The following is a 71,658-nucleotide window of genomic DNA, read 5'->3' on the forward strand; positions in this document are numbered from 1 at the left end:
CTTTGAGCTTATTGGTTATCCCGAATGGTGGCTTTATGCGCCCAAGTCGCAAGGTGGTGGAGCAAGTCGTGGCAAACCACCTCCCTCTGGCAAAGGTAATATCCCTGTGCGTACTAATGCTGTGGCAGAAGATCGTGGGTCAGTTTCCACACCATCTTCCTCTGCCTTCTCGGCCGATCAATGGAAGGCGCTTGCAAATTTTGTTGGTAATATCAAAATACCAGATGACAGGTTGAATGGTGAGTTTGATCATACTATGTGGATTATCGACACCGGAGCATCGCGCCACGTTACCTGTAACGATTCTTGGTTCTTGGATGTTCACAATGTGGTCTGTCCAGTAACACTTCCTGATGGGAAATCCTTGACAGCCACAAAACAAGGCTCTATTCAATTAACAAATGCCATAATACTTAAAAACGTTTTATTTGTTCTGGAATTACGCTGCAATTTAATTTCTGTATCGCAATTAATTGATGAAAATCAATGTACTGTACAATTTAACTCCTCTTCGTGTACTATACAGGACCAGTCGAGGGAGGTGATTGGAACGAGTGTTAGGCGGAACGGACTTTTTTACTTCGATGGTGTGGATCCAGTTCGAAATATTTCTGTTAATGCTGTCTCTTCAACATTGGAATTGTGGCACAAAAGAATGGGACATCCATCGGAACGGGTAGTGAAGCTCCTCCCTCCTGCTAGTGACTGTAAGGGAAGCTTAAATAAAGCCTGTGAAACATGTTTTCGTGCTAAACATCCTAGAAATAAATTTAGTTTAAGTGAAAACCGAGCCTCTAGGATTTTTGAAAAGGTACATTGTGATTTATGGGGATCGTATAGACATCCCTCCTCTTGTGGAGCTCGATATTTTTTGACTATTGTGGATGATTTTTCCCGTGCCGTATGGATTTATTTATTGCTTGATAAAACTGAAGTTTTCCATATGTTTATGTCATTTGTTGCTATGGTTGATAGGCAATTTTCTCAGACTATTAAAATAGTTCAAAGTGACAATGGCACTGAATTTAATTGCTTGCTTGATTTCTTCAATGCTACTGGTATTTTGTTCCAAAGGTCTTGTGTTGGGACTCCTCAACAAAACGGTCGGGTAGAAAGGAAACATAAACACATTCTTAATGTAGGAAGGGCTTTGAGATTTCAGGCAAATTTGCCAATATATTTTTGGGGCGAAAGTGTTTTAGCCGCTGCTCATCTCATTAATAGAACACCTTCTCCAATTCTTCAAAATAAAACTCCTTATGAAATTCTCTTTAATACCCAACCGTCTTATGAAATCATACGTACCTTTGGTTGCCTTTGTTTTGCTCACAATAAAGATTGCAAAGGCGACAAATTTGCCAGCAGAAGTCGAAAGTGTATTTTTGTGGGTTATCCCTTCGGACAGAAAGGTTGGAGACTATTTGATTTAGACTTAAAGAAATTTATTGTGTCTCGTGATGTTACTTTTTTTGAAGAGATTTTCCCTTTTTATGACCCGATTTCCACCAACATAGACCCAAATAATATTGTACCTATACATGACCATGTTGATTACGATTTCATGGACTGTTTTGATGATGATTACAGCACTTATCCGCACACCAGTGCTGCAGAAACACACCAAACCCAACCAGACCACGCCAACGGACATCCAGTGGATGCTGATCAAGACGCTGCCATCAGCGACGAAATTTCAGATCAGCACACTGTTTTCCCACCAAGCGCTGGTCAACAGTCCATCTCTGCACCCCTGCCCAATCTTCAACAACCGCCACATAACTCCCTAACACAGCCTACCTCTCAAAATAGCACCATAAATACTTCTAATACCAACCCAAATCAACAGCATGGTGATACTCAAAATTCGGAATTGGGTCGTGGGCTTAGGACTAAAATTCCATCGGTGAAATTTCGGGATTTTATTCTTGATCCGGTTATTCATACAGTTGTGGCTACAAGTCCATCTACCTCCGCTTCTAACATCTCGTCTCCAAACCATCCCTCAGGTACTCCTTATCCAATAGCACACTATATAAATTGTAACAGTTTTTCTTCGCATTACAAAAATTTTATTGCAGCCATTATTTCCAGCAAAGAGCCTAGGTCTTTCAAGGAAGCCATGACAGATACGTCTTGGCGAAAATCCATGTGTGATGAAATACAAGCCCTTGAGAAAAATGAAACGTGGACAATGGAGGATCTCCCACCGGGTAAGAAGGCCCTAGGCTGTCAATGGGTCTATAGAATCAAGTACAAATCTGATGGTAGTATTGAACGTCTGAAATCCCGATTGGTTGTGTTTGGTAATCATCAGAAGGAGGGCATTGACTATACAGAAACCTTTGCTCCCGTTGCCAAAATGGTCACTATTAGAGCATTCCTTGCTATTGCTGCTTCAAAAAATTGGGAATTACATCAGATGGATGTTCATAATGCCTTTCTTCATGGTGATCTACATGAAGAGGTCTACATGAAGCTTCCACCTGGTTTCGAATCATCTCATCCAAACAAGGTATGCCGCCTTCGTAAATCTTTGTACGGATTAAAACAAGCGCCTAGATGTTGGTTTGCAAAACTTGTTTCATCATTGAAGGACTATGGTTTTCTGCAATCGTACTCTGATTATTCTTTATTCACATACACAAAAGGCTCTGTACAAATCAATGTCCTGGTTTATGTTGATGACCTAATTATTTCAGGGAACGATTCTGTGCATTTACAGGCTTTTAAGGCCTATCTCAGTGACTGCTTTCATATGAAGGATCTTGGTCCTTTAAAATTTTTTTTAGGGATTGAGGTTGCCAGAAGTAAATCAGGTTTATTTCTTTGTCAAAGAAAGTACACTCTGGATATAATCTCTGAAACAGGTTTATTAGGCTCTAAACCTGTTGGGTCTCCAATTGAGCAGAACCATAAACTTGGTTTAGCAACAGGGATGTTTCTCCCTGATCCAGAAAAATATCGAAGGCTTGTTGGCAGATTGATATATCTAGCAGTCACTAGGCCAGACTTGGCCTACTCAGTTCATATCTTATCCCAATTTATGCAAGAGCCCAAGTCTGAGCACTGGGAAGCGGCTCTCAGGGTAGTCCGATACTTAAAGGGTACTCCAGGGCAAGGAATTCTATTACGATCAGATAGTGATTTGAGTTTGCAAGGGTGGTGTGATTCAGATTGGGCGGCATGTCCGATTACTCACCGCTCTCTCACTGGTTGGCTAGTCTTTCTTGGTCACTCTCCTATATCATGGAAGACAAAGAAGCAAACCACAGTTTCGCGCAGCTCCGCAGAAGCAGAATATCGCTCCATGGCGGCTATTACATGTGAGTTAAAATGGTTAAAGGGCCTTCTTTTGAGTTTAGGCGTCCATCACCCTAAGGCTATTAAGTTGTTTTGTGACAGTCAGTCGGCCCTGCATATCGCTCGTAATCCAGTTTTCCATGAACGAACAAAACATATTGAAATAGACTGTCATTTTGTTCGTGATGCAATTTCTGACGGCCTCATTGATCCATCATACGTTACTACACATACACAGCTTGCTGATATCTTCACAAAGGCTCTGGGGAAACCACAATTTGACTACTTACTAAGCAAGTTGGGCATGTTTTCTCCACCTGCTCCAACTTGAGGGGGGTGTTAAGATATTATTGGGATTATGATATCCTATTCTTGGAAGATAAATATTGTAGGAATATTTACAATATCTTTTTCCTCAATTATAGGCTCAATTATGGTTATTATTAGGATTTCTTTATATAGAATTATATTCTAGAATTATTCTCATATGATGTATAAATTAGCCTTCATTCAATGAAATCAGACAACTTTTTGGAGCCTTGAATTTCAATTTATCATTATCATACTCACTATATTCCGCTTATATTAATTATGCTCAAAATTTGAGGTGGGATAGATGATGGCAAACAATCTTAAAAGGCAAAATCAAAATAGCTAGTCTCTTGAGAGACGGTCTCTTTGAAAGACGTATCTCAAGTTCAATCCATTAAAGATTAATGTCTACTTACATTATCATTAATGCTTACTTACCGTATTTTTACTGCCTATTTTCAATATCTTAAATGTCTATTTACATCATTTTTAGTGCCTACTTATAATATTTTTAAAAATATATAATGAACTAGTCCAATTAGAGATAATCTTTCAAAGAGACCGTCTCTCACAAGAATTTGTGAAATCAAATTATTATGGAGTACATTTTTTAGGCACAATAGTTGACATTATTATTGTTTTTGACGATGAGGTCCACAATTATAATTGTGGGAGTTCAATATTATCTTCATGCTTAATTGAGCATTTTAATCCAAGATTAGTACGCATCAATTATCACTACTCGGCCCTCATGAGGATGAATCATGAAATCTAATACTTGATGACTTGGCAACCTAATGACTTCTTGACTTGACAATTTGGACGCAATATGTTTTGTGCTTCAAGAGACGATTGTAAAAAAGAAAACAAGAAACAATGCCTAAAAATATAAAAAAAAAAAAAAAAGAAAATTTCATGTGGTGACTCTGAGTTTTTAGCTTTTCTATAAATATGTTTTTAAATTTATGTGGTGACATTGAGCTTCCAACTTTTCCATATGGTAGACAACATGTTAAATTTTGGTTACATTAAATAGTTATTTTGACTGAATTTCAAAATATATGGTCAATTAGGGTAATCGCGATATTTATTTTTCAAAAAAATTGTCATTACGTTAGATAAAATTAATTAACAAATCTTTGTTATGGGAAGAAGGAAGGTGGTTTTAGTATTCGAAATTTGGAGGTTTGGAACTATGTTGTTGTGGGAAACTCATGGCACATCTGTGACCTGCCTGAGTCTCTTAGATTCGATGGGTGCATGGTGTGTATGCGAAAGGGGAAAAGTAGATGCGCATTAACCCTCCATCCACAACCAGTTGATCTCTCCGATAGACGCAAAACTAGAGACATGCTAAGCCTATGGATGTTGAAGGAGAAATACATGTGTTATGAATGGTATTACATGTGTGACTTGAGTGCACAATTGAAGTGTGTATTCATGTGTGTGACTCTTGAGTTGTGGAATCCAAAAGGGTATAATTATGTGGGAGAGTATTCATGGGAATTATTGGTGTTAATGAAGATTAATGAAGAAGTAGAAAGGACTTGGTTTATGTTTGTTCGATCAGAATTCTGACAGAGGAAGCAGAATGGTCGCTCGACCTACCCGCTCGACCGAGCGAGTCTTATTGGTTGGTCAAGCGGTCAGACAGAATGTATCCATAAGGTATCTGCTGCTCGCTCGACCGAGCGAGCTCTCTGTTCCAGTCGAGCGGTTTCTCTGATGTGCATGGAATGCTGATTTCGATCTTTCAAGTTCTTGGAGTTATTTCATATTATTCATTACACTATATTAACTCTGTATTCAAGTGAGCTATTGACATTCATGTACCTAGTACTATATAAAGAGCTCTCATACTCACTCATCAAACACATCAAACACAACCCCTAAGTTAAACACATAGTCTTTTATTTTTATCTCTTACTCAATTGTAATTCTTCATTTGTAAGTGTTGTTTATACATGCTTGATATAAAATAAACAGAAACTACACACCACGGAGGACGTAGCCATCATTGGGTGAACCTTCTTAAATCTTTGTGTCTCTTTTGCTTAATTTACATTATCAAACATTGTTTTGTTCATTGTTGTTTGTATTGTTCTTAACATCGTAACGATTTTGGCAAACATTTCAACATGCATTGCTGAAGTCTACAAATCTTGTATACTTCGAAATACTCCGATCCCCTAGGCTAAATTCGTATGGCACAGACCCTGAATTCCTGAAGAACGCTTCATCTTATGGCTTGCTCTTCAAAACAAGCTCAAGACCCGTGAAAAGTTCTTTAGATTTGGCTTTATTGATGATGATAATTGCCCTACGTGCTCATCTATAACTGAAACTTTAGAGCACATCTTTTTGAAGTGTGTTCAGTTTGCAATGTCTTACTGCCCTTTCAGATTGGTTAGAAATTCCCTTGCATACCCCCACTATGGAAAGGCTGGCTTGAAAAAAATGGAATAGTTCAATCATGAAGAAAAAAGTGATCATACCAAGTCCATGCAGCCTCTGCTATCATATTTGGAAAGCCAGGAACGATGCTATTTGGAATTGTAGCATGAGTAATACGAAAGCTATTATGCAAAAGTTTCGACGAGAAATTAAGGGCAGAATGAATACCCTATATCCAGACCATTTTGATTTGTGGTATAGGCTTTTACTCTCTTAGCTTTCTTGTATAGCGGTTTTTTTCCTTGTTTGAGTGGTTTCCTCCCTTCCTGTGCACATAAAGAGTGAGTTGGGGCATCTATTTCTAGAAGATAGGTCTCTTCTTCATACTGATACAGAATCGGGTGGTTGGTGCTCTACTCCTTAGTGTTTTGTATGTGTCTTTCTTTTTTTTGATGCAATGGGGATTTCTTATCTTTTCAAAAAAAAAATCTTATACAGAGACAAATTAGACAAAATCTCATTTGAAAATATTTTTAATTATAGAATAAGAATAAAATATAAACTAAGACGAATTAATGAACAATACCCAAAAAGCAAATGTTGCAAAAGCTAGCTTAAATATTTGCTTAAAAATTATTTACCAAATAAGTTTTTGAATATTTGGCATACATGATAAAAGTGGCTTCTTCTTTGAAAGTATAATCTAAATCTCCATTAGGGGAATCCGGAATTTGACAATAAGCTTTTGTTTTTTTTTTTTTTTATTTTATTTTATTTTTTTTATATTTTCACATTTTTAATTGGTTAAACAACTACAAAAGTATTTGATATATTATTTTTAAACTAGCTGAAAAGCTTTACATGATTTTTTGGCTTTTGATATATTCAACAACCAACAAGTAATTTTTACCAAATTGCATCCCTTAATAACCGATTTAAACGTATCAACTAATAATTCCAAACTTCCAACTGATCAAACCAGCCAATAACTATAACTTAATAATTATTTGCTAACATGCCCAAACTTTTAATTGGATACTTATTGGGTTTTATTATCAAATTTGCGAATAAAATTGGCCACTTGCACTATAGAGAGGAAAAATCAAAATCTTTCTCTTCCATCACACAAAATTAATATATAATTCTCCTATTATCCATCACCCGTATTATTGGACTGATCTAATGTACACAAGTGATCACTTATACTCTTAAAATAATCACTTATATTTAAAGTGATCACTTTTTATAGTCTTTGAATGATAACTTCTAACATTAAAGTGATTATTTATAATTTTAAAGTTATCACTTATAGTTTTAAAGTGATTTTTTTATAGTCTTAGAATGATAACTTCTAACCTAAAAGTAATCATTTACAATCTTAAAGTGATCACTTACAGTTTTAAAGTGATCATTTTTTATAGTCTTAAAATGATAATTTATAATCTTAAAGTGATCACCTATTATCTTACAATGACCAGTTAGAAAAATTGAATAATTAAATGAACTCTTCTCATAGTGAAACGGTATAGTACAAGAGTTGTTGGACAAGAAAAGATGAGAAGAAGAGTAGAAAATATCACAAATTCTTGTGAGAGACTGTGTCTTTGAGAGACCATCTCTAATTGGACCGACCCATTATATATTTTTTAAAATATTGTAAATAGGTATTAAAAATGATGTAAGTAGACATTTAAGATATTGAAAGTAGGCATTAAGGATAAGTCAAGTAAGCATTAATGATAATGTAAGTAGGCATTAAAAATACGGTAAGTAGGTGTTAATTTTTAATGGATTGGGCTTGAAGTACGTTTCTCAAAGAGACGATTTCTCAATAGACTAACTGAGAAAATATATTTTTAAATTGAAAAAGACGATTAAAAATGAAGAAAGAATTAAGTACTCATGAGTCATGAGTCATGACAATCTAATCCGATACAAAATTTTGAGGTCTACTAATATAATTAATTTATAATAATAGTTGTACAATATTGAGTATCTTTTTGTATTTAAATCCAAGATTAGAAAGCAAAAATCATTGAAGATCAAAAATTCATGCATTATTGTGTGATTGTGTCAAAGATAAAGCACATTACCATTATTTATTTGTTTATTTATTTATCTATTTATCTAAATATTTATTTTTAATTGTGTGATAGTGTCCTAAAAGTTTGATCACACTAATAATAAGGAATAAGCAATATATGTATATAGATAAACTTGATTAAATCCCAATAATATATAAGCCTTGCTGCGTTAGACATAAAATCCTTTATGAAAATGAATCATATTAATTAGGAGTATAATGACTATTTTAAAACACTAATTTTAGTCTTAGATTGGTGGTCTAATTTGAATTACTGACATTATTTTTGTCCATTAAATTACTTAATAAAATAGGTTGGCTTTCTGTTAAAATTTGACTATAATTTTAGATAACAATTCGAATATCATTTAAAGAGTATAACGAACCGTTTCGTTGTCGATTTTAAAATTATGAGAATGATAATGGAAAGTTAATCCTAGATACACTCAATTTTACCACCCAAAATCATGAAGGATAGAAGAATATTCGAGCACATATTTTAACCCGTTTAAATTCAATATATTTTTTAAACTAACAATATAATTTATTGATGAAAAAGTCATACCACATTTATATGAAATTTGTTACAATTACTTAAAATGTGATTAACCCACAATAATATGATCACACAAGCGCAAAGATTAATATTTTTATTAAGGAAAAATTACCGTAAATAATACGAATTTTTACCGATTTTTCTGCAATAATACGAACTTTCAATTAACCCTGTATAATACCAATTTTAATATGAATTTCCCTAGAGCATCCTTAACCTATTGTTAACCTACAATTGTAGGTTAAGTTGCCAAAAAAAGAAAATACAAAAAATAAAATAAAAAGTACAGAAAAAAAGGAAAAAAAAAAAGTAAAGAACATGAAATCCTAATCCTCACCGTACCCCTTCCCTATCCCCACATGCCACAAGTACCACCGTTTCCCGCTCACTGTCACTCCTATTCCCCACCCACTTCCAGCCACCACCATCTTCATCAAAATCCACCACCAAAACCAACTCCCCCATCCTTTGCGCAGCCCCCGTCCCCCTCTACTCTCAACCACTATCAAACCCTTCCCTCTATTCCACCACCACCAATTGGCCTCCCATAAACAGCGCCCTGTGCGGCCTTCCTCACCTTCCTTCCCCTGATGCAACCTCCACAAACAACCACCATAACCACCCACCCTAAATGAGAACCACTACCATAACCATCCCAAATTCTAACCAACATAATCTTTAATCTACCTTTCCACCACCAAATTCGACCATCAAAATTGACCACCACTATTATATGTGTTGTGGATACGGGGTCCTGAGCCTCGTTGGGTGGGGGGCGCCGTCGCAGGGGAGGGGTAGGGGGTGGTGCACAGGTGGAGATTAAAGAGGGGAGTTGGAATTATTTTTCTTTAAATAAACTTATCTTTTTCTAGGGTAGAATCAACTGTTTTACATGTTGCATGTGAATTTGAATGCTACGGGAAAAATTATCACAAAGTTGATATTATTTAAGGTTAATTAAAAATTCGTATTATTGTAGAGAATTAATTAAAGTTCATATTATTCACGATAATTTTTCCTTTTATTAAAGAACTCTTTCATCCTTATATTATTATTAACAACATATAATTTAAGAATTTCTTTGAGAACTCTTCTTCTTTCATTAATGAGAATTCTCATTAATCTCAAATAGGTTCTCTCTCAAATTTATAGGACACTTTTAGAAAACTTACATAATTAAGAACACTAAACTTTCCTAAATATATTTGATCTTCGATTTTCTAATTATTATCAAATAACAATATAGGACATCTATCAAATAATAATATATGTAATTCAGTGTGTTGGATAAATGGCCATTTAAAGCTTTCTTCAAGAACTATATTTTCATTCATGGAGTGTTTTAATTACAAAATACATTTATGTTCTTTAACTATGTTTTATGATGGTTGAAATAGAGTTAGAATATGCCTATAAATTGTGTTGTTTCATTCATTTGGAAATCTACAATTTTGATTCTTTTTCTTTTCTTTTTCTATTCACTTGTGTAAGAGTGGTATATTAGCACTACACCTCAAGTATTGCGTGTACATTGCTTTGTTGGGTGTGTTAACATTGGAAAATTCTGTCTATTTTTACACTTGGTATAATGGGGAAATAACGTTTTGAATGCAACGACAACTTCGTGTCACACTATTCATTTCCATATCAAACACATACTAAACACAACTCTAAACACTTTTCTCATATACAAATGTTATGCATATTGTTATTACTAATATGTGTTGACGATTGTAGTCAATAAGAAGATTTTAAGAAGACCTTGAATAGGCCTATATTTCCAACAGTGTACATCTTATGAAATAGCAAACCTTCTCTTAAACCTAATATGACTACCAACTCAAATTAATGAGTCACCAAAGCTCCATTTGATGAAGTCGTCTAAACGATGCCTTTCCTTAAACACAAATCTCTCTACGATGCTCATAAACATAGAGATTTATCTCATTTTTTCTTTTATCAACCATAATTTACGAGAGCCCACTAGTAATCATGATCCACCCACCTATCATATGGATATGATACCCCAAATCCTCCACCGTCTCTAAAGAGATTAAATGTTTCTCTAAATTAGGATTTAATTATAGTATTTGTCTACTAGTACTAACTAATTTATAATAGTGATAGAGCAATATTATAAGTGCACCTGTTAATTAATTTTAAAATTCAAGATTAGAAAGCAATTATAAAATAAGCATAACACCTTTATTTATGAATATTTATTTTGGTAATAATACACACGCAACTTAATAATTGCTATATCTATATTATTTTATGAGTACACTTGATTGAGATCAATACATGAAGCAACATTTGTGGCACAAATGATGACTGACGGCCACAAATATAGAGCTAGCTGAAATACTGTAGGAATAATCAAGTTATTCTAAAGATATTTAGTTGGTTTATTTAGATCATTGTAATTAGGGAAATTACTGTTTCTCCAAGCTTAGTTTCCTTCCTAAATTAAGGCCTAATCCTTGTATAAATATTGAATCTGTAAACAATGAAAATCAATACAAACAGTATTCATAAACCCTAAACTTAACTGTCTTAATTCTTCATGGTATCAGAGCCAAAGGTGTTTTCCGGGGCCGACAACACCATTGGCTATCATCATCTACCCTAAACACATACCTACAATGGCAGAAACCAACCCAAACCAACTCGTAACCATGGAACAGATGGAACAAATGTTCAAACTGTTTCAACAAATGAATAAACCAAACACAAACCTTGAAACCATATCCCCTGACCTGAAATTGGCCGAAAAACTAGATTATCAGAATTATACTACTTGGTGCAAAATGATGCAAATAGCTTTAGAATGCAGGGGACGTCTCAATCACATCATCGACGACCCTCCTAGCATCTCAGATCCAAATTACAGAGCATGGAAACAAAAGGATTTGATAGTCTTGTCTTGGATTATTTCGAATATCAGTACAGACCTTATAAACCAATTCTTAGACTACACTATTGCAAAAGATTTATGGAGAGGGATCGAGGTCCTATTAAGCAGTGGAAGGGACGAACTCCAGATCTTCGATCTGAGTTCTCAAGCAAATAATTTGAAGCAAAATCAAGACCCTTTAGAGGTCTTTTATGGGAAACTTAACACTATCTGGAAAGAAATAGATCGAAGACAACCAAATCCCATGATACATGCAGAGGATATAACAATCTTTAACACCTTTATTCAAAAGCAACGGCTATTTCAATTCTTGGCCGGAATTCATGACACTTTTGACAAAGAAAAACGTGACCTGCTACATCAAGATCCACTTCCAACAGTGGAAGTGGCCTATGCTACAATCAGACGAGAAATCTCAAGGCGTGGGATTATGAGTCACGCTTCATCACCGGGAAAAATTCCCTCAGAGATAGGGAGTGGGTTGGCCGTTAAACACCGGACGGATATCTCATTCCGGCGTAATATGGAAGATAAAACTCACCTGAGATGTAGTCACTGTGGAGGGAGCCGTCATACAAAGGAAGGATGCTTCAAAATCATTGGCTTCCCGGAATGGTGGGAGGAACACCGGCAGCGGAAAGCCGCCACCAAGGCTCCGTCACGAACCGGCGAAAAGGCTCACTTGGGCACCTGCACTTCTTCTCCCACCAACAAACCAACCACTCACACAGAAGCAAAGGAAGACATAAATGGTGTTGAAGGTGAAACGAAACAGAAAGCACAAAAAGACGTATCGGAAGAGAGAGAAAGGGGGAAAGGGAAGGATCTGGAAGCAAGTGGGGAAGGGAAAGGGCACCACTCCCACTCTTTTATAGCCTCATCTTTTAAAAACCCTAAACCCATTAAACCCCACCGGCCCATTACTCACAAACCCACTTATAATAAACTTGGTCTAATATGCAAACCTTGCCCATCATCCCCATGGATATTTGATTGCGGGGCCACTGATACTATGACCTTTGACCCCCGTGACCTTTTATCTACCCATCCAAAAACCCGAACCTACATTCAAACTGCTAATGGGGAGTGCGTGAGTGTTGACCAAGCTGGGCCCGTTACTATTTCTCCCTCTCTCAAAATTAACAATTGTCTTTTAATTCCTAGCCTATCTCACAAGTTATTATCTATTAGTCAATTGACTCGGGAATTAAACTGTACTGTGCTTATGTCTTCTTCTGGTTGTGTTGTGCAGGATGCTCAGACAGGGAAGATTATTGGTCGTGGTACTGAACGCGATGGTCTATACTATGTGGACGAGGCGATTCAAAAGGGTCACACTTTGCTTGCTCAAGGGTTCACAGATCATCAGTTATGGACATGGCACAGAAGTCTCGGACATCCATCACTAGGGTATCTGAAACATCTTTTTCCGTCATTAGTTAAAAGTACTGTAGTCTTAGATTGTGAAGCTTGTATTCTTGCGAAAAGTCACAAGCATTCCTACTTTCCTAGTTCCAATCATAGCAGTGAACCGTTTATGTTAATACATTTTGATGTTTGGGGCCCTGCTCCTGAATTTAATAAACAGAGTTATTCATACTTTGTCTCCTTTATTGATGATTGTTCTAGAATGTGCTGGATATACTTCTTGAAACACAAGTCTGAGGTGTTTGATGTTTTTGTCAAATTTTACAACATGATTGTCACCCAATTTAAAGCCAAACCTCAGATACTTCGATCCGACAATTGGGGGGAATACATGAACCAACATATGGAAACATTCTTCACTACCCATGGCCTCATTCACCAAACCTCTTGCCCCCACACCCCACAACAAAATGGCATAGCTGAAAGAAAGAATCGCACTCTCCTAGAAATAGGCCGTGCTCTTATGTTTGAAGCCCATGTCCCATCTTATTTTTGGCCTGAAGCCATTGCCTCTGCCACCTACCTTACAAGCAGACTACCCTCCAAAGCCCTTCAGTTCAAATCTCCCCTTGAAGTCCTTCATTCCTACAACATTGTTCCTTCTTTCCACTCCTTACCCCCCCGAATCTTTGGGTGTGTTGTGTTTGTTCACTTGCCAAAACCTGTTCGGAATAAACTTGAACCCCGGGCTGTTAAGTGTATCTTTGTGGGCTATGGTACTAACCAAAAGGGATATCGCTGCTTTGACCCAACTCAAAACAAAATGTATACTACAATGGATTGTGACTTCTTCGAGCACTCTTATTTTTACTCCCAGCTTCGTCCTAAGGGGGAGACTACAGATGATGACTTAAGCTGGCTCGTATATTCTGTAACTAATGATCTGAACCACAAAGAGCAAGTAGGTAATCCCACAGATATTGCTACGGAAAACATAGTATTACTTTCTCCTCAGACCGCCGACTCCACCTTGTCTGAGGCATCCAGTGATCAAGAAGTTGTTTCGGAGACCCAAGAGGTATTATCTGAACCAGAACCTCAAACTAATAATGATATATCTAGTATTGTTGATCCTTCATGCAGATACGAATTACCTCCAAGAAGCAAAAGAGGTGTTCCCCCAAGACGGTATGATCCAGAGTTTGAATCTCAGAGATCCCGGTATCCTATTAACCGAGAGACGAGTAACTTGGCACAGACAGCTATTGCATTCCAAACTAGTCTATACTCAAGTTCTCTTCCTCGGAGCACTGAAGAGGCTCTCCAAAACCCAAGGTGGAAAGAAGCAATGGAGGATGAGATCTCAGCATTGAAGAGAAATAACACATGGGACAAGTGTATTCTACCTGAGAAGAAAAAACCAGTAGGCTGCAAATGGGTCTTTACATTAAATATCTTGCAGATGGAACTATTGACAGATACAAAGCACGGCTTGTGGCAAAGGGGTATACACAGACCTACGGGATTGATTACTATGAGACTTTTTCCCCAGTTGCCAAGATAGACACCATCAGGGTCATATTCTCCATAGCTGCCAACAAAGAATGGCCTCTCTATCAATTTGATGTAAAAAATGCATTTCTACATGGCAAGATTGAAGAAGAGGTGTATATGCATGCTCCACCCGGTTTCTCAAATGAATTTGCTCCAGGAGAAGGATGTAAACTTAACAGGGCGTTGTATGGCTTGAAACAGTCGCCGAGAGCTTGGTTCGGGAGGTTTACCACAACAATGAAGAAATTTGGGTATATACAGAGCCAGTCTGATCATACTCTGTTTTTAAAGAAAAGGGATGGTCAGATTACATGTTTAATCATTTATGTGGATGATATGGTGATAACTGGAAATGATGAGAAAGAAATAAAGGAACTTAAGGGAAAATTATTCATGGAGTTCGAAATGAAAGATCTAGGAAACTTAAAATACTTTCTGGGGATTGAAGTTTTTCGATCAAAAAGGGGAATCTTCATCAATCAAAAGAAGTATGTCCTGGATCTGTTAGCAGAGGTAGGTATGCTTGACTGTAAACCAGCTGAAACACCAATAGTCACCAATCATAAGCTCCAAACAACACCCGGAAAAGAAACCGCTGACAAAGAGAAATACCAGAAACTGGTAGGAAAACTTATCTACCTATCCCACACCAGACCCGACATATCATATGCAGTTGGAGTTGTAAGTCGATTCATGCACTTACCACAGATCTCACATATGGAAGCTGTTCTGAGAATCTTGAGGTACTTAAAAGGTACGAGCAATAGAGGAGTCTTCTTTAAGAAAAATGGGCATCTCGACCTTGTAGCCTATACAGATGCAGATTGGGCAAGCGATCGAGATAGTAGAAAATCTACATCAGGATTAGGGGGAAACTTGGTTACTTGGAGAAGTAAGAAACAAAAGGTGGTAGCACTATCAAGTGCAGAAGCAGAGTTTAGGGGAGTAGCAAAAGGAATAACAGAGATACTATGGCTAAGAAAGCTCTTACATGAACTTGGCTTTCCATCAACAGAAGCATGCAAGTTATTCTGTGACAACAAAGCAGCTATCAGTATTTCAGAGAATCCTGTCCAGCATGATCGAACGAAACATGTAGAGATTGATAGACATTTCATAAAGGAAAAATTGGAGAAGCAGATCATCAGTATTCCACATGTAAAATCAGGAGATCAGTTAGCGGATATTCTCACGAAAGGTGTTTCAACTGAAGTCTTCGAAACTACTTTATCCAAGTTAGGCATTGGGAATCCCATCACCTAACTTGAGGGGGAGTGTAGGAATAATCAAGTTATTCTAAAGATATTTAGTTGGTTTATTTAGATCATTGTAATTAGGGAAATTACTGTTTCTCCAAGCTTAGTTTCCTTCCTAAATTAGGGCCTAATCCTTGTATAAATATTGAATCTGTAAACAATGAAAATCAATACAAACAGTATTCATAAACCCTAAACTTAACTGTCTTAATTCTTCAAATACATGCATCATTTATTATCTATCACTCTTTTCTATTCTAATTAAATGTCATATATTAACACAATTTTTTTAATTTTATTTCTCGTAAAATTAATATCAATTTAATTAAAATTGAAAAGAGTATATTAACAATAGATAATCTTGAATCTAAACCCATAAAATCCAAATACAAAGTTAGGAGACATGAAACCCTTGTAAAATGAACTATACTCCGACCTATTTACTATCATTGTTGTATTTGGTTTTTTTATATTATCCATTGATCACTTTTTAATTTGTATTTTATTTTTAATTTATATAGTCAGGTGGAGTTTTGTTTAATTCGGTTGGTTGTAAATTTATTAACATCACCATTTTATAATTTAGTGAGTTTGCTAGTGAGAGGCTGGTCTTTGCTACCTATGCTCTTCTTGCAAAAAGACCACTCTTAGTGACTAGCCTTGTGCCCGTAACAAAGGTTAGAGAGCTCAAAGATGGATTTGGGGACCACCTCCAATGCTCAAGTCAGTTCAAACACTAGGTAAATACCTTGGAAGTCCGATCCCAAGTGAATTTCTCCTTATTAGCGTGGCTTGCTACGTTTTGTTTGTAGCGTGAGACTTTAATAAAGATTATTTAATGCAAAAGTTGATACAAGAAGAGTAAATACTTGTTCACATATGATTGAGAATGAGCAAAAATAAATGACTGTAATTATGGATGTGAAGTTACTTTCTTGTTGAAAAATATTGTAGTATTTACATCAAATTAGTTACTTGAGTTGAAACCTGTTATTTATTATTTTGCAATAAAATTATTAAATTGCATGATATGAGACTCGTTTATGTTGTCTAATCCTACTCAACGGTTATAATATCAATTCATATTCACTTATTTTCTTATTTAAGATATCTTATTTGCATAATGAATTTTGCTAACGAATGCCCTTGGGGAGTACAGTTATAAGGATATAAATGAATATAAATAGTGAACTAGCTAGAATATATTTATAAACTTTGAATTTAAGGATTGATTACATTAGCTAATATAGTATATATTTTGGAATTTAACACAACATCATGCGTAAAAATAGATCATATTATTTTTATCTTTATTTTGTTTCATAATTTATACTTTTAGATTTTATTGTTCTTCTTAAAGAACGCCTAATATATTACTTATAGGGATGACAAAATAGGCGAGTTGATATGGTATGCCCTCCTCTACACCCATATTGATCCAAGTACGCGTGGTGGTTGAAGAAATTACGCACGAATGGGATTTAATACACAAACACAAGGGGATATTCCAAGAAACTGACACGAAGAATAGGTGTAAGAACCGGACTGCCGGACTCCTTAATCACTCAACTCTACGCTTCCTCCTTTGATCTGCAAGGGAGTTAACAGCATCTATGGATGGGGTGATGTATGATCTTGAAGAACACTCAAGATCACGTTCATCAATGAAGGGCAAACTGGCCCTAAGTAACCCAATTGCTAGGCAATTGCAAGGAAAACACTTAGTGAATTCTGAATTTTTATTGATTCAAACTTGTATGTTTACAAGGTTAAGGCCCTTTATTTATAGACGTGAGGGGTGGGGAAAATACCATAAGGATGCTAATGACTCAGATAACTAATCATAACGGTCATTTAAAGCCACGTGCAAAACATGTGCACATTAAAAACATTAAAACAAGCTAAGTATAATCCTGACAGAAGGCTGCTGACTGGGTGACCTTCCACTCACTTTCGTGTGCTCTTCCAAAGGTTGATAATGGTCACTAAGAGTGTTGGTAGCAAGATCCTAGTGTAGAGATTCCATTTCTACCCTTGGTGGCCCCATAGATCAGGAGGTACGTTCAAGACAAGACTCACAAGGTCAGCTGGTCGTGAGATCAGTTCTGTTTTGTTTTCAAACAGTTGCTGACTGAGCTACCTTCATCCACTCTTCTTGGGTTCTTCCAATGGCTGGTATTAGTATCCTTGAATCATGGTAGATAGATCCATGTGTAAAGATTCCATTTCTATCCTTAGAATCCTCCAAGGAGTCAAGATACGTTCTAGACACGAAGCCCAAGGTCTGCTGGTCAGCAGGTTCGTTCCCCTCTGTTCTAAGCAGCCTGCTGACTGGCTGTCCTTCACAGCTGATTTCCGTGAGTTTTTCATGATGTATAGCAATGTTCTAGAGCCAAGGTATGATGTTCCATGTCCCAAGATTCCATTTTCATCTTTCATGGCCTCTGAGTCCTTCTTGGATGATCTGGGAAAGATGTGCAAGGTCAGCTGTTCGTCAGTTGTTGCTGTGCTCTACTGTGATGTAGCTTTGAGTTTTGTTTCTTCCTCTTCTATTCTTGGATCAGCTTTATTGCTTGAATATGAATCATAGCCTTGCTTTGCATCCTTGCTTATTGTACTAGTTATCCTTGAACCATCCCAATATGATTCACATATTCACCTAAAATTTTCATACCACCCGCCCATGGCGGGTAAACTTTTTATAACCACACCTCCCCACTATAGTATGCATTCGAACCAATCCCCACCCACTATGGCCAATTGGATGGGTATACCCACCTTATACTTGCCTTATATTCACTCTAAATTCGCATTATATACTCTAATTGCTATAATTTTAATTGTACATTGAATTTTGTTTAAACCATACAATATAATAAAATTAAATTAATATTCTCAAATTTTTTGTCAATAATTTTTAATAAATATATAAAATTGATATATATAAAATTGGTATAGATTAGTACTCATAGTAATTACATATCAGACGGGGGACTATGGGTAGAGTGGGTGGTTATGGGGTTGGGGGTGGGTATGGTTTTGAGCGGGTAAGACTTTATATTCACCATCTATCTACTACCTATGACGGGTAGGACTTTCATATTCATACCCATTCATTACCCACCAAATTCATATCCATATCTGCTTCAACTAAAATAAATGTACAATGTAAAGCACATAAAATTTTACCCGTCTATTACCTGTAATTACATATATAACATCTAATTTGCGTCTTAAAATAAGGACGAGTTTCTACTTCCTACACCTACCAACCCATTCATTTTGTGTGTGTGATAAAAATTTTGTTTACTATAACAAGTTAATAACCGTAGGTGTAAAACACCCCAGCCACCAGCTAGCGTACGTGATAAGTGTCACGCAAAGGTTTTGTTGGGGCAAATGGAATGTCCCGCGAATATTTTCTTTAAAATATTTATTGACAGAATTATGCATTGTTATTTGTTAACTGTCTTGCATATGGCAAAGTGTAATTAGGCCAAAAGTAATTTTTAAACTACATAAATAAATAAATAAATATAAGGAGTAACCTAAATCTAGCGTGTGATAGGTGAGTTAGCTTTTCAAATCAAGTAATCAACTTAGTATTTGCTATTTTAACATTAAAAAGTCCTATTAAAAAATGATAATACATCAATGTAATATTAGACAGTTTAACAAAATAATTATAGACTTATTCAATATTAAAATAACGTGTATCAATTTTAACATTATTTTATATTTTTTTTTCTTAAATTACTCGATTCTATTTCAAGTATACTGTATTTTTATATAGACTAAGTTTATACAAGATTTTTATAATTGTGAAATGAGTATATTTTTTTATTAGTATAAGAAGGTTTTGCTTTAATTTGATCACTTAATTAAAGCAAAACGCACTAGTGAATGAAAGTGCTTAATTAGGTTAATATATTAGCTCTCTATTTCTTGTTCTAACATAACTTTTTACTTATGACCTGTGAGTTGTGAACAATGTGATGACGTATACATCAAGTCAAACAAACTGTAACCCAATCTTTCTGGTTAACATTAGGTCATTCCAAAATACAAGAATATAAAATTAGGTGTTATTTTAATTGAAGTAGATATTAGTTTTTTTTTTTTAATTTAGGTTTGATTTTCAATTAATTTTCTCTTTCTTCCAGACTACTCTATTAAAAAAATCCAAAAAACTAGATTATCAAAAAAAAAATAGCCTAATTAAATTTTAGAAAGTTGCAATTGCTTTTTTATAAAAAAATATTTTTAAAAAATTTGTATAAATGCACATTTTGGTGTAATTTGTTTAAATCATCACTTAAGATGTCATTTAATTATAATTCTACTTTTTAAAAGGTAACTTCTTGGAAAATTAATAGTTGTAATTTTCAATAAATAAAGATATTGATACAATTAAAAAAATGAGAATAATTAATTGATAATACATGAGAGACGAGTTGGTCATCTATTAGCGCATTTCACTCATAATAATTAAAGTCATTAATTTATTAATTACCATATATGATCGAGTAACACTTTGTAGAGAAAAAATTATGAATCTAACAGAAAAGAAAATATATCAATATAAGAAAATTTTCATACGCACATATCAATTACAATTAATCATGAGATATTATTAATTTATGGTTGCGAAATCCAGTTCCTTAATTATTATGTCATGTTCATTTTCATGTCATCATGTCATGATCAAATTGATCTTGAATGACATTGATCTTATATATTCTAACAAAAATTGCATTTCTATAAATGTCAATTATGGATACAAGTTTGTTCAACACTGTCAACTTAGATCATTCAAATTATGTATATATATATATATATATATATATATATATATATATATATATATATATATATATATATATATATATATATATATATATATATATATATATATATATATATATATATATATATATATATATATATATATATATATATATATATATATATATATATATATATATATATATATATATATATATATATATATATATATATATATATATATATATATATATATATATATATATATATATATATATATATATACTAATATGTGGGTTGATTGAGTTTATAGAAAGTTTTTTGTGATGATATTTACTCGGTTTGAATTTTACTTCGTGCATGTTTTTTAAAGGGTTTACAACTAGTTTTTTTATAAAGTTATATTATCAATATTATTTGAGTTTTATCTGAATCCGCCCCTAAATAAAATTTTCATGATTTAGGGTAGAATCAGTTCAGGTTAAAAATAGATTTCAAAAATTACAAACCTTTTGAATCGTTACTAGATTATGTGATGTTGATTTCTGATAGAAGTTTTTGGGCGCACATGAAATTTTGTAGTTGGATCCAAATAAATATTGTATTATATTTACTCAATACAAATATTTAATTACATCATAATTTGTACAACAATATTTTTGATGGGACACTTGTTTCGCACCTATATACTCTTCACTTATATTTTTATGTGAGCTCATGTCTCATTAATTATCTATTTTTGTGGATAGCCTTTTATATGTATTTTGGCTTGAATAGCATTATACTTGAAGACATAAATATACTTATGTAAGTTTCCAATTTTTTCTAGTGCCATTGCTCTAGAATTTTCTAAGATATTTTATAACTTACATTCTTGGAGAACAAATATCTAGAATTTACAAGATTTTTGATTATTTCTAACAATTTCTATTGATCAGTATTTACAAAGTGGGATTATAATGTCAACCTTATATGTTTGAAAATATGCCCTCTTTTATCCATCCTAAGACCATGAGCAAGAGAATCAGGTTGTTGTCCATGTGTTCGAGCTTTAATCACCTGTTTAAGTTGATGGTCGAGTTGGTTTCTTTACATACTTCTTTTTGATTGATAAACTTTTAGACTAGAATTATGGATGCAACACATACCCTTCTTATACCATGCGTGTCATATTACACTTGAAATAAGGGTGAGTGAGATTCAAACTCGTGACTTTTTTATCACGAGTTCATAATTTACACTTAAAAAATTGGAAGGGTGTGAAAATGCTAATAAGTGTTGCGTAAGTGTATAAAAGCCAAAAATTATATTATATTTATAGTAAGATAAATATTATTACAACATCATTATTCGAACTGTAAACATTATGTTTTATTTTTACTAATGTGACGCTAAGCTTTATTTAATTTGAGGTATTAAATCAATTCTTAGAGCATATATTATAAAACAGAAAGGGGGTAAGTAAAAATAAATAGACCGCGTGTTTGAACAAACGAAAGGCCTCTCCAGTCGCCATATAGCTTCCCCTCGAACTAAAATAATAAAAATAAATAATAATCCTATTTTTGACTTAGAAAAAAACGACATTAACCAAAACACAAAATACAAAACCCGACCCACACACTTGAATGAACACACATGTATTTTTTCGCAAATTCTCATATAAGATAATCTTACAATGAGACTTACATTTACTGTTTTAAAATAATTACTTATAATTTTTAAAATGATAACTTTTTACGGTCTTATAACAGTCACTTATATATCACTTATAATCTAAAAAGGGTCATTTATATAAATAGAGTATTTATATAGATTCCCCTCGTAATGAATGGTGCATATAAGACTTGCAGATATTTTTTTAGGAATATGTTGCATTCCATGCGACTTTACCTTAATAGGCCAAACTATTTATTATTGCTAGAGACAAAGAAGTGGAAAGTAAAAATAGAAGCAATCAATTTATAAATAACCCAATTGAAACTACATCATGTTAAGAACTCACTTAATAGTGAAAGTTTTTCTCATCACCTTTCTAATAAAGTTTCAATTTTTACCACTTATAAAAAATAATTTTTACCGGTCTTATTTTGCTAAATGTTGAGAATTATAGAGAATGACCTGATAGTTGAACGCTCGATTCTCACCATCACTAAAAAAGTTAAATTCTCCTTTTTTTCTTTACATATACGTAATTCTGTAACTTTACTCTGAGTTTTAAAAAATTCAGATGATGTTGATATAGAACAAAAAGTCACATCAAACACACAACAGTCAACAGGTAATGGTTGAGCCATATTTTAGCAAAAACATTGGTTAATCAACATTAATTACTAAAATAAGATCTTATTATCTCCATCATTATTAAATTCCAATGTTGAAGGGACTATCAAATTATCAGTTGATAAGGTGGTGTCAATTTCCAATATTTGGGATGGTGCATATCCTAGCAAACCTTATGTGCCGTCAGACTCCAATAATCATGGCCACTTCTCATATAGGACAATTTCAAGGACCTAAATTTTTTGTTAATTTGGATAATAATTGAATAAGATAGTGGAATGACATATCAAAAATTTGGTCATGTATACTCTTAATATAAGGGTACCCTCAAACAAGGGTCCAAACCACACCTTCAAATACATCATACATCTAAGAAACATTCAAACAAAATCATTCAGAAATCGACGATAGTTCAGCTTGTTACCAACCCAAAAACTGACATCTGTTAAATATTTATATGCGGCCTGGAATCGAATGTACTTGTATATATATGTGATAATCTAGTTTGTCGACATAGTATATGATAAGAAACGTACACAAGGTTGGAGAAACGTAACTTCCCTGCAATTTACTCAAAGTTATTGCAATTGCAGGGCTTTCTGTCGGACTGAGTAGTTGTGTGACGTTGTTTGCACATATTTGTCGACAAAAATGGTGGCCGGAGAGGAAATGTCCGGGAGATTGGAATGGAGAATCAATGTGTCGAATGGAGCATCGAAGGTTCTAGAGCCTGAACAAGGGTTGGTAGGAAGAGTATGGCACAAAGCGTATAGTTTGATGATTATGAAGATATGGAAGTTTTTGGTGAATTGTTGGAAAATAGGTGTGGCTGAGCCAAGGAAGTTTATTCATTGTGTGAAGGTGGGAGTTGCACTATCGGTAGTGTCTCTATTCTACTATATGAGACCTTTATATGAAGGTGTAGGAGGAAATGCAATGTGGGCTATTATGACCGTCGTGGTTGTGTCTGAATATACAGTCGGTAAGTTATTAATGTGTTAGAGTATATAACATATTCTGGAGCGTAAAATAAAAATTTGCACCAGGTCTCCAAATTTTTCAATACGGCTCTGTAATTAATTGAGTTGATTTATTAATATGGTATCAGAGCCAGCGTGACAGCGACAACTATGAGGAGAGTCTGTGTTCATCCACACTTCTAGCCCAAAGACTCTCATGTGAGGGGGTGTGTTAGAGTAAATAATATTTTCAAGGATCTCAACTATTAGCTTAAGCTTTTGGTTGAGTTGGTTCATTGACATGATATTAGAGCGAGCGTGACAGCACTAAGTATGAGAAGGGTCTGTATTGAATTCACACTTCTACTTCTAGTCTAAAAGACTTTTGAGTGATTGGACATGTTAAAATATATAATAAATTTTGACGCCTCAACTATTAGCTTAAGTTTTTGGTTGAGTTGCTGATTCCTCGACATAATGCACAACTGAGTCTTGTAGAACTTTGTACGGATATTATGATATTTTACACGAAGATTATCGACCTTATGTTGTGAATATCATGTGTCTATGGCAGGATCAACTATATACAAAAGTGTCAATCGAGTAATTGCAACAACTATTGCAGGATCAATAGGAGTTGGGGTTCATTGGTTGGCAAGTCATTGCGATAGAAGATACCAGCCTTTCGTCCTTGGAGCTTCTGTTTTCGTTTTTGGTGAGTTTCTAATGTAGCAAATTTTTAATGCTCTCAGTTTGAAGCCTGAAGTCATACCCGTCATGAATAGTAGGTAGGTGGTGAATATATGGTCTTACCTACTCCATATCCACCCACCCGGGTGTCGTCCGTCTTTTATCTATAATTTACTACTTTTTATTAACTTATTTTATTAAAAACTATTGATAAAAATTAAGGATATTAATTTTATTTTGTTACATTGTATGGTTTAAACAAAATTAGATGTACAATTTAATATGTTAAGATTTATTAGTTATATAACACGAACTTGGAGTGAATGTAAGGCATGTATAAGGTGGGTATACCTAGTTGGCCATAGTGAGTGCGGATGACTTTGAATGGATACCTAGGTGGGCAGACGTGGGTATAAAAATTTTACCCACCATAAGTAATGGGTATGAAAATTTTAGATGGGTATGAATATAGGAAGGGCATACAGCATCCACCTGCCCATTTTTCCATCCCTAATCTGAGGGTATACTTATGATGAGTTATTTCATGCATGCAGCATCAACGGCCACCTTCAGTCGTTTCATTCCAACAGTGAAAGCAAGATTTGACTATGGTGCCATGATTTTCATCCTCACATTCAGCCTAGTTTCGATCTCAGGCTACCGAGTAGAAGAGTTAGTGATGATGGCTCAAAACCGGGCAAGCACAGTTGCAATCGGGATCTCCCTTGTCATACTCGTAAGCATGTTGTGCTGGCCCGTTTGGGCTGGAGATCACCTACACAATCAAACTATTAACAACCTTGACAAACTAGCCAATTCGTTGGAAGGTATACGCTACAAAATGAAAAAACCTATACATTTTTGTTATATTATAAAGCCCAATGACAAATTTATCAACGTTAGTCTTATATCTGGCGGGATTTTCATATTTAGGTCATGTAGCTGATTACTTCAACAATCAGGAAAATGATAAGATCTCTGAAGAAGAGTTAAAGAAAAAATTGCAAGGATATAAGTGTGTGTTGAACTCAAAGGCCACAGAAGAGTCTATGGTAAGTTAACATAAGTCTAAAAATGCCATTTATAGAATGAGATGATTAACATTCATGCTATATTTAGCAAACTCTACGTATAAGAAAAAGAAGAGAAAAGACAAATAATAATACCTAAAGAGGTGTTCATTCGGATTATCGAGTCAATTTTGCGTAGGTATTTTAGATCGGTTTGAAATTGAGTTTTGTGTCCATATTGGTTTGTACATAATTGTAATTTCATTTTTTAATTGGGTCCAATCGAATTCAGTTATAAGGTCAAGTAAATGTCAAGCTTGTTTAAGTCATAATAATTTGCACATACAACTAGATGTGATTAGCCTAGGCTGGCCAACATACCTAAATTTTAGGCTCTTCGGGCTTGTTTGTGCTAGAAGGTCGGATAAAATTTGATCACCTTTAGTACAACTTTTCACACAAATTCTTGTAAGAGACGGTCTCTTTGAGAGACCATTTCCTAATTGGACTGATCCATTAAATATTTTTTTTAAATATTGTAATAAAGCATTAAGAATTATGTAAGTAAACATTTAAGATCTTAAAAGTAGGCATTAAGGATACGATAAGTAAGCATTAAGGACAATGTAAGTAGGCATTAAGAATACAGTAAATAGGCATTAAGAATACAATAAGTATATATATTAATCTTAAATGAGCTGGGCTTGAAATTCGTATCTCAAAGAAACGGTCTCTCAAAATACTAGAGTTTGAAAAGAAACTGAATAAGCATATCTGAATCAGGCGAATTTTGCGACATGGGAGCCAGCACACGGACGATTCTACTTTGGCTATCCATGGAAACAATACCTAAAAATTGGTGCTGCAGCACGCAGTTGTGCTTACTGCATTGATAGTTTAAACAGCTGCATCGACTCCAAGTTACAGGTTCCAGAGTTCTTGAAGAATCATATCGTAGACAAATGCACACGATTAAGTTCATGTTGCTCAGACGTATTGAAAGAATTAGTCACATCAATCAAGACAAGGGAAAGACAATCTAACATCGATTTCTTAGTCGACAAAATGATCTTTCAAGTCGAAGAATTCCAAAATGCAATCAAAGCTGTCCCATGTGAAATCCTTTTTCAAGTTTCGACAACGAATGAGAACTCTGTGGATAGAAATCGGGAGAAGATAGAGAACTCGAATCAATCAAGTTTGTTAGATGTAATGTCTTTAGGTTTGGTATCCACTTTGTTGATTGAGATTGTAGGGAGAATTGAAGAGATCGCGCAAGAAGTTGATAAGCTATCAAACATGGCCGAGTTCAAAATAAAGAAAGAAAACAAATTACAAGAAATTCAACCAGGTGCGTGTAATCAAACAAAAACTGAAGGTCAAGAAACAATGAAGGCCATTGAAGAGGTTTGAGCTTTTGACCTTTAGCAATTGACGAAGAATATTAGTTGCTTCGTGTAGAGACCATCTCGACCTCCTGTATGTCATGAAAATCTCTTATAAACAAAATTTCAAAATGTCGTTCTTGCTATGTTACAAAAAGTATTCAATTCAGCTTAATTGATTCAAGTGAACAAGATTTTATTTTTCAGTTTAGATAATTTTCAGTCAGTTAGATCCTCAATTATGTTGATTGATAAGGCAAATAAGGAATAATAATGTTCATGGGCTGAGCTATACTGAAAAAATATATCAGCTTGCATCGTTTGGTGCATAAGCAACATAACATAATTCACTAGCTGATTCGCAATTCGCTCAAAACGACTCAAAAATGATCCAACGACAACCATAAAACACTTTTATCAATTTATGATTCGTGAGGCGATCAGTGCATTAGCTTGGAGTTAATTTCCGAGCAGAAAAGTTTCTGCCTAACTGCGCAAAACTGAACTAGGCTAAGCGAGCCTGAAGAAGTCAGGATCAAACCGAAAATACCAAAAACACAGCCCAACAATGTTGACAATTTCCATGAATATATAGATCGACGATTCACTTACAATTACATCGGTTCAACTAAAACACAACGATCAACGATACGAACAAAAAAGGATTGATTTATTCATTTTAGTGATTCAATATGACATTTATGAACTTGAATGAAAAGATATGTACTTGGCTCAATGAGTAACTCGAATGTCACGTATGTCACAGAGTAATCAGTGCACTTGAAGATCCATCATCCGGAACCTCGTCCTCCTCGGATCCATTCCAGCCAAGGTTGACAGCCAGGTCTTCTACCGCGACCTTGATCACATCACTACGGACGCCAATATCAGTAGCATATCGGCTCATACAGTACATCCCAGCAGTGACGGTAGCTACACCAACAGGGCTTGGCATCAGCAGTTTGAGAGGCGACGAAAGAAGAGCAGCCAGTGGGGCCCCAATGACAGAAGATGCTTGACCACTTCTTCCGACCCCTGGTGTATCAACTATCAATAGACCGGTCTTACAGTACAAAGCAAAGTCCTCGCAGTTGTTCTTGAATACATCATAGTTCCCGAACCCATTTTGAAGAAGATACATAGCTCTGTGAATGACAGTTTCGGAAGGATCAGATTCAGCTGTGGTGCATGTTCCACCCCTCAATTTGGCGAGAAAGGCAGACGGGGTGACTCCATATTCGAATAAGTAAAGTGATCCATTGCCAAGAAAGCAATCTAGACAAGAGAGGACGACCCCACTACTCGGTTGCCTGAATCCGCAATCAGGAAAAGTTAGACAGGAAGAAGAGATACCCTTAATAAGATCGGAATTGTCCTCATCGTCTGCATTCAGAATCCTAGTGAAGTGAACTACTTTGCTTCCGCCAACGAATATACCTTCACAAACAGAACGCACGCTGTAGTAAGAATATTGTATGTCAATTTGGACTAAGAACGTATGGAAGGGAGAAATAGACAACGTTCCAAGTCATCTAAATGAGTAATAACCCTTAACTGGAGCTTTCAAGTATAAAAAGGAGACCCTCAGAAGATAGAAGAGGAAACATATATATGCATATTTCAACCAGGGTCACCAAAATCCATGGACACACGATTTTTGAACCAGGTCAATCTACCTCAATCAGAGTTCATGTTCGGTCCATACACCAGAATTATTGAATTTGGAAAAACTCAACTTGATACATCATAATATATTTAATACTTTGAAAAACTCTCAAAAGTAACACAAGTATCAATTTTTTTTCATATTTATCATATGGAACTCTTTATCCTAAAATTTCATACATGTGTTAAATTATTCTTAAGGTATGAAGTTCGGTATTGATCTATATTTTAAACTCTAGAAACTATGATTTTGGGAACCCTATTCTTAATAAGAAAATTACATTACATCATTGAACAAAATATAGTGTCTCACAATATCCAGGAGATATGCTTATAGATAAATAATACTTCATTGAACAAAATTATTCAAAACCCCAAGAGTTATTTTTCTAGTACCAAGAAAGTGCACAAGTGGGAAAATTTTTGAGTTCTTGGTAAAGAAAAAATACTCTTGCCAACAACTAATTCTTTTAATTATTCCTTTCGAGAATGAAGGGCCACAGCTGATGAGCTTTCTCCCTACAAGAGGCTTTAAAATTCAGACTTTCCATTATAAACTAAAGACCCGAAAATCAGTGGCAAGTGCTTTATCATTACAGCGCGCATAGAGAACATGGCGGTAGAACATAACCAAAAAAAATGTCACCAAAATGTTTTACTAATAGGCAAGATGCCCGAATGCCTAGCAAGGTGCCTCACTTCCTTGTCAAAATTGGCAAAGTCCTTGAACTAGACTGGTCGTTTACAGCATTCACCATAACTTTTCTTTTACGAGGGTTTAAAGGACTGGTCGTTCTACATAATTGCTAAAAAAGTATATATTATAATTTATATGAGAATATTCAATGTTTCAATTATAATTAAAAACATAATAAACGCCAAAAGCATAAACCAACTATTTAAAGTTGATCAAGTGATGACAAAAATGATGTGATTGCAACAATCTTTTAGTAATGCATTACAGATTTTCAGCATTTCATTCAAAGAACATGTTGGGACATTCACTTTAGAGTGACTCAATTCTGATTCAGCTTCCGCATCATCTCAAAATCATGTAAAACTGTCGAGGGTCAACAAGCATGACAAGAATGATATCTTTTGAAAGTCCCTTAAAAGTGCCGATAACTATCACCAAACAAGATTGCCACATAGTATCCTACAAGGCTACAAAGCTAAGCCCCAAAAATAAGCATTCCTACACCAAATTACACATTACCACAATTAATTTATCTCCTAGCGCAATTAGCTTCCCAACTAGCTTAAAGTTTCAAAATACTAAACCTCGGAATATATACTCCCTCTGTCCCTTTCATTTTGCTCCACTTTCCATTTTAATTTGTCTACTGGTTTGCACATTTTCCTTTTTTGGCAATGGTCTCAATCTTATTTATTTAATTTCATCCACAGACTTATACTATGTCTCCATCTTAACTTGTCATTTATATATCTACTCGTTTTTTGTCATATTCGCCAACCAAATTTTCCATTACACTAAATTTTCACCCGTTTCACACTAATTGCAAAATGAGAGGGGAGAAGGAGTAACCTCTAACCAACAAGGAATATTATCCACCCACAATTTCTTTGCTTGATCATGCAAAATGTGCTTCCTAATTTGCCAATACAACAAACATTCCTACTCCATATGAAATTCATCCTCTTCTCCAATTTCACAACCAAAAATGAATAACTTAACCCACTAGTTTTGATAGAGTTGGTAGTCTCTATCACGATTGAAACAACACGAACACGATATCATTTGACAGAAATCGACTTGGAGACAATACTAAAGTCATTCCTTAAAACTAAATGTAATTTTGTTGAATTATTCAATTATATTACATTTTTGTAAAGTTTTTGATTAAAATTATGAATCACAGAAAACTCACATGTGAACAAAAATGATCACAAGTTATGCAACAAACACTTGCTTGATTCTTTTCCTTCAAACAAAATTTTGACAGATTTTAACTCATTGCAAAGAAATCACATAACACCATGAAAGAACCTAACTTTCTTTAAAAGAAAGCAAAATTGCCACAACCAAATCGTAGCAGTCAATACCCAACTCAAATTGTGCATTGCTCACCATTATTTCATCGTCATCGTATCCGGTACATCCCGTTCATTAGAATTGCTCACCATTAATTCAAACCAAAATTCCAACACTAACAAAATGAATGAAGATTATAACCTTAACTTTGCAAGAAATTAACAGTATTTGAATCAAGTCATAGCAACCAATAAGACAATAACCAACTCAAATCAAAATAGAATTGATCCTGCATTGCCCACCATTAGACTAGAAAAGATCATCATTCAAACTAACAAATCAAACAATTGAAGAAGAAAACAGTATTAATAACCCATAATTCCAATATTTAGAAATTTAACAAAGATTAAAATTTTAATTAAGCAAGAAATTTTAAAACTAAAAATTAAAGGTTAGAAAAGGCACCATGATGGGAATAAGTAAAGACAGCCCTCCAAGTGTATATGTGATTTCCTGGTTTGATCTCATCTCTTTCTACCTTGTGACTCAGTAAACCCATCTTTTTCTTCTCAAGTTTTACTCTTTTTTTTCTTCTGCTAAGTGATTTATTTATGTAACCCACGTCAATGCTGATTCTTTGAAACACAAAAAATAAGAAAATTGCTTGATTTCATCTACACTCTCCAACCAATATGGAATTAGTTAAGCAAACAGTCATTAATGATGGGTAATGACGTATTAAAAGGAATTTTTTAAGATTGGAATTGACAATTGGTAAAGAATGTCTTTAATGGAAAACCCATTTGGGAAAAAGAAAGGGAAATGAAATGGTGGGTGATAATGATGGCTTTAGTTTGGTTTATTCAATTAGAACTCCTACGGACTTTTTAAGACTTGAGTGTCCTCTAGGGCTGTAAAAAATAGAACCGAACTGTAATTATGTTCGAAATCAACTTATATTCAATCATTGATTGACCTATATTGATTGACTTGGAATGCAGTGATCTGTAATCGATCGAAACTTAACTTAAACAATGACCGAACTCCACATGTAACCGATGATATTGATGACTTTTAGTTGGAGAGTAAATTTTATTTTCAAGAAAGATTATGAATACTATTGAAAGTTAATTTTTTTTCTCCTCTCAGTGTATTCTATAATAAAAAAATTGTTTTTCAAAAGGGTGTAATTATTAATGAAAAATTTTACTTTTGGTTTGGTGCGTGAGATTATGACCCGTAGAAAGTGGGTTGCTTTGAAACCGTTTGATGTAACCAGTAGATGTTGCTTTGTTGATGTATGTTGATTATACAGCTTGGAGTACAGTGATTCTTGAAGTGTAACTAAAGCAATTAGATTCCCTTTCACTATGCAGCAGTGGTAACTTCTATCATCACCCACCTGAGAAGGGATTAATTCTCGGTCTCCAATTGATTTTTACATAGTTTTAATATAAATAAATTTCAAATTCGTGTCAAAGTTGAATACATTACAAAGTCAGTAAAATATCAAATTGTCGAATCTGTTTTGAACACCTCACGCTGTGAAGCTAAACACCGTAAGAAAAAAAAAGCATGGTACCATCATGACATTTTACAACTTATAAATTCTAACCATAGAATAGTCACTGGAAGAGTCTAACAAAAGCTACGGCTAGATGCTCTAGCGAATGTACCCAAATGAAAAATGTAAGCAAGCTTATAATAACAAGAAAAATGTGAAAGAGCAGGCCGGCTCTTGACCATGTTAATCAAATAACTTTATATGCTACATATAAACAGTAAATATGTTTTGTAAAATGGTACATAAGTTTTGGAAATTATGACGAATCATGTATCAAACTTTGTTTTATTATTCCATACTTTCCCTTTTTGCTTTGTATACATAGTTCTCTCAAACACTCATTAGTACATGCACATTCCCTTTTGTGTACATAAAATTGATCAAACGTATGGCTCCGTATTACAAATGAACTAATTAATGCACGCTTCTGGAAGAAAGAAAGAATAATAACACTAGCTGAATAGACAAACGTATGGCTCTGACCAAATGAAACTTGTGGTACTATATTTGGACTAGGCGAAGATACTCCAATCATAGACTTTTACATCAAACTCCGAGCCCTTAGATAGCAGATGTCGCAATTCGTTAGCACTAACAGCATCCTTGGCAAGCAACAATGCAAAGCCACCGCCACCAGCACCCACGAGCTTGTAACCACAACAATAAGGTTCGGAAAATTCGAAAAGTCGGTCAACAGATTGATTACTGCAAAATGGGTCCAGTTCTTGGTGCAACCTCCAAGCTTCCATCATGATGTTACCCAACTCATCTATGTCCCCGTTCATGAGAGCTTCCCTCCCTAATTTTGCAAGTTCAGCAAGACGCTTGATACTAGATATAAGCAGGTTATCCCGTCTCAAGTAGCGTGTCACCACATTCTGTAAAACTCTGCGAGCAAGTCGAACCTGCAGTTGGTTAAAGTACTTTGTTTAAAAATCAACATAATGTTTTAAAGAAAACAACAAAATAGAAAAGATGATATTCAGTGACAGCAGGTTCAATCTATAGTTTCAAATGCCTACCCCAACAAATTACAACCATTAGAAACACCACAATGATACAATATGTGGAGCGACACAAAACTACTTCCGAGTGACAAAATGGAAGAAGTTTGATCGAGAGGATGTCTTGGTCTCTTCAATATTAGCAACCTTGTCCAAAATGCCTACAAGACTTGACCTTCCACATTCAGAAGGGGGAAGAAATTACAATGAAGACATCCACCCAAAGAGAGGGGTGGCATTGGGGGGTCTATCTCGAGTTTGGGTTGGAAAATGTTTGGTCACGTCAAACTGGTGTCTTGTGTTCACAAAGGTTGCTGAATCAGTTCCATTCAAATTTGAAGTCGAGTCTAAGTTGGGTCAGGTTCATAATGTCAGTTTATAATCGGGTAAAGCCCAGTTTGCACCAAGAAAATGGAAAATGTTTCAATCAACAAAAATTAAAATTTAGTTGCAGGATATCTTTTCCTATTTGTGTGCCTGGGAAGGGGGTTGTCGAGACTCAAGTGTTTGTAACTAGTATGGAGGACCTCATTTTATAGAAAAAGAAAAATTAGAACCAGAAATGAATATCCATGAGACCGTGAGCACTTACTTGACCAGTGAAAACCACGAGCAGTCTCTGATGTAACTCCAGCATCAACTCTGGAGATGCGGAGAGAGGATTGACCTGAAGCCGCAACGGGATTCCAGGGAAGCTAGTTGTAAATTTAATACCAGGATACAATCCTCCAATCTGGTCCTGCCACCCTCCCCCTGTGCCCATAAGTTGCTCCAGCACCAAAACAAGTCTGGCAACATTTTCTTCCCCATCATCACCGTCAATTATTTGTAGAAGTCCCTTTACCACAGCAGCAGCAAGTATGCTTGACGTCCCTAGGCCACTTCCACGTGGAACATTGGCCCAAGTTCTAACCTCCAAGCCCTTACCTTGAAGCTTCTTGTCATGAAGGACACCAGTAACAAGCAATGCGCACTTGACAAGCCTAAATGGATCATTAACATCAAATGGAGGGATTATGGAGGCAGGATCCTGAACAATTAGCTCATTCAAAGCATCATCGGTAATTAGCACACTAGTCATTCTTGTCATTTTTATGATTGTGCCAACTGGGAGATGACCTTCCAGACAGATAGCCATGTTAAGAACACAACCAGCACGCTCTAAGCTCCATGGTGGAGTATCACTCCAACCCCCAACAAAATCAACACGAACTGGTAATTCAACCTTCACACTTCTAAACACGTTTTGCTGCTCTGCAACATTGTCATGTATGCTGCCCTGGTGTGAAGATGACATCCCAAGGGATGCATCCAAAAGATCCTCTATGGACAAAAAGAATATACAAAGACATAAGCACATTAGAATCCATGTTTATCAACCAATCCTCAATTGAAGATTAAATACCTTTAAAACCATATCTTACAGCTGAAGCAGTTTCATCAGCAACTGCAGCCCAAACTTTATTTTCCAGCTCATTTGCTAGTGCTTCATTTTTACAAGCACGGAGAAGATCTACTTTCACCTGATATGCACGACTTTTAGGAACTAATGTTGTGTTATGCACCTGCAAACTGGGACACATTGCCATTAGATCTTTGCAGATTTCAGCTCCTGATAATTCCATTTGCAGTATCTCTTCAGACAACTGAGACAAATTACGTCCAAGCAATCCAAAGCCGATACATGCTCTTGCAATACCCGCAGCTAGATCAGCTTGATGACTACTGGAACCCGAACACATTTTCTGAAAGTCAATGGATCTATGCAGCACTTCCAAACTAACACGAGGAGACCTTTTCCATAAGAAAAGCATGGATTGGTTTTTCTGGCCGCTCAAACCCATTAACCATGATGCTAACTGAAGCATTTCAAAGTATGGGAGGATTGGGAATATTCTTGCATTCCATAAGCATTTTTCACCAACTTCTGAACTCCAGAGATCAATTTCTTGAATGCATAAATCATGCAATACCTTCTGCCATGGTCTTCCACAAAATGTCCCATCCTTATATATTGATGTCTTCGGATTATCATGAAGGCCACAGTACACAATAACCCGATCACTGCGATCAGATAACGGTACCTCCCAGATACAGTGTCGGTCTGGAAGCATAAATCTTATTGGATCTTTAACTATCCCATCAATAGTCCCAGGAACATTGACACTAACAACAATAGACAAAGAACCAATTTGTATTCCACTTGAAATGGAAGAATCATATATCAGAGAATCTTCTCCAACTGAAACTCCTGGTGCAATTTTACTGGATAGTACGATTGCAGATGCTGCAATGTCAGACGCAGTGGTTGCTGGAATAGAGCATAAATGCCTTCGCCCCACAAGTCCGGAGTCAGCACCAGTAAGATGATCCAATACTTCACTTGATGTTCCGAAATGCAAAAAGAGCAACTCGTCTGCACAAGAAATATAACCAAACATCAAACTCCATAAAACAATTTCATAAATCATGATATGCTGAGGATGGACATGCATGTGACATGGGAGCCCAGGAGGAAGTGCTGGGTAAGAGAGTGTGGAACAAAGATAAAGGGAAGATGATTGCAACTCAAGAAATCATATTCCATCTATGCTCACAAAGAAGCAACACTAACAATGCATTGTTATAACTGTATCATCCCCTTGTAAACTTTGGTTAACCAATCATGATTCAGTGGCTCAGTGCAGCACAAGCAAACACTAGAACAATCTTGTATCAACCCTACTAGCACAATCTTGCCAACTTCAGGACTAGAAAAGACACTAGAAAGTTGAGATAAAAAAGGAGTATGAGTCAGTGGCTCAGTGCAGCACAAGCAAACACATAACTGGTAAATATGAATAATGTGACCAATAGTCTTCATGATTCAGATAATTATGACATACGATCACAATAGCTAAACATTTGTTGTTTTCCCAATTTATTGACAAGTTCCTCCCCTAATGGCCGCTTCTTTAACCAATCATGTTTGGTGGGAACCCAAGCCGCAACTAGATCTTCATACAAGCTCATCTGCAAACAATACAAAGAAAAATCAGAGCATTGTGTTAATCCAATATGCAAAACGCAATGGCATTCTGATATGAGCATATGAGATATCTTCAGAAATTGTTAAAAAAGAAGTTCAGAAGGTAGAATGCAAAAACGAATAAAGGTAATTATAAGGGATGTAGGTAAGTGAGGCGTTAAGATGGACCTAGTGTAGATTCTCTTCACAGGGACTCCAAGACCTCAACAAACCTTGCAAATGATGCATGAATGACCACTAAGAGAAGACCATAAACCGCTGATGGGGGAAGCAGGCAGAAGCCTCCCAAATGGCCATAAAACATAATAATTATTGCTAACAAATACTTTAAGCTATCAAAGTTGGTTTAGTGTTGGTAGCAAAGAATATTCAGTGACCAGTGGGTGCACTTGTACATGGCATTTATTGATTCCTCACTTATTTTGCCTTCTTCAATGAATTTCTTTTACAGTACTACTCTTAAAAATCTCCAACTTTTTTTGCATCACAATGCTTGTCACAGCAATCACACTGTATGCAGTCAGCATAAGAAGCTTTTAAAGGAAAAGAAAATTGATTTAAAATGAAAGCTTGCCTCTTTTTTACTATCCAGAAGCTGCAGAATCATAGATTGGCAAGAGCAAGCAAGCTCAACAAGAGCAAACCATGCTTTACCTCTAACTGCTATGATTCCAGTGTCGAGCAATGTTCTTCCATCCTCCAGGAGAGCTTGACTATCGACAAGATCATCCTTGCTGGGTTTTTGCAGAAGATTCTCAACAACACTGACAGAAGAAGACGACTCCGGAAACGCAGTTTTAGAAGCTACAACAACCCCATGGTTAGCGGCAATGTCAAGAGTTATGGGAACTGTGATGATGCATGATGCATCCTCGGGAAGAATCAGATTGGAAGCATCAAAGCAAGGAAGGACGTCCCCCGTCATAATGAATAAACCACCTACATAGACAAGACAGCTTAGTGCTAGGATTACATGCATTAATAACACTAAATAGATGAATAATAAAGTTACAAGTTATAATAATGTAGCAGAGGCTTTGAGATTCAAATCAAAGAATGAGTTACCACGCCAAACTGAGAAATACACCAAGAATTTTATATGCTAGTCATTCAGGCATAACACTAGATAGATGAATAATAAAGTTATCAAGTAGCATTGACAAAAGAGGTAACATAAATTTGTTCTAGTTTATATGCTAGTCATTCAAGCATAATGGAAACAAAAGCTAGTGAAACTAAAACATAATCAGCAGAATTGTAAGAAATACAGAACAAGATAGTCCCCTAAACAAATTTGGAATGCATGTGTACAAATAGAAACTCAAAATAGGTTCCTCAAGTCTACAGAACCACATAAAGAAGAGGGGGTTATCTACGCCAAAAATGTTCAAAAGCAACACCAGTGTGACTGACAAACACATCAAGAAATAACAAACGAAACCAAACAAAACCTATCAAACCTCAACCAACTAGCTTAGCTACACGAAAGCCTTTAGAAATCAGTATCACCACCAAGATAAGACTCCACTGAAGATAAAATCAGAAGTGTTTTTCTTCAATAGAAAAAAACTAAAAGAATTTAAATGGAACTGACAGGTACTGTAGCGAGTCCCTTGTGTATTAGACAAGCAGATGCCCTTAACCTAAGAATACGCATGCTTTTGATTGAGCAATTAGTAAAGTGTTGATACTTCCATTAGATTTCTAACTTAGATAGAATATGATGCAAATATAAGATTATTGGCTAGTTAGGAAACTGAATGCATTTCAGGATTCAATGCTAAAACCTACTAATGACCTTTGCTTTTGAAAGCTTGCCTGGCACAGGATGATATTGCAAGTATATGGTCAAAAAGTAAAGGAACAGGCCCATCAGGGTCATCTGCTGCCAAATATGGAAGCGGCAGGAAAACCTTTCCCATAGGATTGGCCCATGGAACTCTTTTAGAGTCACCTCCGGCATGCAGCAACAGTATATGCTTTCTTGCCAAAAAATCAGTGTATTGTAGGTCAGAAACTCTATCGTCAAACTTCTCATCAGAACGAGAATCTATATTTTCGTCGGCTCGTATCACCGCCTGTACGTCATACAAAAAAGCAGTTGAGTTTCAGAATGAAGCCAGAGATATAATCAACGGAAAGCACAGGTAATTGGAGCAGTTCAAGCCTCTAAGATGATTTACCATGTCATCATAACAAAACTAAAGAAAGCCAGAGACATACTGGACACAAAGCTACTAAAGAAACAAAAAAAAAAAAACACTAATTAAACATAGCAATACTGTGCACTTGCGAAGTATGTAAAAGCATGCCCAAAAAAGAAAAGAGTAAAAGATAAATAGGAATGATGTAATTTGCTTTGTTTGGTAAATATGATCATTTAAATACCTAAAGCAAGAAAAGCTTAAAAGAACAACCTGAATAGCATACGAGAACCCGGCCAATTATATGAATTAGCAAACACACATCTGAATAGCATTGAATATTATGTTGCCTTGTTACTTTTTAATGATAGATTGACATATGTTATAGATGCAATTTTTTGGTTTCTGCTTCATTACTTATTTATAGATAGAAAAACTTGCATAGCATACTTTTTTATCAAAAAGATGCATAAATTGTACAAGCATAACCTTCATAAGTTTGTCTAGTGTTCTTACATTCAGCCATTTCCATTCCACATAAAAGACTAAACATAGACACAGCTGAAATTCCAGAAAACTATGTGCCCTACACAGTTCTCTTTACAACTATCAGGGTACTCAATATCAGTGTATTGTATAATCCCTCCAAGCCTTTGTGTTTTCCAATTACATAAATCAAAGTGTAAGCTTTTGATATAAATAGAGCAAATTCAATGGGACCTAGGGATCCAAAAAGATCGCCTATATGGGACAAATTGAGCAATTTAAAAAGAGCATAAAATTAGAGCATAAAAAGAACATTAAGTAATTATAGAGAAATTGTATGAAATGTAAAGAAAGATTGTATTCCTGAAATTCAAGAGCTATAATAAAAAAAAATAGATACTAGCATTCAAGAGGCTTGAAACTCTCCAAAAAGTGTAAAAGACTAACACAAAGTATACACCAAAATTTTTCCTACTTTAGTATTTTCCCTTTTTCTTATTTATACTAGTTTTCCCCCTCTGTAGAATATGCTTCATAACTAACATTAAAATACCCATTGTGCCTCCATATCCAATACATGATACTACCGACCACCTGAAGTTCCATCTTGTCCTCAAGGTGGATAGAAAAAGGCTTGGGTACAAATTGTGAGCAAGTAGGATAGATTGGAAAGTTTTGAATCCAAAGAACCAGACTCAAAAAAAGTGGGTGAATAAGGAGAATATTCATGATACCAGAACTGCGTGAAACGATTTAAGCCTAAAGCATAAAAATGGGTTATTAGGAAAAATTTAAGGTCCATTATGCTTGGAATTCAGAAAGCGCCAATAAAATGATTTTTTTTTTTTTTCTAAAGAAAAGGGCTAAGTTGTTTTACTAGGACAAGGCAAGAAAATGAAATCTCCACAAGCTGATACATCATCAATGAGGTCTTTACTCATACAATCACCTCCATACCCCCACCTATTCTTCTAAGAATTACTCTATGTAAGGGTGTGTCCAATTACAACCGTTTTAACCCTTCTCTTTTACCCACATTTCCTTTCTCATGCAATCTCCTGGAATTTTCTGGGCCAAAATATTATCCACTATCCTAAGTTATAGATAAACAAACACCTTATGTTCGCAGTTTTCCATTCCCAAAAACCATGACATTTTCAGCGCCTGCTCTACTTTCTTCGCCAACAGTAACGTCACTAGTAAAGTTTTCACGTCCAGGACCTCCATCTCTCTCAATTGTCCGACCAGGACCACCGTTACGCCATCTCGCCACATCTCGATTTGTTTTGATTTGTTTCCATGGTATACGGGTGACCGGAAAAGCAATACTGCCCCCAACAATCATCATCTATCAAGCAACTCACTAGTAATGGAGATGATCAAAAACTATCCACGATAGATCGAACAACAAAACCAATAACAAGCTAATTTAGTGACAATTAAAAATCTTTAAACCAAACAAATTTATGCCATGTGTGGACCAATTATTGCAACTCTTTCAAGAGTTAAATCCCAATCACGTGAAATCATTGACATTCGAAGAGAATAGGCACAAAAATTGCTAGTGAACACTTTGGAAAAGATAATTATGACCCAACATAGCGGAGAAAGAAAGGAAATGAAAAGTTCTCTAAAAAGCACATGGAAGGAATTGGTGGAAGAAGAAAAGAGAACCACAGTAGAGGAGAGAGAGAAAAATTGATAAGAGTGATCTCACAAATGAGGCAACACTAAAAAACTTGCATCACTTGGTCCCTTATAAAGAGTCCTGATTCCCAAAAGAGCAACAAAGTGTCCCAAATGAGCGTAAAAACCCAAACTATTTTTTCGGCCCAACCCAAAGACATTAATACTCTTTTCTCTCACAACATTCGGCCAAATTACACAAAAATACACTTCCTATTTCCCTACTAGTCCAAACACATAATCACAAAATTAGTATGAGACTTATTTGTAATAGCATAACCAGTGGATTTTCATTGTGGGGAGACAAAGACTATGACTTTTGATCCTATTGATCTTAAAACTCGTACAATCACAAACAGAAGCCATATTTAAACCACAAAACAATGAATGTATCAATGTGAATAAAACTTGGACACTTGTCAAATTTGTTTTAATTAAATTGTCTTTTGACTCATGCCTTATATCATAACTTTTGTCTATTAATCAATTGAATAAAGAATTATATTGTTTTGTACTCATGGACTTAGATACTCGGACATGAAGGATCATTGGATGTGGTACCAAGAAAGATAGCTTGTACGATGTGGATCAGAACAAGGCTGCGCATTGCTTGCTCATTGATCGGTTGAAAGTAGGCTTTGGATGTAGCATCGTCGATTAGGATATACTTTTTAGGGTATTTAGAACGTCTTTGTCCTTCTTTAGTCGGCTCAAAATTAGTTTTTAAATGTGAGGCATGTATTTCAAATTCATAAACACCCCCACCCATCTAGCTTGAATAACGTAGATAAACCATCAATGTTGATTCGTTATAGTGTGTAGGGACCATGCGACCAACACTCAAATTCAATTCCCATGACTTTTCATATTATGTATCTTTTATAGATTATTGCACTAGAATGGGATGGATTTACTTTCAAGTTTTAACACACAAATCTAAAGTCTTTGATGTCTTTGTTTCCTTCTATATAATGATCTGAAGTCAATTTCGAACTCAAGTTCGGAGATTAGACAATGGGGGAGATTATATAACCTTGGACATGAAACAATATTTTTCTTATCATGGTCTTGTCCATCAAACCACTTCTCCTGAATCCTGATACCTCTCAACAAAATGTTGTTGAACAAAAAAGTTGAACTCTTCTTCAAATTGCCGAGACAATTATGTTAGAAGCTCGATTTGCCCGAAGCCATTACCTCTATTTGGGAGTACTGTGCATGTCCATCTTCCAAGGAGTAGTAGAAATGATATGAAACCACAGGCTGTTAAGTATGAGTTCATGGGATATAGGGTAAATCAAGAGAGGTATCATTTTATTGATCAGACAAGAAAATTACTTCTACCTACTTAGATATCATGGGGCGAGTACCAAAGGCGAACTATGTTATCAAATCTATCCAATTCTAACGATTGAATAGAGCAAATAGGCAATGCACCAACACTGTTGACCACAATGTTAACCACAATCAACCATTATCCTGAATTTCTTTGTCTTGAGGACCCAAATGTGGGAAAACAACTTTTGATACTTTTAATTTCTCTCCAAAAGTTGTTCCTGAAGATAAATCTCTTAATTGAAAATGAGTATGAGATATCAATTACCTCAAGAAGTATAAGATGGGTTCCACTGAAGCAATAACACCTCGACTTTGAGGCATAATGATTTAGATATCCGGTGAACAACTAAACAAGGATACTATGTGCTTTGACATTCAACACTTCTCTTTTCTCAACTAAAATCCCTAGAAGTGTTGAGAAAGCTCTTAAAGACAAAAAATGGAAGAAAGTCATAGAGGAGGAATTTTCAGCACTCCGGAATAATGAAACATTAGAGAAGTATGTTTCTTCTATATCTATAAGGAAAGAAAATTGTGGAACGGTTGAAAGGTACAAAGCTCGATTAGTCGCAAATGGACATACTCAAAAATATGAGATATATTACTCAGAAAGCAAAGATTAATACTATTTGAGTACTTTCCTCGGTAGGCCATTGCACCAATTAGATGTTAAAAATAAATTCCTACATGGGGATATTGAGGAATAAGTGTACATGGAGGCTCTTTCAGGTTTCTCTCAAGATTTTGCAAAAGCTAAAGGATGCATACTCAACAAGACACTATACAGCCTAAAACAATAACTAGAACTTGGTTCAAAAATTTTCACAATGGCGATGAAGAAGTTTGGATATCACTCAGAGTAATTCAGATCATGTTTGTTTCAGAAATAGAGAAGAAACTTGCTCACCGAAGACGGTAAAGAAGAGACCAGTGAATCCAAAAAGAAATTGTTATCGGAAGACTTAAGTACATTTTTGGGATTGAAGTTCTAAGTACCAAGGGATCTTTATGTCGCAACGAAAGTACATTATTGATCTACTTGTTGACACAGGAATAATAGATGTAGAGACTCCGATCATGATCAACCATAGGATCCAGATCACTGAAGGGGCATAACTGATAAAGGAAAACATCAAAAAAATGGTAAGGGAACTTATATACTCTCACACTAGACCAGACACAGCATATGTTGTACTAATGATTAGCATATTTATACATTATCCACAAGTGCAATACACATGGAGGCTCTAATGAGAATCCGAAGGAACCTTAAGGGAACCAATGAGGGTATTCTTTTTAAGAAAAAGGATCGATTAGATATTCCAGACTATATAAGTGGGCAGAAATCTTATAACTTGGAAAAGAAGCAAAAAGTAATGGTCTTGTCAAGCACAAAAACAGAGTTAAGGGAATCACTTAAGGGTTAACAGAAGTCCTTTGGCTTCGTAAGTCAATGGAAGAACGTGGTTTCCACAGAAGCAGACTTGTAAACTATACATCGACAACAAGGAAGCCAACAGAATTTAAAAGAATCTCGTCCAGTATGACCTCACAAAACATGTTGCTTTTTTTTAAGATTATTCATAGTGAAGGAGTAAAATGTTAGATTATTTTTCACAATAAATAAATAAATAATTAGTCTGAGGACGTAAGATAAAAAGTGGCCATATAACAATTAAATTCCGAATCCATCATAAATAATAGCAATCATACACCTAATGTACCAATACTTCCACCAATTTCAGTATCACAACATACAAAATTCAATCAAAAAATCAACCAAAACACAATAACCACTCACATTTATCTTCCGGTAATGCTCAGCAAGTTGATAAATAGCATTAAGAGTAGCGGCACCAGATCCGATGCGGTTACCTAGAGGATCAGGCACAGCAAGAGTGACAGTAGAATCAGCAATTCGACCAAGACGTTTAGCGCGATTAAGTTGCCATTCGTAAAGCTTAGCTTGCTCAGGACTTGCAGCAGTTAAAACAATGGCGTCCCAAGTTGGAACCCTAGCAGAATGTCGAACTGATAAACGCAATTTGTACCATGATTTTCTCAAGGTTTCTGCTATGTCTGCTTTTGATTGCTTGTGATCGTTGGTTTTGTATCGCCATTTTCTCTGTCCTCCATGTTTAATGTCCGCCATGTTTGGTGATTTTGGTCCCTCTTGAGGGAGAAAATGGAATTCTGCTGATATATGGAGCAAGAGTATTGGATCTGTGTGTTGTTATTTCCTCCACCGACTATGGAAGACATTTTTTATTTGGGAAATTACTCTGACTCTAGTAGGGTAGGAATTAGGATGAATATGAAATTTGGTTTAACTTTGAAAGATATTTTTTAATTAGAAGCAATTTAATGAAAACTTTGTTTTAAATATTAATTATATTCTTATTATTTCACTGCTAGTCTCTTGAGAGATGTATTTTAAGTTCAATTATTAATAATTTATTTACCATGTTTCTTAATGTCTATTTACATTATTTTTAATGCTTACTTGTCGTATACTTAATGTCTACTTTCAATAGCTTAAAAGTCTACTTACAAGTTACAATATTCTTAATGCCTACTTATAATATTTTAAAATATATATAGGCCGCTCCATTTAGAGAGGGTCTCTCAAAGAAACCGTCTCTCACAAGAATTTGTGTTTTCAATAATCACGAATTCTGGTTTGAGACGGTCTCATCGTAAAACATGCCTTATATTTAAATTAAATTGCCCAAAAATAGAAACTTTTAACTTATTAACTTTTAATTTTGAAATCGTCTCACCTAAGACCGATTTAGGGTTTTATTCTGGTCAAGTTTGATCCTTAAATTTAGCATTATAATTCCTATAATAAATTATTTATTTATTTATTAATCACACCATAACTCCAAATTCCCAAACCCTCATCATTTCCTCTAAAAATATGAATATGGATATGATGGAAGAATTTAACTCATCTTTCCCAATATCATACAATTGTTTCCATTGCGGCCAAGTTCTTTCTCTTCATCAAGATATTATTTCAAAAAGTTACATGGTAAGTTAATATTATTATTATTACTTAATACAAAAAAAAAAAATCAAAAGTACAAATATTCTGCATTAAACAAGTATTGTAAATTGATTACATTAACCATACGTGATTTTATTATGAATCCATATTTAATATTATATTTTTTGAAATTCATTGAATGTTTAGAGCTATGAATATATCATGTTGGGCACAAAGTAATTGTATTTTATCCACTTATCCCAATAGAGTGCGGGTATGGAATGTCCGTCATCTTCTCTCACCCAAATCCTACTTCTGAGCGAGACATTGGGTATGATGATGATAATAATAATAAAATAAATAATAATTTAAAATTAAAAGTGATGAAAGCAGCTCCCTTTACTTCTGAGTTATTATTCACTTATCACTGTAATAATTAAATAGTAAATAAAAAGTCATTAGTGAATAATAATCCATAAAAAGTCATTAGTAAATAATAATCCAAAATTAAAATTTATAAGCGTTTGTAAGTCAAAAGTATATGGGATTACTAACCTAATATTAAGAGTGATAAAAGTAGCCTCATTTACATTTAGGTTACAAATATCATGTTGTATTTTATCAAATAACCTATCAAATTACCCAAAAGTAAATTAAAAGTGACAAGTAAATAGAAACCCTAAAAGTGATAAGTAAATAGTAACCCAAAAGAGCTATGGATGTATCATGTTGGGCACAACGTAATTGTGCAGTTAGCTTATAGTCGTTTAAGTATAGTCGTATAATTGTGGTTAAAGTAAATTAAAAGTGACAAGTAAATAGAAACCCTAAAAGTGATAAGTAAATAGTAACCCAAAAGAGCTATGGATGTATCATGTTGGGCACAACGTAATTGTGCAGTTAGCTTATAGTCGTTTAAGTATAGTCGTATAATTGTGGTTATTTGATAAAAGTAGCGATTGTATATTAGTCTGCTATTTTTTATTATAAAACACCATCATCATCGTATCTAATATATCCCGTGCATAAGAACTATAATCAAGGTATGGGGTGGGAATAAAGACGACAACTTATACTTATAAAAGAAAATCCTACTTTTGATTTTAAAACATTACACGAAATGTTGAAAATAACTATCTTACCGAATGGTGATATTTATTTTTTTATAAAGTAGTGTTTTTACATTATTAATTTAACCACTAATAGCTACTTAAACAACTCCAAAAATATCCATTTAGTTATTATTATTGTCATTATTTTTAAAAATATCCATCCTTCAAATTGGAGTATTAATTAAGTAATTGTTAATGATTTTGATTTTTTTTTTTTATGTAGTGTGAGGGTGGTAGAGCATTTTTATTCTATCAAGTGAAAAATGTATTTGAAGGGGTAAACTTCGAGAAGGATATGATAACAGGGAGGCACACAATTGCTTATATTTACTGCAATGGTTGTTCCACAAAAGTAGGTTGGAAATATCAAAAAGTTTTATTTACTTATGATAAATACAAAGAAGGGAAATATGTGCTTCAAAAGTCTAAGATTTCTAAAATATGTTTGTAAACTTCTTTTTTTTTATCATCAACATTAATTAATCATTAATTATTATTGTTTTTATGTTTTTTTCTTAAATTATTCTTGTTAAAGCTAAGCTTATTGTATGTTATTTTTGTTGGATTATTTACTTTCTCTATCATTTTTCACATGGTTTTTTAAATTATTCTTGTTAAAGCTAAGCTTGTTGTATGTGTTTTTTAATTGTACGAAAAGGATTTATTTAATCTTTACGTTATTTTTTATTTGGTATAAGATGTGTTGAGAATTTAGAGCATGTTAGGACAATATCTAAAAGGTTAAAAATAACTAAGCAAGAAAGTAACAATGAAAACAAAATCAAGCTACTCGATCAACATGCTTGTTCAAGCACCGTGTTGCTCGTTCAAGCATGGCTGCTAGGTTCAGGTAGTTTGCTTCAAAGAATGGTTGATTAGCTTTATTATTGTTTCCCTTTCATGACTACACAAAGAACAAATAAAAATAATCATTATCGTTACCTTGAAATTAATAAACACAAGCTCACCTTTGCTCTCTCCCATGCTTTACCAAATTATTTTCACAATAATATTGCAAAAAAGCTTCCTTTAACCTTTAAATAATTAAAGAAGACATAAAAAAATGGTGTTCATGACTAATTTTTCTCTAAATTATAACATTTAACTAAACAACTATCCCAAAACATCACCAAATTAAGCATTGTTGGAAAACATAATAAAATTTGAGAAATCCACTCACCTGTTATAAATCACCCGTACATTGACTATATTATATAACTATCATTGTAACACCCGAATTTCCTCCCGTCCTTTACGATTTTGGATTCTTTAAAGGGTCGGAAATTCAGAGGTGTTACAGGGGTCGGAAATTTGGGTGTGTTACAATCATATACATAAACCTCATGATATAGTACACACTTTCTCCGGCTAAGTTGTTGGGCATACTGATAAATCAGAAAAGTGAGCTAAATTAAATGTTATAATACTTAAATTATTAGAAGATACAAGAATAACCCACATATACCTTAACTTGCTTGAAAAGTAATATCGTGTTGTTACTTTGGCTTTTAACCATTGTCCAATCAATATCGAGTTATTGTTCTATTTCTAGCTCAAGTAACTTATATACTCTCTCTGCTCTTTTTGTCTATCCACTTTAAGTTTTTTTTATTTTAAGAAAGAGAAATTTAAATTTAATTTTTGAAGTATATATTGAAAACAAAATATATTCATGTGAGATTTTGTTAGATTTCTCTGCAAAGAATTTTAATATATAATTTTTAAATTTTTTATGTAACTAAGAGATATTGAGATTGAAAATTTGCTTTAAAATGTATGCAAAAAGTAAAGTAAATAAACAAAAAGGAACGAAGGGAGTAATCGATTAATAATATCAATAATTCTTCTATGCTCACTTATTGGCATTAATCAATTAATATCAGTTCATCTAATTTTTTTTTTTTTTTTTGAATTTTACTTATTTTCTAAAATTAGATGTTTTTTTACTAATACCATTGGACTAATACCCACTCCTTCCTCCTACATTTTAGATAGCTAGTACCCACTACTTATCATTTTAGGGTTTTTTTCTGGCCAAATCTGATCCTTTTATTAAGCATTATAAATTGCCTATAATTAATTATTAATCACACCATTATTTTCCATTTCCCAAATTCTCATTTAATCTACCAATATGGCAGTAAATAGGAATATGATGGAAGAATTTAACTCATCATTCCCAATATTGTACCATTGTTTCCATTGTGGCAATGACCTTTCTCTTCATGAAGATATTATTTCAACAAATTACAAGGTAAGTTATTATTATCAATTACAAAAAATCAAAAGATAAATATTCAGCACTAAATAATCAAATAAGTATTGTTTATTGATTACATTAACTAATACGTGATTTTATCATAAATCTATATTATTTCATATTATATTTTTGAAATTCATTGAAATGCTCATATTACATAGCCAAATGAGCTATGAATATATCATGTTGGGGACAAAATAATTGTGCAAATAACTGTTAATCATTTCAGTTTATTATTCGGTAGTTATTGTAACCGTATAATTATAGTTATAAATTTAACCGTCAAATTAGTTGTGTAAATAAATGCGTTGTTTGATAAAACTAGCGATTATATATAATATTCAGCTATTTCAGATTTTAAAACGTTAAGTAAGATGACAATTTGTGTAAAATAGTTTTTCTTTTTTTTCATCGTTAAACTACTGTTAACTACTTAAACAGCAATTCCGAACATAAATTAATCAATATTCCAATTTCAATTGTGTTTTAAATATTCAAATTGGAATATTGATTAATTAATTATTAATGATTTTGATTAATTTTTTTTTTCTTTGATAGTGTGATAGAGGTAGAGCATTTTTTTCCTACCAAGTGAAAAATGTAGTTGAAGGGGAAAACATAGAGAAGGATATGCTCTCAGGAAGGTACATAATTTCTTATATTTACTGCAAGGGTTGTTCCACTAAAATGGGTTGGAAATATCAAAAGGCTTTCAATTCTCGTCATAAACACAAAGAAGGGAAATTTGTGCTTCAAAGGTCCAAAATTTCTAAAATATGCTCGTAGAATTCTCTTACGATACTGTTTAGCCGCATCTTTTTTTTAAATCAATATCAGTTGTTACATTTTTGCTTTTTTAAATTTTTTGCTTATAGTTTTTATGGGCAAAATACACTAAATTCGATGATGATGTATTCTTCTTAATCTTGTTAAAGCTTACTATATGTTTTATTGTAGTATCATTTTTCACATGTTTTCTTTCATCGAGTTTAAATGTTTTATGATGATTGATAATTTTTTAGGCTACATTTCTTGGATTACAGGATTAGATTTGAATAGATAAAAATTAAACCTAAGATCTTATACTTGTATTTATTGACGCATCACCCCAAAAATTGAATCTCTTGCCCCAAATCTATTTGACTTGGTACTAACAGATCAAATTGATCTGATTTCGAGCTCCTTGCTACATTTAAAGTTTTTTTATTTTTATTTTAAGGTTTTTAGCGATCACATCTTATTTTTAGGATTTAATTTTAAACTTTTAGTTTAAAAGTTGTTTATTTTGTATTTAGTATGAAAAATAGGAACATATAAAATGAATTTAGACCAAGTTATAAATCTTGATTTGACTCAAAATTAACACTTTTGATTAAATAGACTACATAAGTTTATTTCAAATTTAAATTTTTGACCTAACTCATTAATAAACATAACATGTGAGCTGTCGAGTCAACCCAATTTACTTATTTTGAGTTACTTTGAGTCGAGCTAGCATGTATAATTGGTTTTTGCTAGGCCTAATGATCACGGATGCAATCTCATCTATATTGAGCAACGAAAAGAACAAACGAATTTTGATGGGTCAAAGTCTCAAAGACTTGTTATTTTTTGGTTTTAAATTATAGTGAATTGGAGTACATCAAAATGTTTATTAAATCACTGAATTATTTATTTTAATTGAAGTTGTAAATAATATTTGTTAGAAAAAATTTTATATGAGACAATTTCATCGTAAAATGTGTCTCGTACATTGTTAAATAACCCAATAATATCTACAAATTATTTGCATATGGATTTTTTTTTTTTTAAGTCGTCTCACCTCACTGAAAAACGAATTCTTACAAAAATAGCTTTTATTAAAGATCAATTGAAAACAACCACTCAATCATCAATCATAAGGTTAAGGTTTCATATATCCTACTCTCTCAAACTCCGCGTTACTGCCTATACAATAGTTACTTAATAACATTGAATAATACCACGATCAATGGGGGGCCTATTAAGGGGCTTGAAAATGTTAAGGTACCATCATAATTTATAAACGATTATAATTTAGAAATTCTTGAGAAAAATTGCAAAAACATTGAATATTTCAAGTAAAAAGTATTATAGCTTCTTAAAAACTTTTATATAATTATTAGCTAGTTTTTTGAGAGACGTATCTAAAGCCCAACCCATTAAAGATTAATGTTTACTTACCGTATTCTTAATGTTTAGTTATATTCTTTAATGTTTACTTATCGTATTCTTAATGCATATTTTCAATATTTTAAGTGTTATTTATATTATTCTTAAGGTCTACTTACAATATTTTAAAAAATATATAATAGATCAGCCCAATTAGAGATAATGTGCCAGAAGAATTTGTGTATAATTATTGGTGTCCACGATCGGTTCGATGATGATAAATGTTCACAAAAAAATTATAGATCCGTCATTGGCCATTGAGTCAAAGTTATTATATTGATATTAGTGGCCACAATTCCAATTACTTGACATAAACTATTCCTTATTTTCTTTTACATGACAATTTCTTGTTAAAATGGGCAAAGATTGATTATTAATTGGATAAACTTCATACGCTCCCTTCTTAACTCTGAAGTTGGATAAAACAATGGATTAATAAATGATTAGTTGTTGATGACCAACATAATTCCAATACCTAAGCAAAGAACATATGGCTCTTCAATCTATAACATATTTTAAATTGTAAATTGATGTTCCTATAAAAAATGTTCATAAATAATTAAATCTTTTAGATAGTAGATAACTAGATGTACTATTTTATTATATTAAATAACAAAGTTGATAGAAAAGTTGGGAAATATAAGCATTAATTATGAAAAAATATTTTAGTGATCAATTATTAAAAAATATTTAAATAAAGTTTGTGAAACTATAAACAATATAAAATATTTTAAATAAAGTTAGTAGAAAATATATAAGGAACATAATCCATAAACATTAATAAAATATTAAAATTATGTACAAAATTTATGGTATACAAATAGAAAGATTATTTCGAGAAACAACGCATAAAACGACCCAAAATAATAAACATGAACATCAAATAAGAACAACTTAAGAACAACAAATAGAAGCATAAAACATCATTTGAAAACAAAAGGAGTATATTTTTAAAATTTAATCTAAATACCAATTAATCTAGTTGATAAGTCTTTCGAAAAAGTCATATTATATTTTTTTAATGTGAATTTAATATTGAATTTAAAATTTGTTAGTTGGATTCTCATTAGACCACTTGTCACTCATTACTTTCTGTCTTTTTAAATTTACTATTAAAAGTAATATAATTGTTAGGATATCAGGAGACTGTTGGTGCCCCAAATTTAAATTGCCTTTTGATGGAAAAATCCATTTTCATGTGATCACAGCTGCAGAAATTTCAGTGCACTGGTTTGTATTCATTTTTCTGATTACTTTTTTTAATATTTAGTTTATTTTATTGTATAAATAATATTTCCTGTTATACTTATAGAAGTATTTAACAGAGATTTATTTTACCCTTTTTCCCTGTTTTTTTTTTATTTTTTATTTTTTTTTTTGAAGTCTTAGTTTGTATTATAGGTGAAAGGATTTTGCTAATGGCAGAAGAAGTTGGTTCAAGATCATATTGCTGTTTTGTTTGTAGAAATTATGTTGCACATCATGATGATATAGTCTCTAAATCATTCCAGGTATTTAATTTGTAGAAAATTAAATTCATATATTAAATAATTTCTATTGATTTATCAATAATCATAAGTTTATATCATTAAATTTTCTTTTAAATCTTGATTATTACTACTTTCAAATTAATATCTTTCCCTAAATTTGATGATACCTTCTAAAAACTTATATAATCGTATTTTAGTTCTAAATAGATTTTCAATCACTTTTTTTGGATAAGGACAACTCATAAATCTTTCTTAGATTGTGAGAATTGAAAATTTTTATTTTAAGGGTAGAAGGAAAAGACTTTACCTACTAATTCAACCCTTAATTCTCTTCAATATTATCCATATTTTTTTAACTTATTCCATTAATTTACATAATTGTAATGAAACTATTTATCAAGGTGAGAAATTGGGCATCTTGGAATTAAACATACCCGTTACAGACTTAAAGTATATCACATATTCTGAGGTTTCAACTATCAGCTCTGGTATCATATAAAAAAATCAACTCAATTAAAAGTTTAGTTTAGTTAATGGTTGAGGCCTCTGAATATATTATATAACTCCAGCAATATACATATTTCACAAAATAAGTACTCCTTTCATTTTCATATTCATATTCATATGTTCTTCTCAAATAAAATTTACGAATTTTAATGTTAAACTTTGACCATAATTTCTCCTCAATCTATAATAAAAAAAAACATATTCATAAGGGATTTTAATAGATTCGTCTCAATATATATTTTCTAAAAATCAACATTTAGAATTTTTAAAAACTCACAATTATAATTATTTGACTTTCAAGTTTGCATTGAAATCTGCGCAAAAAGTAAATCGGAAGAACAAATGAAAACAGAAAGAGTAACATTAAATTTTTCTACCGTAACAATTTCAGCGAGACAGAAAAAAATAAATTTGTAATTATCATTACCATCATAATCGGTATATCAGGCTCATAGAAGTATAATTTATGAGTAGTTGTAAATTTTGTTAAAATTAGGCGCATACAGGGAGGGCGTTTTTGTTCTCCCATGCAGTAAACATAGTAACAGGACCAAAGGAAGACAGACACCTCCTAACAGGCCTTCACACGGTGGCTGATGTCTTCTGTTCCGACTGCGGCGAGGCGCTCGGTTGGAAGTATGTTAAAGCTTATGAACCATCCCAGAAATATAAGGAATCCAAGGTTGTTCTTGAGAAATTTAAGATTGTTAAAGATGCTTAATCTCTGTTGCTTACTGTTTAGTGTTTATTAAACAGTATTTACTTGCCTTTCTGTATTAATTTCTTCTGTCAAGTCACAAGTGTATATAATTGTGTTACCAATTTGTATCATGAATTAATCATTAAAATGTGTGTATATATGTCTGATCGATTCGATCTAACTTTAACCCGACTAAATATTTCCAAATATATGTCCAAATTAATTGGGATTTTCGTTGAGGGAAGTATTTTTGATTAAATAACTAAACGAATTCTGCTGATAATTAGACCTTAATAAAGTGTCCTTTATTTCGACGTGGTCAAAGATTTATAATTTATTTCGATGGGGTCAAAGATTTATACTTGAACCCGATTAAATAGTGTACAATTGTGTACTTCTTAATTATGTGAAATTGAACATGATGTTTGCTACACAGGGACAAAGCCAGGATTTTTAGTTGGGGGGCCAAATTATCGTATATAAAAACTAGTTAAACTTTGAAAATTTGAATCATATAGACTGAAATTAACTTGAATAATAGCAAAAATTATATTTGACAAATAGAGTTGAAGTTCCCTGTGATTACCCCTTTTGAAAAAGAAACTAAGTATTTTTGACTTCATATATTTGCCTTCTAAGTCTCCGAAAAAAATACTATTAAATTTAAGATAGCAAAAATATAAAGACACACACTAAAAAGGATGAATGTGAATCATGAAAGATAGATAATAATGACATTATAGTATAAATTAAATTTATTAGTCTACAAAAAAATAATAGTTCAAATTTGGGTTTGATCCATTAACCTAAATTACAAATATGTTATCCCAACCATTGACCTATAGTATTTTTTGTTACAATTATGTACTCTTTAAATTATATAATATATTAGTAAGGGGGACCGAAGCTAAATATATAGGATCGCATTTTCGCAAGGGGGGCCGGGCCTCCGCCGGCCCCCAATGTGGCTTCGCCCATGTTGCTACATAGAATCGCTTAGAAACAACTTCTTTGTTAGTGATAGTTATTGTTAGTGATAGCTACTGTTATCACTAACAGGGTAAAGTTACATAAATTCAATCCTCTAAAATTCACTCTAGCTGAAATCACTAAATAACGTTGGAGTAATAAATATTGTCGTTGATTAGACCTTAATAAATTGAAGGGTTAGCATCCATCGTTGCATTTCCAAGTGGATAATGATTAACAAATTGAAGGGCTGAAGGGAATTTCAGAAAAAGTTGAGCGAAAAAATAAAAAAAATTAAGCAAATAAGCAAAATTCTAAACTTTTCCCAAAAGTAAGCGTCCAAACCCCAAAGCTGTGCTTTGGAGCTGTTCGCAGTTACTAACTGCGAAGAGCTATAAAAGACAAAAGAGCTGTTCGCAGTTAGTAACTGCGAACAGGCTGTTTTGTCTTTTATAGCTGTTCGCAGTTAGTAACTGCGAACAACTAATTAATTTTTTTTTCCTTTATTTTTGAGTTGTTGTTTGTTGTAATTGCACTAGAGACATTAGAATAGGTAATTACAAGTCGATGTATTTTTAAGGCGGCATGATTCATCGCCAAAACTCCGATCATTCATAAGTCAAAGTTTGGGGCTTAAGATAAAGTAATTAAACATGTATATACAACAAAATATACACAAATGTTTGAAATATACAAGTCAATTAAAAAATATATATATATATGTACATAGTCGATCCAAATACACAAAAGGTAATCGTTAACGCTCACGAACCCTCATCTACCTTATCCAACTGAGTTGGTCTCCTTCGCCTCCTACGATAGAAAGAGGCGTTCGCGTGACGCTCTGGCAGTGGAGGGGACTGGTACTGTGATGGCCCAGCCTGCGAGGTCCCCGCAGCGTCAACGGAATATGAATGATCCATCTCCTCCAAATGGTAGTCATAAGAAGGAGAGCATGCCATGTGCGTATGGGAGATAGTCGGTGAGTGTTGTGCAGCGACTTCCGGTATGAAGTGCTGGAACTGCGAGCCGACGAGCATGCCATGCGCAATCTCCCTCACCGGCTCCTCCTGGCTGTACCGCATCACGTTTGCCGCACCTTGTGCCTGCAATTAATATTTAGATAATGTAACATTTTATTATTTAATTGGCAACTTAATCAAATAAATGCAAATGAAGACTTACAAATTGGGTCATCGTAGGCGCAGCAGGTGCGTAATGTGCTGCTTCCAAGATGGCACGTGGTGTCATCCATCGGCGCGTGATGGAGAGGAACCACGGCATATAGTCAGGTGTAGTAGGTGCGCCGACAAAATCGATCGGCGCACCTTGTGCCAGCAGCTCAAGTCTATGATCCCAACGAGCGATGTGGCGCCCGTTGATCTCCATCCAGTTAGCCCCAGCTTGATTTCTTTGCGAAATTAGGTACAGCCGGGGTTCAGTGTCACAAGGCGGTGGAATGCCCTGTACCAACCCATATTGGCGCATTACGCGCTCTGGTAGATGTACTCCGACAATGTCGAAGCATATGAGTGGCACAGAAGCCCTCCACGCCCGGAATGAATCCCCGAGTGTTCGGGTACAGCTGCATAGGCTTCCGCTGGGTATGGGTCCCACAAAAACTAAAATACATGTTATGAAAAAGGTAAGTGATATGTTGATTAAATTGTACTAATGTTAATGAGTACTGAAATGTTTACCTGGTTGGGTCGTAGTAGGTCTAATTGATCTTGGTAGAATCCAAGACCGTTGCCGGTGTGCTTGCGCGTCCGGCGGGCAAAATTCCACCTCAAACCGTACGCAACATCTGGGGCTGGTTGTGGTGGAGGAGCAGTATCACCACGACCAACGGTTCTGTAAGGTTGGCCGATAAGAATATGCTCCCACGCCCACAGCTAACGATCGCAAATGTTATTAATATGTAATTAACCAAATGTGGATGAGAATGAAATGTTATTGTTCTTACCTGTAATATGACTAGTGGTCCTGCAATCTCTTTGACGTTCTTATGGGCAGCACCACATAGCCTCCTGTACAAGTATCCTAGGGCTGCGGAGCCCCAGCTATACTCGGCGATGCGCTCCCACGGGTCGTCAAGTAATGTTAAGTATAGGAGCTGTATTTGGTTGCTTGTTTTATCGGCAAACAACACAGCACCTATCAAATATAGGATGTACGCCTTGGCGTACCTCGAAATGGTGCCCTCATCAGCATCTCCGGGGAGTTGCGAGAAGGTCTGAACCAACCATGTGCATCGCAAACCGCTCCCCCTGATCACTTCCGATGGAGGGCGCTCTCCCAATATGCGATGCACCATGCACTTATGTTCTCCTTCTCTACCAATGCGAAGGCCAATGGAAAGATTCCCTTATCACCATCTTGGGTAATGGCAGTCAATAAGGTATGGCGATATTTACCATACAAGTGTGTGCCGTCAATGGCAATAAGAGGTTTACAATAATTGAAGCCTTCAATGCAAGGTTTAAAGGCCCAAAAGACACGTTGGAAGGTCCTAATATTAGGTCTCACATATACACCAATGTCATTGTCCTCCTTAAAATACCACTCAAATACTAACCCCGGGTTGGAATGTTGCAAAGCATCTAAAAAGCATGGAAGGAGTGAGTAAGAACCTTCCCATGTCCCGTAAATGGATAACAAAACTTGTTGCTTTGCACACCACGCTCTCTTATAATTCACATCCACACCAAAGCGATCTTTAACCATCTGACGAACGACAGATACCTTAATGGATGGGTCTTTAGCAACACAATTTCTAATAACATTGTTAATGACAGAAGATGTTAGGTGAATGCGTCCAGCCGACACATTGTCACTACCTAATACACAAGAACCGTGCTTACCCTTATAGGTAACAATACGCCATGAAGATATATTAGAGTCAAACGTAGCTCTAAGTTTCCACGAACAACCCCGCTTGCACTTCAAGGAGAGGACAGTTTGGTTCGAGGTCTCCGTTCTGTACTCCACATTTCTCCCAATATGATACACTCTGATAGCTTCCAACAACGATTCCTTGTTATCAAACATCATACCCTTCTCAAACTCTCCCTGTTCGGTGTATGTGGTATCACAAGCTCAAGTCCTCCATGAGCTGTCCTCCGCATACTCGTTTAAAGGTGGACAGAAGGCATAAGGTGTAGGAGGAATGATTGTAGGAATGTTGCCTAGAGTCATGTCATTTTCTAACGCATCCTCATCGACATCCACATCGTCCTCAGAAGGATCGTCAATGAGCTCATTACTCTCATTTCCATCATCCCAAGGTCCCATCTCAGCAATTTCTCCTAAGTTAACCATTGAATCAGTTGGAACTTGATTCGTAGGGGGTTGAGAAACGACGGGATTTACAGTTTCCTGAGTTACTATAGGCATAGGGGTAGGAGTAGGATTAGAAGCAACTACATTCTCTAATGGTACTTCTTCTACGTATAACTCCAAAGAGGGAATTTGGGTGTACTTTGAATGCTCCCACATCGCATCTATATCCTCATCATCCTCAACAGGAAAGGCAATAAATTCTCCACTCAAGGCATATTTAAAGCTTATATTTACGGTACTTCTATTAGGGTCCAATCCAATCTTAGAAGATATAAAACGTCTAAAGTGATTCAAATCCATGTTCGAATTGCAAGCAAACAACTTACGTCTTCCCCCAACATAATGAACTTTGCCATTATTTTCTCTAATACAACCATTCCAAAAACATACTATAGTGACGCGAAATGATGCCATTTTCTACATTAACACAAAGAAAATCAACATCAACATCAACTCATGCCCATACAAGTACATTATATTCATTTGATTATAATCTTTTTTGGTCTACAAATTATTCAAATCCATAATGTAGCTAAGTTCATACATATATAATACACATAATCCAAATAATAAATCAATTCATAAGTTCACAAACAACATTTCTAATACCAACATCAACATCAATATTTTCTAATAATATTCAACTAATACAACAACATTACTTCAAAATCCAACATAAAGCTATAAAAACAATTAGAAATTACCTTCAATGCTTATGGATGATTAAGATTAGTCTTGATTTAACAACTACAAACCTACATTTGAAAAAATAAACAAATTTGGTTAACACCCTAAAATCCAAATATACACCAAAAAAACACAAAAAAATTTACCTTTGCGCAAGCTATAGTATCCCACACTAATTTTGAAGTGCCAAATTGAAAGAGGATTGCACGATTTGATGGAATGAATCAAAGGTTTTAGAGGGAGAAGGTGGAAATGTCGAGTGAGGTAGGGTTTGAGAAATGGGATTTTGCGAAAAACAGAAACTGATCTGAATTTGTATATCAGGTCTGTTCGCAGTTACTAACTGCGAACAGCTCTTTTGTCTTTTATAGCTGTTCGCAGTTAGTAACTGCGAACAGCTCCAAAGCACAGCTTTGGGGTTTGGACGCTTACTTTTGGGAAAAGTTTAGAATTTCGCTTATTTGCTTAATTTTTTTTATTTTTTCGCTCAACTTTTTCTAAAATTCGGCAGAAGGCAGGTTTCTTATAAGTTAGTTCTTATATGGCCCTTGTTGACAAGACTTAGTATTATGGAATTGCATGGTTTGTCTAGTCAATTCTTGAACAGTAAATATTCTTCATAGCTCCTTTAACAAAATTCTTCACTAGTTCTTAGTCTTAAGCATTCATTTTAGGTAAAATGTTGGACCTGTAGGAATTAGTCACAGATTTGTCCTTGATTATAGGAACTAATTATAGTTAGTAGAATATTGTCCATGATTATAAGCGATAAATAAAGATTAGCTGCCATATTTAGCTAGTTTATTTGTGTATAAATTAAATTCTTGTACCAGCTATTATAACTATAAATAATACAATCTGAATATTATTATGTATACAATGTGAAATGGCAATGTTTTCACAATGGAAGACCTTAAGTAATTGCCAACTTTTGTGGTTTTGGTCTAAATTGTGGTTTTGTGTTATAATGTCCATCTTAAGTTTATAGCCTCAAAAAGTGACTAGAGCATACTACATCTCTAGATCTTGGTTATGATTTATCACTCCTTACAAAACTACAATGAAGATTAAGTGATGTACTTTGCGATTGGGTACTTTTTTTTAGTGATTTAGGGTAGGCTAGAGAATCTCTACAGACAAATGAAATGAGACTATCGTTTCTATAGCTGGTGAGAATCGAACCCTTGTCACGAAGGTGAAAGTGAAAGCTCTCAACCACTAGGCTAACTCATAATTCGTAACTTAAACCCAAATATCAGATGAAACAAGATCCAAGAGGATATACAAGAGGGTCACTCCACTAAGCTAAAGGCTATTAGACAAGCTAAGATTAGCCAATTAGCTGTATTCATCTTATTGAATTAAAGGTTGTTCGACATGCTAAGATCATATAATTAATCATATTCATATTAATCCTACTAAATTAAAGACTATTGTCGTATCCATGCCAATAACTTATTCAAAATAAAAAATAAAAACGCAAGATTTTAGGTTAAAATTATTTATGCATATCAATTTACATTCATTAGATCTTACTCATTAATTGAAGAAATTTTACCCATTCAACAAAAAGATATCATCCAAATATCCCATCCAAATCAAATTAAATCAAAAGATATGCCTTGGAATGAGATACCTAAATTGTATTTTCCCAACACCTACGAAGCAAATAGATCTTGCCCACTTTTTCTTTTTTTTTGTGAAAGAAATGGATGGTTGAGATCATAAGATGTATTGGACTTAATATCCCATAATTTTGTGAAATTATAAATACAATCAAAAGGAAACTTCATAGAAACTCCATAGTCAAATAATATGATGCTATTTCCATTGGCCATTTTGCCATTGTATCTCTTGACACATACGTTTTAACCAAAAAAAAATTCCAAAGTCATATGCCCCACTAAATGTTGCACCTTCCTAGAAACTCTTTATACACTCACTATTAATTCAACCCTTAAGATAGAGTCATGTTCATATAAAAAGTGCCTATTTAAGGCATTCAAAATTTGTCAAAACTTAAAAATACTCACATTTTGTAGCTCTAGGAGGATGGAAAATAGTAAGAATGGATCCAAAACTACGACTTTATACGAAGATTTGTTACCCGTAATGGCTGATAAGCTCGATGTTGAGACGTTTGTTTTGGAGCTTTGTGGAGGGTTCAGGCTGTTAGCTGATCCTGATAAAGGGATGATCACGCCTGAGAGCTTGAGGAAGAACGCGAGTCTTCTAGGAATGGAGGCGATGAGTAGGGAAGACGCAATTGACATGGTTCGTGAAGGAGATCTTGATTGGGATGGAATGCTAAATGAAAGAGAATTTTGCATATTGATGGTGAGGCTTAGTCCTGGAATGATGAATGATGCTGAAATGTGGCTTCACAAAGCTATTGAACAGGAACTTCAATCACCAACTGCTTAGTTTAGTACAATTTACGTAGGTAACATTGTATTATCTGCATGAAATAATTGTTTCCTTTGACATACCAACAAAATATATATATATATATATATATATATATATATATATATATATATATATATATATATATATATATATATATATATATATATTTCACAATTCAGAATTAACATAGCGTTCTATGCCTTGCCACTAATGGTTCTAATATGATCGAGAAATTTTCATAAAGATAGTGAATGCATTTTTTTTTTGTTTCGAGATAAAGATAGCCCCTTAGAGCTCACCTTACAAGGACCGAAGGAGAGAGTTAATTTTTCCGTAAATTGTGAGACTTGAATTCGTGGCGCAAGTGCGGAAGAATAAGCCATCAATCAGTTCTATTTTTCGGTTTTTATGGTTTTATATTGGGTTACATCAAACATGTTCTCAACTGAACCAATATAAATTGAGATATCATCAAGTCTTGTGTGAGACCTTTTCAGCGTGACATGAGTCCATACAAGCAGTCCAATTAATACTATTTTTTTTAAAAAAAAACAACTAATTAAATAAGTTAAAGTAATTTTATTCTAGTTTTATTTAAAGTAAATATTAGATCAGCCTATATTAAGTCATCTCATGATGAGACGGTCTTAATAAAAAATTTGTCTTGAGATACACACTAAAAATAATTTATGGTTAACTTTCTTCTAATGTATATACCATTAAAATTGACCAACAATCAAGCAATAGAAGAATTAGTATAATACAAAGAACAAAATTTAAAGCGAACGAAGAACCGAAGAAGATTTTTTTATTTAAAGCGAGAATCTTTCTTGGCAAGGCATTTCTAAATACCAATAAACTTTCAACATTGCAATTAGTAAGAATAGACTTAAATCAAATGCCATTACAAAGTAGATTATAACCACAAGAGCCATCTCATAGATATTTGTCTACAGGGATTCTAAAAGATAACAAGCCTTCACAACAACTAAGACTAAAACAATAATTTCTGATTGTCCCATACTAAATTCATTTATAAAGAAAACTGGACAAGTTTTTCCATATCCGATATGATGCAGTCACAAAATGACACTTGACGAGCTGTGAAGCTTCAAGTTCTTGACCTCCGAATCGGTGATCGGCTGTTATAAACAAAGTGATGATCAGTAAAACAATTAAACTTTGGAATTTGGATACACTAGAAAGTAGTATGGAAGTAATGGTATGAGACCTACCTGCGGTATCGAACATACCCAGGACTTCGGTGCCTCTCATATGAAGGACCATTGTATCGATCATAAACAGGGCTGCGAGGACGATCATAGCCAGGACTTGGCCTACTGCGACGATAAGGAGGAGTTGGGGAACGGCGGTGGGGCATTCTGCCATAGCCTCTCGGGCTATAATTTTTGTTATTTCTGTCATCTTGTTCATCATCATCACGGAGAGCATATTCAACTGAGATTACCCTGTCCACAAGTTTGCTGCAAAATTTACAATATGATAATGGTAAGTTTCATTACCAGCCAAAGACAAAGACAAACAAAATTCCAACATGATGAAATGGAATATAACCTCATATTGGTACATTCAAGGGCCTTGGTAGCATCTTCTTGGGTCTCAAACTGCACAAATGCAAAGTTTCGCCGAATTCGGACACTCAAAACCTTTCCATATGGCTCAAAGTGTCTCTCCAGATCCCGATCACGTGTCCTGATTGGATCAAAGTTTATGACAAACAAGGTCTTAGTAGGTCTTGCACTCGAACCCTTGGGTGCATCACGAGCCCTGCCCCTTTCACCCTGCAGCAAAAATTACAGGTCTTATTAGTAAAACATTCCCGACCAATAAAGTATCAAGTAGTTAACCCAATCTTCCTTAATTTAGGTGGCATAAATTAAAAGAGAGGAAAAGGGTTTTGGCTAAATACATAAAATGGAGAATCAAGGAAATTGAAAACAAATGCTGGAAATTTAATAATGCACCACATCAGCAAAATAAGAAAGATTTGTAGCAAACTAGCAATATTTATCTTCCACAAATCAATAAGGGAAGTGTCAATCTCAAGCAGCCACGCTTTATCTCGCATGTGCATACAGAAGTAGTTACATACCCTGGCCCATTCCACTGAGAGCCTACGCTTGTCATAGCCAAATGGAACATTGTCCAAACCACGAATGGCATCCTCTGCATCACGCTCATCTTCAAAGTAAACAAAAGCAAACCCTGCGCAAAAAGAAATCATGTTGAGGAGCTATGAAGCTAGGTAGGCACTACAGCCGTAGCCAAACAATTACTCAGCCACAAGATGACTTTTCTCTGGCAGTAACTTGAAAAAGTACAACACCTGAACATATGTGTAGGGCTGATGCACTTAAGGATGTAGAAGCGTGCAGGATGACAATATCAAGGTTGGCATATTATTATTCTAAGTCCAAAATTTCAGATCTGTAATCGCAAAGCATGCTTCACCAAATCAAAGAGCACAATTTTCAGGATAAAGAGGTATGGCAAGACAGACAATGAGAGCCCACAATGATCTAAGGAAGAGTGCATGGCATGATTTGATTGTGCCAAGGATGACCATTCTTGGTAAAAAGACACTCAAAGCAGTGTAGAATGAAGGATGGATGATCAGGTTGAAGAAAATGCAGTACGTTTCCATCTGATTTGTGGAAAGCACGAGGCTTCCTTTCCACTAGAATGTTCTAACGCAGAGTGTAGTAGAGTCCAGATGGAAGCTCAGAGCCCTGCGCCAAAAGAAACACTTAATATGGAGAAATTCTCCGAACAAAGTGTACACCTCCGGCTGCCATCAAATTCTGCAGTGGAATATTTGACATTTCCACCTTATTAATATTTTTCAGCCATGATTAGTAAAAAGATGGTTAAAATGCTGTCAGAATTAGTTCAGAAGAAGTTCTAAATGCAGAACTGTTTTAGATGTAATGGGCTTAAAACTATACTTTCCCATGTAAACATATGCCAAAAAAAAGCAGAAGGAGCATTTCCATGCCACTCAACAAAAAAGTTTCAACATGAATTAACATATTTAAAATGCTTAAACAAATTTATGAAGAAAACAAAAGAATTTTTTCATCAAGACATACAGGCCAAAATCTATATATAGCTTATATGGCCCATGCAGTGCCCTTCTCTTGTGAATCATTACAGCCATTCACATAACACAAGCATTGTAAATCTCATAGCTACAAAGTATATCCCACCACCAACACGAATAATGGACGGAAGTTCAAGAAACTTAGCGTAAAATGAACAGTTGACCTATCATAAGCTAAGGTACAACTAATATAGCCCATGCACCGCCTTTTTCTTGTGAATCGTTACAGGCGTTTACATTTCATAGGCATTCTCAATCTCATAGCTACAAAATATCTCCCACCGCCAACTACGAAAAATGGATAGAAGTATAAAAACATTGGCATAAAATGAACAACTGACCTATCATTAGCTAAGCTACGTAATCTCTCCATTAAAAAACTGTGTACTCTTCAGGCTAATCACCATTTTAAGTTAGATAGATAATCAAAATGTCAAATGTGACCAATGAAGTTCAAGCATAACATTTCACGCGTACCCTGTCTCCCACACAATTGCACAAATATTAAGAAAATGGTGGGAACATATTGTGTAAATAGAATTAAAAGGAAAAGAGAGCAAGAGAAAATGTGTGAATAAGAATTAAAGAAAGTGAAGGCATTATGTGGACAAAGAAAGTACTACATTCTATTCCCGCACTTGATTTAAAGAAATCAATTTCTCAATAAATTACAACTTTAAGTCTAAAACGCTAGTATTCATCAAAACTTATCTCAAGTTGGTGTTTGGTTTGGATAAAAACATTTCCTTAAAAAACAATTTTACATGAAAACCATTTTCTAATGGAAATCCAAATGATAATAGACTTTCATTTGTTTGATTTGATGGAGAAGTCTTGGGGGAAAAGGAGGTCGTGAGGATGGAAAAGTAAAGGAACGTTCATTTCTGTCAATTTTGAAAGAAAAAATGTTCACAAAGTATTGAAAAACTCATCCGAAAAATGGTTTCCACCCAAACCATACACCCCTAATGTCAAATGACATTAGTTTTGAAATTTTCGCCTAGCGATGGGTTGGGTGTTTTGGCAGGGTTGGGCTAGGAGATTCATCAAGACAAGTGCTGCAGCTTTGAGTCCCTAAAGACAAGAACCTCCGTTCCCTCTTTGGTTTTAGCCTCGGAAGAAGATTATTTATCCAAACACCCATCAGTTATATTTTTTCTTCTATCTGGGTTATTCTTGGATTCTTTAACTTTTACTAAATTGTGAATCGCCTCACACCCAGTACCTAGCTCTTTTGCCGGGCTCCTGAAGTGTAGGTTCTCCAGACCCTTAGAGCCTTGGAGCACTCAGTGCCGTTTTAAAACTAAGAATGACATGCAGTACATCAACAAAAAAAAACATCACCCAAGTAAGCTTAGTCTGGAATTTCAAACCCTAGTTAATAGAAGATAACCGGAACTTTAAAAAAGTAAGCTAATATATGCTCCAAACTCCAAAGCTCTAAACCCAATCCAATACTACATACAAAAAACGCACCTAAACTACGCAAAAACCCTAATAACTTGATCATATTGAGCCCTAAATTAGGTTCATCCAAAGTAAAGCAACGCGTTATTATCACATTAATTCAACAAATTCAGCATTTCTAGGAAATCAAAATGAATGAAAAAAGTTTCAAGCTGAAAAATAATCGATAGCGGCAAAATAGAGAAATAATATAAATTACCAGATTTCATATCAACGCGTTCAACTCTGCCATACTTTGAAAAGAGTCGTTCAAGATCAGATTGACGAGTATCATACTCGAAATTTCCAACGAAAACTGGCCTCATCGTTCTTCACTTGAAATGCTTGACTGCTTAATTAGTAACAAATAAGGTAAGCTAATCTTGAATAAACTTGGATTACTGAGAATATCGAAAAACAAAAACGATTAGGAAACGATAATGTGCAGATAATGAATCATTACCTTCGATTCAGCTTGGTAGGAAGGAGGGAGAGAAACCCTAATCGCGAACCGCTCAAAATTTTGGGGGAGAAAATATTTATTTTGGGCGCAGGGGAGAAAATGTTTTTTAAACAGGAAGAAACAAGTTAAAGTCATATATAGAGGAAGAGCCCTAATTTTTTTGAGAATTTTTTTTTAAAAAATTACCTAAAATAATTTAACATTTTTACGATTTTTCTACAATAATTCTAACTATTGATTAACTATAAATAATCTAAACTTTATAAGGCATTTGCCTTAGTAAACTTAAGTATTCAAATGACCTGCTCTAGTAGGCAATTTACTAAAAAAAAATAAATTGAAAATTAATATAAAGTAAGAAAAAAATTTTAAATTTACATGAAAAATTCTAACATTTTTTAACATTTAGTTTAATTTATCTTTTATTTTTAAAACAATAAAACTTACTCTAGCAGGTCATTCAATTATTCTAGATAATTTTTTTTTCAACCTATTTTAGAAAAATTAAGGATATTAAGCCTAGTATTTTTCCTTTCTCTTCAAAAAAAAGTCTAGTATATATATTTTTTCCTTTAAAAAAAAGTGTAGTATTTCTATTTTTATCCACGTGATAAGACTAAATTTATTTAGTGAATGTTTAATAGTATTAACAAGGCAAAAATAGGGATTTTTTTGTCAAGTTTGTGAAAAACCAATTGTAAATATTTTTTAATTATTGTCTACATGATACCATTTAACTTGTGCGGTAAATGATTTTGTAGTATTAATGAAGTAAAAATAGGAATTTTTCGTTAACTTTATAGAAAAAACTATTGTAATTATTATAAGTAAAGGCGTAACATTTATGATCTTTATAATATCAACTTTATACCTGCCTTTACTTGAATTACCACTCAGCTTATTGCTTTCTCATGAAGAATTGTTGGCAATCTCGTCAGTCTTTTATCTTAGTTTATTTATAGAAATAGTCTTAAGCTGACCGCCTTGATCAGACTCCACTAGTCACTCGCTATTCATTATGTTGTTAATGGTGACTCAAATTAGCTGGCACTATTGAAGAAGATGAGTAATGGTCAAAGAGGACCTCCGCGGGGCGCGAAGAGGCTGTTGCCTCAGTCTGCAGGGCGCGGAGTGCGTTCTGTTTCCACTTTGCGGCTCGCGTAATTTTACACGGTTCGCGTAATTGCGGTTTCTTTTCACGGGAGATGTCTTTTGGGACGGTTACCTTTATTTGTGGTCGGTTATTTGTGGTTACTTAGACCCCAAGTTGTCTTTCAAGATGGTTTTATTATATATACCTTCTCTTGTTAGCACTAGAGATTAATGATTCACAAATTGAGAGAGATCACAAGAGAGTCATTATAATTTGTGATTGTGAGTGTGATTGTAATTCATCTTGTAAAATCTTTGCGATCATAGTGAAAATAATTGATCTCGGTGCCGGTGGACGTAGCTACCACATTGATAGTGAACCACGTTAAATCTCTCTTGTCATTTTCTTATTATTTGCATTGAATTTCTTATTGTTTCATTTTTGTTCATCGACTTTACTTCCGCTGGCGTACAACAATTGGAATCAAGAGCTCAGGTTTTAAGTCCTAGGAGAGTTTTTGAGTGAAACAATGGCTGGAGATTCTACAATAAGAATTGAGAAATTCACCGGGAAAAATAGCTTCGGGCTATGACAAATAAAGATGAAGGCTCTGTTGAAACAGCAGCAAATCTGGCGTCCGTTGGCTTCAAAGAGCATTACTGCGGGGCCGGAAGACGGATTAACTGACGGGCAATTAGCAGTAATGGAGGAAAAGGCTCATTCTACCATTTTGCTAAGTCTGGATGATCATATCATCACGGAGGTCGCTGATCAGGCTACAGCGGCGGAACTTTGGATGAAATTGGAGTCATTGTATATGACTAAGTCGCTGACCAACAAATTATTGCTGAAGCAGCGGTTTTTCAGCCTCCGAATGCAGTCAGGTACTCCCTTACGGGAACATCTTGAAAAACTTAACTCTATTTTACTGGATTTTCGTAACTTAGATGTTAAAATAGATGATGAGGATGTTGCGTTGATTTTACTTGTGTCTCTACCGTCTAGCTATGAGAATTTTGTGGAGTCTTTTATTGTTGGTAAAGACTCCCTGACCCTAGAAGAAGTGAAGGCAGCACTTCATACTAGGGAACTTCGTCAGAAAGCTATAGGTGATAACGGGGAAAGTTGCAGTGGGTTGTTTGTTAAGTCCGGAAAGTCTAAAAGGAAGAAGGGGGCTAACAAGGGCAACAATATTGGGTCGGGTGCTGGAAACGGCAATGAGGGATCTGGTAAGACTGCGGGGAAGACCTGTTATTACTGCAAAGAACCGGGTCACTTTAGGGCTAATTGCCCGGTGAGGAAGGGCAAGTCCCAAGCTGCTGTAGTTGAGGGAAAACCGAAGGAGAACTATAATTCGGAGGAAGATTTGGCATTAGTGAGTTCTGCTAAGTCAGGGGATTTTTCTGATGATTGGGTTCTAGATTCGGGGTGTTCATTCCACATGAGTCCTCGTCGAGATCGGTTTGACACGTATGAGTCTTGCAATGGGGTAATGTTATTGTAGGTAACAACGCACCTTGTAAGGTTACGGGTAATGGATCCATGAGATTGAGGACTAGTAATGGGCGAAAATTGACATTGACTAGGGTGCTGCATGTCCCTGCTTTGGGGAAGAATCTGATTTCATTGGGTGCCTTGGATGATTTGGGGTACAATGGAGCGTTTTCAGAAGGGGAGCTGTCCATTTATCGAGGTTCGGAGTTGGTACTTAAAGGTACCAAGAGGAACACCCTCTATGTCTTTGAGGGTGTCACACTGCCAAATTCTGCGGTTTGCGCATCAGCATCTCACCAGGAGATGACCAAGATTTCGCACATGAGGCTTGGTCATATGGGGGAGAAGGGGATGCAGTTATTGTCTAAGAGGGGTCTATTATCCGGGATCAAGGATGCCAACCTTGAATTTTGTGAGCATTGTGTGTTTGGGAAGAAACACAGGTCAAAGTTCAGCAAGGGTGCAACCATTACTGATGAAGTACTCGATTCCATTTAGATTGCTGGGGTCCATCTAGGGTTGAAGGTATAGGAGGTTTTCGCTATTTTGTGTCATTTGTAGATGACAAATCCCGATACACATGGCTTAGGTTGCTTAAGTCAAAGGAAGAGGCCTTCAAAGCTTTTAAGCAATGGAAAGCTTTGGTGTAGAATCGACAGGGTAGGAAGATCAAGAAGCTACAAACAAACAATGGGCTAGAGTTTTGCAAAGAGGAGTTTAATCAGTTTTGCGCAAATGAGGGTATTGGCCGGCATCATACCGTCAGGATGAAACCAAAGCAGAACGGTGTTGCAGAGCTGGTTAATCAGACACTGCTTGAGAGAGTTCGATGCATGCTCTCTAATGCAGGGCTTGGGATGAGGTATTGGAGTGAAGCTGTGATGACAGCTTGTTACATCATCAATAGGGGTCCTCACTCGGGAATTGACTTCAAATTCCCGTTTGAAATCTGGAGTGGTAAGTTTCCTAGTTTCTCTAGTTTGAAGATCTTTGGTTATGTTGCTTATTATCATGTTAGTGAGGGTAATCTGGATCCACGAGCCAAGACGGGGTGTTTTGTTGGGTACGGTGATGGTGTGAAGGGGTTTAGGATCTATTCACCTTCGGAGGGTCGAGTCATTCTTAGTAGGGATATCACTTTTGATGAGAGCACCATGTATTCCAAGAAGTGCTCGGAGTCTTCTGATTTGGGAAAGGAAGGGGAGAACATACTACAGACAGATGGGGTGCTTGAGGTATGTCAATCATCCATTGTTGATTTACCTCGAGTGCAGTTTATTGATGATGATGCTGAGGTTCTAGTGCCGAGTACTCCTGAACCTGAGGTTGTTACATCTTCACCTAACTCTGGGGAGGAGGTGGAGCAGTCTAATCAGAGGTCATCTAGTCAACCTGATACTATTCTTGAGAAGCCTAGACGAGTTATCAAGAAGCCTGTTAGATTGATTGAAGAGATGGAAGGAAGAAATTGCTTTGTTGAGAATTTGAAAGGTTATGCATTGAATGTAGCTGATGATGTAGAGTCATATGAACCTGCCACGTATAAACAAGCAATTAGTTGTAGTGAGTCAGCGCAATAGCTTGCTGCAATGGGTAAAGAGATGCAGTCTCTTTACAAGAACAAAGTGTGGGAACTTGTGAAGGTACTAGAGGGGAGGAAGCTTGTAGGGTGTAAGTGGATTTTTAAGAAGAAAGAAGGGTCATCTGAATCTGAGAAAGTTCGTTTTAAGGCTACGCTAGTTGCAAAGGGGTTCAGTCAGGTAGAAGGGGTTGACTTTGTGGAGATATTCTCACCGGTGGTTCGACATACTTCTATTCGTGTGATATTGTCCATTGTAGCACATTATGACCTTGAGATGGAGCAGCTGGATATTAAGACGACTTTCTTCCATGGTGATTTGCAGGAGGAGATTTTGATGAAGCAGCCCGAGGGATTCGAGATTCCAGGAAAAGAGCACTATGCATGCAGATTGCTAAAGTCATTGTATGGACTTAAGCAATCCCCTCGGTAGTGGTACAAGAGGTTTGATTCTTTTATGGTTTCGCATGGTTTTATAGAACCTCGTATGATTGCTTTGTGTATCATAGTAAGTTGGATGACGGTTCCATGATTTATTTGTTGTTATATGTTGATGACATGCTTGTTGCCATAAAGAATAAATCGGATATTGTTAGACTTATAGAGTTGCTTAACTTGGAATTTGACATAAAAGATTTGGGTCTAGCTAAGAAGATTTTGGGTATGGAGATCTATAGGGATCGGGCTAGAGGTAAGCTTTTCTTGACTCAGAAAAGTTACATCGAAAAGATTTTGTCTCGTTTTGGGATGGAGAAATCGAAGCCTATAAGTACACCAACATCTGTGAGCTGCAAATTGTCTTTGTCTATGTCACCTCAAACTGAGGAGGAGTTGGCGTATATGTCTAGAGTTCCTTATGCTAATGCTGTTGGTTGTTTGATGTATGCTATGGTCTGTACTAGGCCGGATATTGCGCACGCTGTCAGTGTTGTGAGTAGGTTCATGGCTCGACCTGGGAGAGAGCACTGGCAAGGGGTGAAAAGGATTTTTCGCTATTTGAGAGGGACAGCTGATATTGGTCTTGTGTATGGGAATGGTAAGGAGTGTTTGGTAACTGGATATAGTGATTCTGATTATGCAGCTGATGTGGACACCAGGAGGTCGGTGACCGGGTATGTGTTTACTTTAGGTGGTTCTGTGGTTAGTTGGAAGTCTACATTGCAGTCTTCGATTACGTTGTCTACTACTGAAGCTGAGTACATGGCTTTAACTTCTGTAGCTAAGGAGTCTATATGGCTCAAGGGCCTTGTAGGTGAACTGGGTATCGCACAGGTTTTGCTACGGTGTATTGTGATAGTCTAAGTGCCATCTGCTTAGCTAAACACCAAGTACACCATGATCGGACCAAACACATTGATGTCAGGTATCATTTCTTACGTACTGACAAGAGGGTAAAGGTAAAGAAGATCGGGACCGCTGACAACCCAGCTGATTTCTTTACTAAGTCTATTCCATTTAGTAAGTTTAAACATTGCTTAGACTTGCTAAATATTGATTACTATGTGATGTAGTAGGCCCTTAGGGGCGATGTTGGGAAGCTCCTGTTGTAGGCTTGTTGGCCTTAAGGTGGAGCTTGCCCGGGGCTTGTGATGCAGGTGGAGCATTATGAGTTGTTATACTTGGTGACAAGTATGTGATAGGTCTTGGTTGGAGACTTGTCGGGATGAGTCTTGGTTGAAGACTTATCGGGATGTACGGCTTATGCATGAGCTTTACATCGGGTTTTGGCTTCAGATATGTTCACTTTGTGTTGATGAAATCGTTTGCTGAATACGAGTTTTCGTCAAGGTGGAGATTTTTGTTATTGGTGACTCAAACTAGCTGGCACCATTGAAGAAGATGAGTACGGGTCAAAGAGGACCTCCGCGGGGCGCGGAGTGCGTTCTGTTTCCACTTCGCAACTCACGTAGTTTTACACGGTTCGCGTAATTGCGGTTTCTTTTCACGGGAGATGTCTTTTGGGACAGTTACCTTTATTTGTGGTCGATTATTTGTGGTTACTTAGACCCCAAGTTGTCTTTTAAGATGGTTTTATTATATATACCTTCTC

The 71,658-nt window shown here is 34.9% G+C and overlaps 7 protein-coding genes across 10 annotated transcripts; 3 read left to right on the forward strand and 4 right to left on the reverse strand.

Moving 5' to 3' along the window:
* The first annotated feature begins 23,146 nt into the window (after nt 1–23,146).
* On the forward strand, nt 23,147–27,055 carry LOC130809653 (aluminum-activated malate transporter 10). The gene is made up of 5 exons (XM_057675400.1): nt 23,147–23,787; nt 24,339–24,479; nt 25,009–25,281; nt 25,388–25,506; nt 26,248–27,055. The coding sequence occupies exons 1-5, from the start codon at nt 23,457–23,459 to the stop codon at nt 26,875–26,877; spliced, it is 1,494 nt and encodes a 497-aa protein (XP_057531383.1). The 5' UTR covers nt 23,147–23,456; the 3' UTR covers nt 26,878–27,055.
* Nucleotides 27,056–27,420: 365 nt separating this feature from the next.
* LOC130809655 (protein LEAD-SENSITIVE 1) lies at nt 27,421–31,362 on the reverse strand. Its single transcript, XM_057675401.1, has 2 exons — nt 30,973–31,362; nt 27,421–28,286 (listed from the first exon to the last, which is right to left on the reverse strand). The coding sequence occupies exons 1-2, from the start codon at nt 31,064–31,066 to the stop codon at nt 27,610–27,612; spliced, it is 771 nt and encodes a 256-aa protein (XP_057531384.1). The 5' UTR covers nt 31,067–31,362; the 3' UTR covers nt 27,421–27,609.
* An 811-nt stretch (nt 31,363–32,173) lies between these two features.
* On the reverse strand, nt 32,174–44,046 carry LOC130809656 (bifunctional fucokinase/fucose pyrophosphorylase). Of its 2 annotated transcripts, none has more exons than XM_057675403.1 (7): nt 43,559–43,699; nt 37,922–38,181; nt 36,678–37,042; nt 35,961–36,087; nt 34,481–35,491; nt 33,668–34,398; nt 32,174–32,976 (listed from the first exon to the last, which is right to left on the reverse strand). In XM_057675403.1, the coding sequence occupies exons 2-7, from the start codon at nt 38,139–38,141 to the stop codon at nt 32,584–32,586; spliced, it is 2,847 nt and encodes a 948-aa protein (XP_057531386.1). In that variant the 5' UTR covers nt 38,142–38,181; nt 43,559–43,699; the 3' UTR covers nt 32,174–32,583. The 2 variants fall into 2 exon arrangements, with proteins under 2 accessions (XP_057531386.1, XP_057531385.1); XM_057675402.1 differs by having other exon boundaries at nt 32,177–32,976; nt 37,902–38,181; nt 43,559–44,046.
* Nucleotides 44,047–51,419: 7,373 nt separating this feature from the next.
* Nucleotides 51,420–53,212, forward strand: LOC130809657 (protein yippee-like At4g27745). Of its 2 annotated transcripts, none has more exons than XM_057675405.1 (3): nt 51,420–51,538; nt 51,710–51,819; nt 52,802–53,212. In XM_057675405.1, exons 2-3 carry the CDS (start codon nt 51,727–51,729, stop codon nt 53,024–53,026), a joined length of 318 nt encoding a protein of 105 aa, XP_057531388.1. In that variant the 5' UTR covers nt 51,420–51,538; nt 51,710–51,726; the 3' UTR covers nt 53,027–53,212. The 2 variants fall into 2 exon arrangements, with proteins under 2 accessions (XP_057531388.1, XP_057531389.1); XM_057675406.1 differs by having other exon boundaries at nt 51,465–51,538; nt 51,692–51,819.
* A 1,526-nt stretch (nt 53,213–54,738) lies between these two features.
* Nucleotides 54,739–55,283, reverse strand: LOC130810238 (uncharacterized). The gene is made up of 3 exons (XM_057676216.1): nt 55,160–55,283; nt 54,860–55,080; nt 54,739–54,787 (listed from the first exon to the last, which is right to left on the reverse strand). Exons 1-3 carry the CDS (start codon nt 55,256–55,258, stop codon nt 54,739–54,741), a joined length of 369 nt encoding a protein of 122 aa, XP_057532199.1. The 5' UTR covers nt 55,259–55,283.
* Nucleotides 55,284–59,862: 4,579 nt separating this feature from the next.
* LOC130809658 (calcium-binding protein KIC) lies at nt 59,863–60,490 on the forward strand. Its single transcript, XM_057675407.1, has one exon. The coding sequence runs from the start codon at nt 60,056–60,058 to the stop codon at nt 60,425–60,427; it is 372 nt and encodes a 123-aa protein (XP_057531390.1). The 5' UTR covers nt 59,863–60,055; the 3' UTR covers nt 60,428–60,490.
* A 777-nt stretch (nt 60,491–61,267) lies between these two features.
* Nucleotides 61,268–65,591, reverse strand: LOC130809659 (serine/arginine-rich splicing factor RS31). Of its 2 annotated transcripts, none has more exons than XM_057675409.1 (6): nt 65,443–65,591; nt 65,200–65,328; nt 62,526–62,638; nt 61,988–62,214; nt 61,648–61,896; nt 61,268–61,554 (listed from the first exon to the last, which is right to left on the reverse strand). In XM_057675409.1, the coding sequence occupies exons 2-6, from the start codon at nt 65,303–65,305 to the stop codon at nt 61,524–61,526; spliced, it is 726 nt and encodes a 241-aa protein (XP_057531392.1). In that variant the 5' UTR covers nt 65,306–65,328; nt 65,443–65,591; the 3' UTR covers nt 61,268–61,523. The 2 variants fall into 2 exon arrangements, with proteins under 2 accessions (XP_057531392.1, XP_057531391.1); XM_057675408.1 differs by having other exon boundaries at nt 65,200–65,331; nt 65,443–65,537.
* Between the last annotated feature and the right edge of the window lie 6,067 nt (nt 65,592–71,658).

The sequence above is a fragment of the Amaranthus tricolor genome, chromosome 4 (genome assembly GCF_026212465.1).
Source record: "Amaranthus tricolor cultivar Red isolate AtriRed21 chromosome 4, ASM2621246v1, whole genome shotgun sequence".
Taxonomy (NCBI): Eukaryota; Viridiplantae; Streptophyta; class Magnoliopsida; order Caryophyllales; family Amaranthaceae; genus Amaranthus; species Amaranthus tricolor.

Excerpts from the sequence above, each read along its gene's own strand:
- LOC130809653 (XM_057675400.1), top strand. The coding sequence starts at position 23,457 with ATGGTGGCCGGAGAGGAAATGTCCGGGAGATTGGAATGGAGAATCAAT. Across the intron at positions 24,480-25,008 it reads AGCTTCTGTTTTCGTTTTTG|CATCAACGGCCACCTTCAGT; the intron begins GTGAGTTTCTAA and ends TCATGCATGCAG. Across the intron at positions 25,282-25,387 it reads ACTAGCCAATTCGTTGGAAG|GTCATGTAGCTGATTACTTC; the intron begins GTATACGCTACA and ends TTTCATATTTAG.
- LOC130809655 (XM_057675401.1), bottom strand. The coding sequence starts at position 31,066 with ATGGGTTTACTGAGTCACAAGGTAGAAAGAGATGAGATCAAACCAGGA. Across the intron at positions 28,287-30,972 it reads CTTTACTTATTCCCATCATG|GTATATTCGTTGGCGGAAGC; the intron begins GTGCCTTTTCTA and ends CTGTTTGTGAAG.
- LOC130809656 (XM_057675402.1), bottom strand. The coding sequence starts at position 43,909 with ATGGCGGACATTAAACATGGAGGACAGAGAAAATGGCGATACAAAACC. Across the intron at positions 37,043-37,901 it reads GCAAGCTTTCAAAAGCAAAG|GTGGTTTATTCATTATGACG; the intron begins GTCATTAGTAGG and ends TTGTCTATGTAG. Across the intron at positions 36,088-36,677 it reads TTCTGGATAGTAAAAAAGAG|ATGAGCTTGTATGAAGATCT; the intron begins GCAAGCTTTCAT and ends TATTGTTTGCAG.
- LOC130809657 (XM_057675405.1), top strand. The coding sequence starts at position 51,727 with ATGGCAGAAGAAGTTGGTTCAAGATCATATTGCTGTTTTGTTTGTAGA. Across the intron at positions 51,820-52,801 it reads TAGTCTCTAAATCATTCCAG|GCGCATACAGGGAGGGCGTT; the intron begins GTATTTAATTTG and ends TGTTAAAATTAG.
- LOC130810238 (XM_057676216.1), bottom strand. The coding sequence starts at position 55,258 with ATGCCGTGGTTCCTCTCCATCACGCGCCGATGGATGACACCACGTGCC. Across the intron at positions 55,081-55,159 it reads CGCCTACGATGACCCAATTT|GCACAAGGTGCGGCAAACGT; the intron begins GTAAGTCTTCAT and ends TATTAATTGCAG. Across the intron at positions 54,788-54,859 it reads GTTGACGCTGCGGGGACCTC|GAGGCGAAGGAGACCAACTC; the intron begins GCAGGCTGGGCC and ends TTTCTATCGTAG.
- LOC130809658 (XM_057675407.1), top strand. The coding sequence starts at position 60,056 with ATGGAAAATAGTAAGAATGGATCCAAAACTACGACTTTATACGAAGAT.
- LOC130809659 (XM_057675409.1), bottom strand. The coding sequence starts at position 65,305 with ATGAGGCCAGTTTTCGTTGGAAATTTCGAGTATGATACTCGTCAATCT. Across the intron at positions 62,215-62,525 it reads TCTCAGTGGAATGGGCCAGG|GGTGAAAGGGGCAGGGCTCG; the intron begins GTATGTAACTAC and ends TTTTTGCTGCAG. Across the intron at positions 61,897-61,987 it reads CTTGAATGTACCAATATGAG|CAAACTTGTGGACAGGGTAA; the intron begins GTTATATTCCAT and ends TAAATTTTGCAG.